The 70609-nt window shown below is 34.0% G+C and overlaps 3 protein-coding genes and 1 long non-coding RNA gene across 4 annotated transcripts; 3 read left to right on the top strand and 1 right to left on the bottom strand.

Annotated features, from left to right (window-relative positions):
- Window positions 1-24260: 24260 nt before the first annotated feature.
- Window positions 24261-31262, top strand: LOC128175451 (uncharacterized). The gene is made up of 4 exons (XR_008242685.1): window positions 24261-24303; window positions 25547-26009; window positions 26197-26284; window positions 26828-31262. It is a non-coding gene; the product is annotated as an uncharacterized LOC128175451 (long non-coding RNA).
- A 3996-nt stretch (window positions 31263-35258) lies between these two features.
- Window positions 35259-37476, top strand: LOC128175081 (uncharacterized). The gene is made up of 5 exons (XM_052840487.1): window positions 35259-35459; window positions 35565-35636; window positions 35830-36185; window positions 36272-36525; window positions 36681-37476. The coding sequence occupies exons 1-5, from the start codon at window positions 35441-35443 to the stop codon at window positions 37474-37476; spliced, it is 1497 nt and encodes a 498-aa protein (XP_052696447.1). The 5' UTR covers window positions 35259-35440.
- A 391-nt stretch (window positions 37477-37867) lies between these two features.
- On the bottom strand, window positions 37868-40051 carry LOC128178655 (uncharacterized). Its single transcript, XM_052845920.1, is given in 6 exon segments — window positions 37868-38589; window positions 38592-38722; window positions 38816-38986; window positions 39093-39234; window positions 39394-39525; window positions 39862-40051. Coding segments are annotated over 6 exon segments (1350 nt in total). The 3' UTR covers window positions 37868-38005.
- A 23547-nt stretch (window positions 40052-63598) lies between these two features.
- Window positions 63599-69975, top strand: LOC128178632 (DDB1- and CUL4-associated factor 12-like). The gene is made up of 9 exons (XM_052845878.1): window positions 63599-63713; window positions 65901-66199; window positions 66292-66498; window positions 66767-66827; window positions 67309-67499; window positions 68088-68150; window positions 68254-68413; window positions 69075-69220; window positions 69397-69975. Exons 1-9 carry the CDS (start codon window positions 63707-63709, stop codon window positions 69550-69552), a joined length of 1290 nt encoding a protein of 429 aa, XP_052701838.1. The 5' UTR covers window positions 63599-63706; the 3' UTR covers window positions 69553-69975.
- Window positions 69976-70609: the final 634 nt, after the last annotated feature.

Below are 70609 nucleotides of genomic sequence, written 5' to 3'. Positions count from 1 at the left end.
AAGAACTGTTTTAATTTTATGTTATAAAAGTTTGTCCATTTTGTATTTATTTAATTAAATTTGAGTGTAAATGAATATTAATGAACGATATTACTCCAAATCGGAAACATCGTCAGACATAAATTAATGGTTGGTTTGTTTATATAAAATATTTTATAAACTGTACAAATAATGTTTCAAATCAACACCCCCCCCCCTAAATATTAAACATTTAAATGATGATCATCCACCGCCCATGGCTGAGGAGATCCGGCACGATTGGACAAGTGATCCGCGGTTGGTTCGTGATCTTGTACCTTATCACGCGTTCATGTTTCATATTTTGGCATTTTGCACGGACACAACTATATTTCATTATGTTTTCAACTATTATTTTGGTTTAAGATGAAAAGATAAATTTATTTTACTTGTACAGTTGATTAAGCATTGGTGTATACGATAGCGTACAAGGTAGTTTAAAAATCAAATCAAATTATAATCAAAGTTCCATGTTACATGTTTGCGGTAGGTGCTAGCACGATAAAAGAATGTCCTGAGTTGAGGCATTCGATGATTATTTAAAAGAATATTCACAGGAGTTTTAAACAACTTTAGATTAGATTCTGTCGGTCACATATTAATCACTTCTGTAGTTTTTCTACATGTTCGTTTCATTATGGAAGCGAACTCATTGCTGCCCGGGACCCCCCCCCCCCGCCCCTCTCCTCCCGCCCCGCTGACAGGAGCTCGCGCTGTATTTTTTTTTTTTTGAGCGAAACGATATCAAGATCTGTCGAAAATCATTTTTGGTGGCTTCTTCTTATGTGTAACATTTTGTTTCACTTTCCCAACCGTTTGTTTATTCGGTCAGTCTGTGTTAATTCAATCGCCACGTGCGACCGAGAATCTTGTGTCGCTTCAGCGCACACAGCTCAGAACATATATAGCCCCGGGTCATCAATTGTTATGTAATTGAGTAACAGTTGGAATGGTGCTTTTACTACATAAAATATGAATAAAAAAATCATCCAGAAAAAAATGTTACCGTAACTCAATAGTCAATTCCAAAAATAAAAATCCGTATGATTACAAACTGAAATCAGTTTTTCAGTATTCGGCGGGATTTGATTTTTCTTCTAACATTAGTATTTTTATTGGTTTCAGAGAATACGATGTAAAAATACAAACAGGAAATAAATCTAATATTTTTTACATTGATAATGTTGAAAAATATTTAAAACTAAATTAGTCACATTCGTTAGAAAACAATGTTATACAAACATCCGATAATTTTTTTCCTATGTCGTATCATTCGCGTAAATAAATATGTTCTGTACATATCCATGTACCTCAAAAAAAAATTCAACTGATTAAACAAAAAAGAAAGTTATTTACTATTTCGGATTTTTTTCAAAGTAATTTAACATTGTATTGAAAAGAACAAGAAATAAAAATGATTTAAATTTTTGACTCAATCTTCGTATATATTACCGGCGCTCCTTACATGTATAACGGCGTACAGTGTATATAGATTATCATGATCTATTTGAATTAAGTTCCATTCGTAAAGATTCCCTTAATAATTAATTGCATGACTGTGTACATTGTAGGCAAATCCATGTGCGTTAATTACGTCTTGTTTTCCGTTAACAGTGGTTTAAGTAATTAAAATAATTACTTGTAAAAATATCTATAATCGGGATTCCAAAAAACTTACTTCCCGCAATTCATAGAAATGATCAGTATGTTTTCTTTCTATGTTTACATTTGATTTTGTTCAAATAATTAATAAATTTTCTATCATTTAAATTGTGTGCTTCATCAGATACTGATTCCAATTACCTTGAAGTCATTAATTTTTCCATTGGCTATTGACAAAAAAAGAGACGCTTGACCATCCAATGAAAACAAATACACAGAGTTTGATTGACAGGTTCAGCCAGGTGCAGGTCTCACCCGATGTCCGAGGTTATGTGTGCCGCAAGTGGTCTCAATAAGAGTTATCGATGTAAATAAATTAAAAAAGATACATGCTTACCAAAACATGCTCGTGTAAGTTAAAGTTGATTAAGGCTTGTTCCAACAGAAATCATGTTTTGCTAACTGTATTTAATATGTTTTATGTATAGCGAATTTTAATATTGTACAGTCATTTTACCGGTAACGAATCAGTATGCGGTTTCTCGTGCATGCAATTATTATTATCAAAATTCCAAATGTTTTTATTTTTTGTTTAAATCGCGTTTCTTTGTCCTTCTAAACTGTATCAAACTTCCGAAAATATAAAGGATGAATTACGGAGACAGTAATTTCAACACCCCCTCCAGTTTCCTAGTTTCGAATTCGTTACCCAGTATCGAATTAAGCGCCCTTTATCACTTCTGACCGAATATTTTGAGGCGAATTAATTTCAAAAATATACTAGAGGTACATACTTATAAATGAACAAGGAAAAACGATTGTGGGAATATGTCATTTAAACAAATTATATGATCGTTATTTTTATCATACCGTTTTCCGGTCAAATTGAAACTGGACTTGAACAGTTTTCATTTCCGTCACTTTATAATATTGAATTTTCATATAAAAACACTTTATAATAGTAATTGATGATAAGTAGCTGCCATTTTCCTTTGTTTTTCTCGTATATCTATCAATTTTTGCAGCCAAATAATACTTCTGTCGCAATGAACCGTAACTAGGAAAACTACACGTGGTTCTATTTGAAGACGTAATTTCATTCAAAGCTCCATTATTATTTGATATGATGTATTATCTTTTTAAATGAATTATATTTACTAATTATTCACTAAATAGGGATCAATAACAAACTTATTTTCATAGCTAGGCTTAATTGTTTTCACACTTTCGTTTTTTCTGCTTTGAACATCCTGCAGCTCATATCTGGGGCACATTTTTAAGTTGTAAACAATTCGGTAAATAATCGCGCAAATGGCAAACAACTTCACACACTGCTATAATATTTATTTCTGTGTTATAATCACCTAGCTAGAATTTTTTTAAACCGTCAACTTTGTCTTCCACCAATAATTTTTCTAAAAATTATTCGATACTGGCAAATATTCGTTACCGGTAAAACTGTACCAGTACTGAAACATCGTATAAAAACGTTATATATACATGTACTCTGTAACTAGTCGTCTTTTAATACATATACCTTTCTTTTGTTTGTTAAAAATAAATTCAATTTTGTTAAAAGATAAGTATATCATTTCTTCTAGATTTTTTTTTTCATGAAAATACCTACAAGAGAGTTTTGCCAATCACAAACAGTTTAAAGTACATGTAATGTAAAACACGGGCTCCATTTTGAAACAAATTGTCAGAGAGTTCCGAATGAAATCTGATAATGTTTCACATGGTTCTCGCACGCTTTGCTCGAAACGATTTAAACGCATTGTCCGAAATTCTGCACGCTTTGTCCGAAATGCTAAACGGTTTACACGAAACGCTTCACGATTCACACGAAACGCTAAACGGTTAGGCCTAATACAAAACGTTTTTCGCACGTAAGTCGCACGCTTTTTGTTGTTGTAGTAGTACGTTTCAGGGTCTGTAAAATTTGTCAGCACGCAACAATTCTAAATTGCACTATGTCTTCAAAAATTTACAAATATTTAAATAAAGAAGTTATCTTAGAGAAAAGGTTACGTGTTTTGTAAACGGGTTCGGTTTTAAAAAAAAACCCACAATTCCTGACATGACACATGAGTACATACTGTTTATTACAATGCTTGCTACCCTCTGAAAATTTAACTCGCCATTAAATATCTCATTTTTTAAATAATGTTTGTTACGATTACATAAACTGTGTGCGACAAATAGTTTCCCTAAAACATTTTCTTATTTTCTTTTTCAAAACACGTTTTATATGCAGGCTTTCAATCACAACACGTTTTTATAACAAAAGCAGAACTAAAAGTTTAGTAATTATGATCGTTTGACACCATATCACATATATTTTCAACTCGCAGCAACAACGGAAGACCTACTCGTGGCTTTGCCACGAGCTCTGCTCTAGTTCTTATTTTTCTTTTTTTTTTTGTTTCCTAGACGCGAACTTTGAGGCTTCATATCTTGCTCATTTCTAAACGGTTTTTGCTCAAATTTTCAGGGCTAATGTACTTTACAAAACACTATCTTAAGCAATTCATAAAATGTAGAATTCCCTTTCCGTTAAAGAGTTATTCCCCTTTTAAATTTTTTTAGGGCCTTTTGTTTCCAGACAAAGGCTCCGAGACTATGATAGCAGGGAATGGGAATCCAACGAATTTGAATAACAGAGACATTGTAGTTGTGCACATCTGTTTATGTTTTAGATTGCGTTTTTTATTTAGGAAAAGGTAGGGGGTCAAAAAACAGGATTCAAAAAAGTGCAAAAATTTAGACATGTTTTCCTTTATATCTTTTGAACGAAAAAAATTTTGTAAAGACATGTAGAATAAAAGTTGTGCAAAATAACAAGGGCTTTCATTTGACACCAATAAAAAGGGGCTGGCTTCTTAAATTAAGGGCCAATGGCCCCTAAAACATTTTGCTTAATAACTCAAAAACGGTTAGGATTTTGATATGGCTGTCGCTGGAAAAGTTGTTTGTTGGGATCTCATGAAGGTCGTTTCAATGTTATTTTGTAAGTGGTTTGTGTAGTATGAGTGTAAAAAGCTTTACATGTTAGCATGTACCTGTTTTTATTTGACAAGTTAACGAAAGACTTTGTGCGTACAACTGGCATGAAGTTACCGCAGAAAGTATGCTGGTTTATACAGGAGGCATTAATTCATAAGAATTTTTTTTTTTAGAATACATGCTTTTTTTTAGGAGTTTAAGTCGTTGTTAAGTTCTTATAGTGCACAATCCTTAAAAACGGGAATTGGAAAACAAAACATTCTTTTTCTTTTCTAGTAAAACACAAAATATGGAATGAAAAAATATATGCATTACCTTTTTAATATAAACATCATGCATTCAAAATCTACCTTGAATCAGAGCTGTGTGTGTACCATTACGTAAGCTCTCCCTCGCCCGCGGCCGAGAAAGTCCACCGTGGTCGCGGCTGGACTACCTAGCGGTCAGTGGTTATCTAATACACGAGAGTTGCGTCTCTCATATATGAATTTATTTAGCCGCGAACTCAAGAATTGTTTTAGTTTTGATTACACAAAATCTTTTGTGGATTAAACGATTGGATGTCAAGTAAGAAATACATGTAGTTCATTTAATTAATAAAAGCAATGTCATTCTCTAAAGCAATAATAGACATAGATCAATTGTGGGTTTTTAGTTTAAAATAAAGAACTTCTATTTGATAGAGTAAGGTCATTATACTGCAAACTTTTCAAATCTTCCTTGGTTCTGAGCTGTGCGTTTCTGTGCGTTGTACCTTTACGTAATCTATCCTTCGCCCACGGCCGAGGAGATCAGCCACGGCTGCATTACCTAGCGGTAAGCGGTTATTTAATACACAAGATTCGCCCACCGCGACTTACACTTGCATGCATATGAACGTGTTTGAGTTAATATAGCCGTATATACAAGAACTGTTTTAGTTTTATGTTATAAAGGTTTGTCCTACTTGTATATATTTAATTTAATATTTGAGTGTAAATGAATATTAATGAACGATATTACTCCATATCGGAAAAATCGTTAGACATAAACTAATGGTTGGTTGGTTTATGTAAACTACTTTAAAAACTGTACAATTAATGTTTTAAATCAACACCCCCACCCCACCCCCCTCAAATATTAAACCTTTAAATAATGATCATCCCTCGCACATGGCTGAGGAGATCCGGCGCGAGTGGTTAAGTGATCCGCGGTCGGTTCGTGTTCTTCTACATGTACCTTATGACGCGTTTATGTTTCATATTTTGCACGGACACAACTTTATTTTATTATGTTTTCAACTATTATATTGGTTTAAGATAAAGTTATTTTACTTTTACAGTTGATGAAGCATTGATTTATACGATAGCGTACAAGGTAGTTTAAAAATCAAATCAAATTATAATCAAAGTTCCATGTTACATGTTTGCGGTAGGTGCTAGCACGATAAAGGAATGCCCTGAATTGAGGCATTCGATGATTATTTTAGAAAATATTCACATGAGTTTAAACAACTTTAGATTAGATTCTATCGGTCACATATTAATCACTTCTGTAGTTTCATTGTGGAAGCGAACTCATTGCTGCCCCCCCCCCCCCCCCACTCCTCCCGCCCCGCTGACAGGTGCTCGCGCTGGATTTTTTTTTAATTGGAGAAAAGATATCAAGATCTGTCGAAAAACATTTTTGGTGGTTTCTTCTTATGTGTAACATTTTGTTTCACTTTCCCACCCCTTTGTTTATTCGGCCAGTCTGTGTTAATTCAATTGCCGCATGCGATCGAGAATCTTGTGCCGCTTCAGCGCACACAGCTTAGAACATTTATAGCCCCAGGTCATCAATTGTTATGTATTTGAGTAACAGTTGGAAGGGTGATTTTACTACATAAAATAATAAAATCATAATATAATCTATTTTAATTGAGTACCATGCGTATAGATTCCCATAATAATTAATTTTTTTATTTCCTTTCAATGTTTACATTTAATTTTGTTCAAATAATTAATAAATTTTCTATCATTTAAATTGTGTGCTTTATCAAATTCTGATTCCGATTACCTTGAATTCATTAATTTTCCATTGGCTTTTGACAAAAGAGAGACGCCTGACCATCCAATGAAAACAAATACACAGAGTTTGATTGACAGGTTCAGCCAGGTGCAGGTCTCGCCCGATGTCCGAGGTTATGTGTGCTGCTTGTACACAGCCGAATGGTCTCAGTAAGAGTTATCGATGTAAATAGATAATAAAAATACATGCTTAAGCTTATCAAAACATGATCGTGCAAGTTAAAACTAGTCGTCTTTTAATACATATACCTTTCTTTTGTTTGTTAAAAATTCGTTCAATTTTGTTAAAGTAATGTAAAACACGCGCGCCATTTTGAAACAATTAACTTGTCAGAGAGTTCCGAATGAAATCTGATGAACGTTTCAAACGGTTCTCGCACGCTTTGCTCGAAACGATTTACACGCTTTGCCCGAAACGCTAAACGGTTTACATGAAACTCTAAAAGGTTTACACGAAACGTTTCTCGCACGTTGGCCGCACGCTTTTTTGGTGTAGTAGTACGTTTTAGGGTCTGTAAATTTTGTCATACAGACTTTCAATTACAACACATTTTTATAACAAAAGCAGAACTGAAAGTATAGTCATTATAATCGTAACATATATTTTCAACTCGCAGCAACAACGGAAGACCTACTCGGGGCTTTGCCACGAGCTCTGCTCTAGTTTCATGATATTATAATGAAAAAGATTGTATATAAAGTATATATTTTAACATAATTATTTAAGATAATTATCTTGTCTAAGTTTGAATTGCAATTAGCTTTTGATACTTCATAACGACTCACATTTATAAACTCATTTCTATAAGTATATCCCAAAATGATGCTTATTTACCTGTTTTTTCCTGCTTTCAATGCATGCTAAAAGAAACTTTGATCCTGGATTTTGCATCCTAAACAAATTAGGCTGAGAAGACCTCAAACTCAGCTTCTCACTTTTCATGTAACTGGACAAAGGCTTCCCATATGTTTCCCTCATGCATGCTATCATCAAACCTGCAACATGCAAATCAAAATACTCATGAAACATAACTTTTCATGGCAATAGAAAAGAACTTATAAGTATTCTTCAATAATACTGGAATATATTGGTATACTATTCTTCTTATGCATTTTTATCTACCGAAGCAGAAATATTCGTTGAGGATTTAATTTCGTTATTTTTGTTGGTAGTATTAATAAACGAAATTCAATCCATGACTAATTTTTAATCCAATTATTAAAAATACAGAGTTGATACATTTTTGAGATAACGATATACCGAAATTTAATCTCAACGAATTTCATTTTATTGAGAAAAACAATGTAATTTTAAGCCAAAGTACATATACTTCTACAGTATTTTATCAAGTTACCATAGAAAAAAAAAACAGTACAACAAGAGATGATAAATTAAAATAATGTACAATGTACAACAATTATAACATGGAACCTAAATTATATAACTATGTAAGAGGATAGCCAAAATCAATCTTGCCTAGAATATACTTGTACTCTTTAGGACATTTCTTTTTACGCAACCGACTGTTTGGTACGTCTTGAGACCTCTGCTTAAGCATCTTCCATCTACCATCTTCTCTTACAAGCACTGTGTGGATTATATGAGTAAATATTGTGTTAGATATATGAATAAATATAAATGAACTTTTATACGGAGAGAGGACGAAATTTTTGTTTTAAGTGAAAACTGCTAGGACACAAAAAAGTTTAAAAAGTCAGCAGTTAGCTCGACCTAATTTTGTTACATTGTGATAAAAGCAGTATCAGATAGTATTTACAAAGATAATTTCGGGCAACACATTTGTTGGTTAACTTTTTTTCCTGCTGCACTGTTCTCTCCCTCTTGCACACGTGAGGCCACTATCTTGCCATCACATTGCTCACATGATCTCCTCTTCACAAGATCTCTGAATGGATCTCCCTCCAACTATAAACCTCCTCTCTTTGAGTAGATCCATCTCCTTATTGTTCACCATTGGAAGACAAATAGGTCTATAAGTACACATAACATTTATATAATGTTAATCGTTTAACTATACATCATTTGTCTTTTAATCCAACACAATTATTTTTTTCTGTATTTGGCTATATACTTAAAGTCCTGAAATTAAAAATTTTATTATATGATTAATGAATTCCTAGCTCTCTGATTGGCTTATATCCAACTATCTAGAAAAAACAGAACGTTATATTCACCTGTACGTGACCTTAGAGGTCAATATAACATTTGAATATCTTTACATTGGAAAAAGATCGTCCAATGAAATTTAGTGTGTTTCAGTTTTATGGCTATGTTTTTAAATAAAATCTTTGTTTGATAGAACTCAATGAGATATGTCTTTATAAATTCGTCAATGATCATATAATAAAATTATTATACTTTTAAAAATACTTTCACGAGACAATCCGCAGTTAATTATATATCAGCAAGTTGGTATATTTTGATCACATTTTAAGAATGTATTTTTAACCGGGTTTTCCAACGGAAAAATCCGGTTATTAAAATGGTGAAAATGGCGGGCGGGCGGCTGCCAAAAGGATACCCTCATTGTACGGATAACTTCTCCTACAGTTTTCAAGATAGGTAGTTGTTCTTTTGCAGATCAATTGTACATATATCAGAGGTGTGCATATTGCAAGGATTTTGATTTCTGATAATTTATCGAAAAAATACCAGGTTTGAACTTAGTCATTTTTTGGCAAAATTTTGCATATAGGGTACCCTCATTGTACGGATAACTCCTCCTACAGTTCTCAAGATAGGAAGTTGTTCTTTTGCAGATCAATTGTACATATATCAGAGGTGTGCATATTGCTAGGATTTTGATTTCTGATAATTTATGAAAAAAAAACAGGTTTTGAACTTAGTCATTTTTTGGGAAAATATTGCATAAAGGGGGCGCTCATTGTACGGATAACTTCTCCTACAGTTTTGAAGATAGGAAGTTGTTCTTGTGCAGATCAATTGTTCATATATCAGAGGTATGCATATTGATTTTGATTTCTGATAATTTATGAAAAAAATACCAGGTTTTGAACTTAGTCATTTTTTGGGAAAATATTGCATATAGGTTACCCTCATTGTACGGATAACTCCTCCTACAGTTTTGAAGATAGGAAGGTGTTCTTGTGCAGATCAATTGTACATATATCAGAGGTGTGCATATTGCTAGGATTTTGATTTCTGATAATTTATGAAAAAAATACCAGGTTTTGAACTTAGTAATTTTTTGGCAAAATTTTGCATATAGGGTACCCTCATTGTACGGATAACTCCTCATACAGTTCTCAAGATAGGAAGTTGTTCTTTTGCAGATCAACTGTACATATATCAGAGGTGTGCATATTGCTAGGATTTTGATTTCTGATAACTTATGAAAAAAAATACCAGGTTTTGAACTTAGTCATTTTTTGGCAAAATATTGCATATAGGGTACCCTCATTGTACGGATAACTCCTCCTACAGTTTTGAAGATATATAGGAAGTTGTTCTTGTGCAGATCAATTGTACGTATATCAGAGGTATGCATATTGCTAGGATTTTGATTTCTGATAATTTATGAAAAAAATACCAGGTTTTGAACTTAGTCATTTTTATATAAATATATGACAGTGAGCGTTAAGAGAGTGATAGTGGAGAAAATGAGTGATACTGGGAATAGTGGAAATGAAACATGTAAGTGAAAGAAAGGAGAATGAAGTGACCATGAAAGGTACAACTCATGATTTACATGTTACAAATTCAACGAGATCAATTAAGTTACCATCTTAGTTAAAAATTACTCTATTGCAAGCAACAGGCATTTCAAATTTTCAATATTTGACATTTTTAAAGAGCCTGTATCAGTTACTATTGAGCTTTACATGGAAAGTCAAAAATTGCGAATTAGGCAAAAACAACCCTAAAACATTTGAACAACAACAAAAAACACATTTTAGACAAATTAAACAAGTTTATTCATTACTATTGGTTTCCATGGCAGTAAATGTGATTTGCATAGTAAATTTTCAATGAAACATTGTAAAATAATACAAATTTAGACACATTCAAGTGCGGCGGGGGGATTGGAAGGTCTAAATTTGTTATTTGTTACTGAAAAAATGAAAGATGTATACGGAGAAAATATTACGTATTTTTAGAAATTTGATATGGTTGCTATGGTAACCGAAAAATGACAAGGTTTTCATGATGGGAATATCTGTGGAAAAATAAGTTTTCCAAAAGTTAAATACTTTAAAACGCAACTACCTGAGATAATGTATGTCATATCAAGTTAAAGATATATCTCAATACTGTGAAATAATAAAAGAAAAATTGTTAGTCGGATGTCCCAATTTTTTTTTCAGAATTTTTTTCAAAACACCTTCAATGGATTTTCGAAACGTTTTGGAATATTTTGTATATATTATGACAGATATTTGACAGATACCAAATTTACAGAAACATAGTACTTTACCATAATCTCCACAAAATGTATGACTTTTTTTAGGTCACCTGAGTCACTCAGGTGACCTATTGCAATTGGTCTTCGTCGGGATTAACATCACGTGCACCACATGGCTAGTGCTGGATTTTAAACTGATTTTGTAATATAACGTATAACTTCAGTAAAATTATAAATACTGCTTATTATATCTTATAACAGAAACATGTGCATGTTTCATAAACATGTATCAATATCTGTGTTTACAGTACAGAAAGTAAATACAAAGTATAGAAATGCACGAATCACATAGGCGTCGAACCGGGGGGGGGGGGGGGGGCTAAGGGGGGGGGGTGGCTTAGTGCAAAGTTAGACTTAACCAGTAGGCATATAGCCCCCCCCCCCCCACTTTTTCTCGCCGGAAATGTAATTGTTCCTAAATTTACCTTGAAAGATTGAGAAGTTGGAGCAATAGGCATACTAGCCCCCCCCCCCCCCCCCCCGACACGGATTAGGAATTTCATGATTTTGGGGAAAAAATTTGGGTATGGAAATTTATTTTCGGAAGTATATAGTATAGGTATACCCCCCCCCCCCCCCCCCGATTAAGATTTTCACGATTTTGGGAATTACGGTTTTTCCTCAATATTTCTGAGGATTAGTCTAGCCCCCCCCCCCCCCCACTTTCAATTTGCTTCCGACGCCAGTGAATCATGATAGTCATACATGTAGTAAAGTCTGAAATGCATGTAAATAATTAAACAATTATTATATTAGACTCAAACTCCAAATGGGTTTTACTTGTTATTATCAACTGTAGAATTTAAAAAAAAAAATACTGTGTACATGTGTTGGCGTGGTATTAAAAAAGAAATGAATTAGCTCTAAACTTCAGGTTGTACGAATATTTGGTACGATTTGTAAAAATTTACTACGACTTTACCTTAATTTGTTTGCTTAATTAGTTACTGAACCTCAAGGTTCATTCAAATGATAACTAAATGATTTAAGAAGGAGTCTTACAAAATAGGTATATTAATTTATTTTACTAAATAATTATAATTTACTTATCAGTTTTACTAACTCATGTACACACAAATTGAAAAAAAATTCCCGCCGGGCTCCAGTTATAAACTCACGCTTCGTACTGTGTATATGTTATGTAACAGTCTTTTGTTCACTCCTGACAGAAAAAACCCTGCAATCCACACAGAATATACAGGAATATCACAGAGGAGGTCACCTGGACAAAGAATGTTTACACATGTATACACGTGCCCGAGTACCTAAGATTAATGATTTCATCATATGCATTAAACAAGATCAGACATCAGTTTTTCTTTTCAAATTCAATTAATTACTTAGTAAGGTTCTTAATCGCCTTATTTGCCACATTTGAAGATAGTTACATGTATACATATAGTTTCAGTCACGCTGAAACCTTACTATACATTTTAGTATGTACGGATTCATTATCATTAGGCTAGAATTAAAATTAAACCTGTTGAAAATAAACGATATCACTATTAAACTCAAATCAATTTTAGTAATAGTTTCAGCAATGCGTAAACCATTTGGAATCTTAACTACTGAAACCTAGCGGAAATGTTCTGAAACTGATTGATATTTCCATAATAATTTACGCAACTTTTCACATGATTCAAATTTAGTTTCAGCATTGCGGAAACCATTTGGAATCTTAACTTAAAGTTTCAGCATACTGAAACCTAGCGGAAATGTTCTGAAACTGATTGATATTTCCATTATAATTTACACAACTATTCACACGATTCAAATTTAGTTTCTGCATTGCGGAAACCATCAGGAATCTTAGACTAAAGTTTTTGCTGACTGAAACCTAACGGATACTTGCTGAATCGATATAATGGTTTCCGCATTGCGGAAACTATACATGAAACTTCAACTTCAAGTTTCAGCAAGGTTTCCATATAGTTTCAGTTTTGCTGAAACTTCATTTTTCATCCAGTGATAGGAAGTTGTTCTTGTGCAGATCAATTGTACGTATATCAGAGGTATGCATATTGCTAGGATTTTGATTTCTGATAATTTATGAAAAAAATACCAGGTTTTGAACTTAGTCATTTTTTGGCAAAATATTGCATATAGGGTACCCTCATTGTACGGATAATTCCTCCTACAGTTCTCAAGATAGGAAGTTGTTCTTGTGCAGATCAATTGTACATATATCAGAGGTGTGCATATTGCTAGGATTTTGATTTCTGATAATTTATGAAAAAAATACTAGCTTTTGAACTTGGTCATTTTTTTTCAAAATGTTGCATATAGGGTACTCCATTTCACTGGATACGTGTTGACATGGATTATGGATACAGTTCACATAAAAGAAAACCCGGTTTGCTGTCACATTGACAGCTTTTCTCTTGTTTTTTTATTAGAATGTTTGAGACCAGGCAAAATTTATTACAACGATGGGACCGGTACATACAGGAATATTTTTTTTTCATTATAAAAGCATGGGACAAAATTTCTTCAGTATTAAGTACCCATGAGACGAGCAAGTTTTTAAAATATTTTAAATTTCTTGCTCATCATAACTCAGGAAGCTTCATTATAAATCAGAAAAGGTAAAAATGGTATAGACACATATTGCATCCTCATTGGATTTGCCCGAACATCGGATGATATAGTGATAGAAATATATGACAGTGAGCGTTAAGAGAGTGATAGTGGAGAAAATGAGTGATACTGGGAATAGTGGAAATGAAACATGTAAGTGAAAGAAATGAGAATGAAGTGACCATGAAAGGTACAACTCATGATTTACATGTTACAAATTCAACGAGATCAATTAAGTTACCATCTTAGTTAAAAATTACTCTATTGCAAGCAACAGGCATTTCAAATTTTCAATATTTGACATTTTTAAAGAGCCTGTATCAGTTACTATTGAGCTTTACATGGAAAGTCAAAAATTGCGAATTAGGCAAAAACAACCCTAAAACATTTGAACAACAACAAAAAACACATTTTAGACAAATTAAACAAGTTTATTCATTACTATTGGTTTCCATGGCAGTAAATGTGATTTGCATAGTAAATTTTCAATGAAACATTGTAAAATAATACAAATTTAGACACATTCAAGTGCGGCGGGGGGATTGGAAGGTCTAAATTTGTTATTTGTTACTGAAAAAATGAAAGATGTATACGGAGAAAATATTACGTATTTTTAGAAATTTGATATGGTTGCTATGGTAACCGAAAAATGACAAGGTTTTCATGATGGGAATATCTGTGGAAAAATAAGTTTTCCAAAAGTTAAATACTTTAAAACGCAACTACCTGAGATAATGTATGTCATATCAAGTTAAAGATATATCTCAATACTGTGAAATAATAAAAGAAAAATTGTTAGTCGGATGTCCCAATTTTTTTTTCAGAATTTTTTTCAAAACACCTTCAATGGATTTTCGAAACGTTTTGGAATATTTTGTATATATTATGACAGATATTTGACAGATACCAAATTTACAGAAACATAGTACTTTACCATAATCTCCACAAAATGTATGACTTTTTTTTTTTACAAAACAATAGGGAAAGAAATCTCCATAGCAACGAAATTACCCTAGCAACCGACTTGACTGGGATCAGCAAAACATGAAACATATACCCAGGAAAATAAAGCCTCTCAAGTGGGTCATGGTGCCCTAATTAATTGTCACTCCTGTTGTACTTACACTATCTTATAAGTAATAATACGTATCATTGCTGTACAATGTCTCATACAATATTGTCAAAATAAGGGCCAAATATGCGAAAACTTCCCCATATAAGGAAAGCCGAAATTATATATCAAAATAACGCAACAACCCATAGGGACTTCAACGCTCTATCTACTGGCTAATTTTCATTGCCATACTATGTTTGTTATTCAAATTATGAACCTAAAAACAAGGAGAAATAGTGTCGGTGAAACACAAGACGACCTTATACTTATTCACATAAACATAAACCTAAACATCAGCAAGGCTCCCTTGTGAAAATGTAGCTTAAAGCAACTTTCTATTAAAGTTTATCTTGTTTTATTATCAAAGATCAATCAACTGGTCAAATATCAATGCTCACTAAAGGTATCACAGATATGAACGTAAAACAAGAGTGTGTGTCTCCTGCGGATGACTTATTTCAAAGTGTGACAGACTGATGGACAGACAGACTGACGGACGATGAAGAAGTGATCCCTAAGTGTCTCAATGCTATGCAGGCGACACAACTAGGCACCACTATAGCATATCTGATTCTGAGACTAAATGTTTTCTGAAGTGTACAGTCAAATATTTTACAGAAATATTTTGCTAGAAATAATTATAAATTTTCTTCAATGTACATTTATGCACAAGTTTAAACAATTTTTTTCATGAGATTTTTTTTCCTTATCATGTTTATTCAACCTACTAGACCTAGAGCAGTACTAATAGGACCCCCCCCCCCCCATGGGGCAACATCACTGACTATAACAGTACTATATGATGAATTTTATCGGTTACTCAAGCATAAAATGAAGGTCACATGCAGCATCCGTCGCATTCATTTTACACAGCAGTCATAGACAAACCACGCAAGCAAGTTTGGTTTATAAACCACTTGTAATAAAGTGGGAACAGACATAAAAGCTGTACTTAATTGAGTACTATGTTTCTGTAAATTTGGTATCTAAAGTCACTGAAGCATAAAATGTAGGTCACGTGCAGCATCCAATGAACACACCATCCACAGACAAACCATCCATACAAGGTTGGTTTGTATACCACTTATCAAGAGCAGGAACGCTGATTCGCTGAACATATCCAAGTGCTGTCCACAGACAGATACACAGATGAACAAGCAAACATGGTGATTCCTATATTCCCCTTCCACATACTTTGATATTAAAATCTTTATTTTAGTTAGAAAATGTATTTTAGTTCACTGCTTTAAGAGCCACATCAGAAATCTGAATCAAATTGTTCATGTACCCTTCAGCTGTTAAGTCATTTTCTTCATAGTCAGTGTTAGAAATCTGCCTTTTCATTATCGAAAAAGTCTACTAAAAAACTTGCAATTTGAGATGCTGCGAGAAAATCTCCGTAGTACAAAAATTCGTTCACCATTTTCATTTTTTACACTTCTCTCGTGCCACTTCTTCAGGTTCACATTTGAATCCTGTTGATTCACCTTGGTTGATTTTCTTGGTCATGAAGGATTTTTGAGTTTCAGTAAATCTTGACTTCCCTCTTTTTTTTAATAGCCCATTCTCTCTCCAAAGTTCTCACACCTGAAGAAGTATCTTTTGATCCATTCACATTTGGACCAGTAAGTCTTTTTTCAATTAGGATAGTATACGAAAATCTTGAGCGATCCTTTTAGTCCATTCTCTCAACTGAAAAAGTGTGGTTTTCTGTATCTGTGTAAATAATTCAAATAAATAAATGAAAATATATAAAAACTCTTCCGAAAAAAAACTTAACAAATGTCAATTATTCACTAATTTTGATTGAATATTAAAAATAGCTTCTCTTCTGACGACATATACCAGTGAGTGCAAATAAATCAAATAAAGAAATGAACAAGTGAAAAGCTGTCAATGTGACAGCAAACCGGGTTTTCTTTTATGTGAACTGTATCCATAATCCATGTCAACCCGTATCCAGTGAAATGGAGTACCCTATATGCAATATTTTGCCAAAAAAATGACAAAGTTCAAAAGCAGGTATTTTTTTCATAAAAAATCATAAATCAAAATCCTAGCAATATGCTCACCTCTAATATATGTACAATAATCTGCAAAAGAACAACTTCCTATCTTGAGAACTGTAGGAGGAGTTATCCGTACAATGAGGGTATCCTATATGCAATATTTTGCCAATAAATGACTAAGTTCAAAAGCTGGTATTTTTTCATAAATTATCAGAATCAAAATCCTAGCAATATGCACACCTCTGATAAATGTACAATTAATCTGCAAAAGAACAACTTCCTATCTTGAAAACTGTAGGAGGAGTTATCCGTACAATGAGGGTACCCTTTTGGCAGCCGCCCGCCATTTTCACCATTTTATTAACCGGACTTTTCCGTTGGGAAACCCGGTTAAAAATATATAAAAACTCTTCCGGAAAAAAACTAAACAATTGTACCTGAAACACTTTCAAAAAATGTCGAATTATGGGGGCCAAATTTGACTCATATCGTATATAGTTCTTTGTGCAGGCAAAGGCATTAACAGACACAGAAGACATCACTCAAGTACCTTTTGAGAATGAAAAGTTCTAACTAGACAATGATTTGAGTGCTGTGGGACTTGAGACAAGAGACTACATCTCAAGAAATGATGATGAAATAGAACCTAGAACTATAGAAAAGTTCTACAGTTTTGAAGTTTTACTAGTCTACAGCTTAAACATTTTAATCTTATTAGTCACAACATTGTAAATATCTTATATTTTATGAGGCAGTGGTGCGGAAAAGTTGATGCAGTTTCAATTTAAAGATCCCACTCTATTGCACATGAAGTTTTTGAACCTTAACAACAGAGAAGCAGCATGACCAGTCAAAACATTGTTATTTAATGCAACTTTTTTCTTTAATATTAATTGTCTTGGTGAAGAATAATGTGGGACAGCTGTAGTTCTTAGAGCTTTGGAGGATTGGGCCACATATTACTTTTTGGTCCCTAAAGACAAGTTCATTGGAAACATTTTGGAAGGCTGTGTCCAAAACAAAAAGATATATATGGGATTGATGTGTACCATAACTTTTGCAAAGTTGCATTTGCTGCATTGACCATCGCCCACTCGAATGCAGAATCGGAGTGATGCTTCAGCATTATAAGAAACATTCGACTGGAGACAGAAACCTTCTCAATGACATTCTTAAATCTGCAAAAATTGCCTGTAACTTGTAATCATTACTGATGTAACTAAATATGGGTTTTATTGTTCAGTAAAACATACAGTATAAAAGTGAAATTTTGTCGATTTTAGTTACATTTTTTGTACAGTGTTCAAATGGGGAAGGTTAAGCTTTTTCTTTTTTTCTTTTTTTATCAAAATTCCAGTTTTTATCGGTATTATAAAGTTTTGCGGCTAGAAACTTATCACATGTATGGAAGCCTCTTGCTAAGGCATACCCAGAAAATATGTGGGTCCGTTCTTGTTCGCAAGCAGCACATTTCATGGAAGCCTCTTGCGAAGGCATACTTCTTCGCCAACAGCACATTTTAAAGAGTCGTATACTAATTATCAAGTAGCATAGATTGATCCATGTTATGATGTGGTTAATTTTTAGGGCAAATGTTAGTTGCAGATCTGTAGCTCCCGGTATGAAAAATGTCGGATGGGCGTACTTGGAGCTACAGTGCCATCCATTGAAAAAAATGTGTATTTATTGCGTACAAAAACGTACTATATACTTAGTGATTAAAATGGAAAATTGAGACTTAAATCCTATCTAATGTCCTGATTTCGGGGCCTTAAAATTTTGTTGAAGTTGGTTTTGATCTCAGTCTAACTTTACAAAAAGCATGTATAGTGGAGTAGTGAGACTGAGGCCAGAAGGGAATTTGTCTTGGGTTTATGGCTGGCTGTTACAATTATGAACTTTCAATAACGACATAAACAGACATAGAGGTCAATGATACAAACTATATCTCCCCAAATAATGTATATACGTACATTCCTATTCCAAAACTATTTTGATTCAAATAAATATGCATGCAAGTCTAGACTGCTGTTTGGGTGATTTAAAATTACACAACTTCTTTGAAATCTACAATAAACATTTTTAATTTAACTTTAATACTATCTTATTAATCTAATTAAGCTGATTGGCATTTTTAAAAAAAAATTGAAAAATCTTACATGATTTCTTCTCTTTTAAGTTCATATCATGTATGGATCATACTTAACTTTTCTAATTTGTTGTTGACATTATAAGGCTGAACAGAATTACAATGCATAAATACCACTTATTTTTCCTTTTACACCTATATCAATTTTAATTGACACAATAAGAACAATTATTTTCAAACTTTTTCCTTATGAACATATATTCTAACCCTTCAATTTTAACATGCAGGTTGCATATACACGACACTGAAGACAAAGATTCGTTTATACCATTAGAAGATATCGTAGAAATTTTCGCAAACATTTTGGCCAATAAAAAGATATTGCCACAATGACTAGGCGACTTATTTAAAGTACATTTAAGGGGTAAAAATGGAATACGTGAAAAGGGCAACTGATCAGAAAGACTGCAAGGGACTGGCCACCCTAGTGTTGTTTATCCCTGCAAACTTTCAGAACGTTTCAAAGTACATTCCAGACGATTTTTTCTAATATGAAGTTCATCAACCTCAGCTGTTTTTGAAAGAGACAACTTGCTGAATTGCAATGGATTTAAGTTTTGATAGAAGTATGATCCATGAGGATAAGTCTTTTCAGATATCTGTTGGAGATAAAATAAAATAAGACCTTGACAAGATTGTTATGAATTTCCTAAAAGTTAATTCATTTTTTGCTAACTTAAATCTGTTCGCTTCAAAAGTAAATAAAGAGAACATTATTCTACAAACAAATGCTCACCATAACAGTACTGCATACTCTCCACAGTGCATTTAAGTGTTGTCATTGAATCTGAAAGGGAAACCATCACATGCCATCCCTGAAAAGTATTCTACGCAAGGATTCTGATAAAGCAGAACTGCCCAGTGAATTTAGCCATTAACAGTATCCACCCCAACTGATGTAGTAAACTATCTTAAACATGCGGCACCATAATTTGGCGAAGGACAACTTGTACTTATAAAATTCCAACTGATGAATTCAAGTGTCAGCAATGTGAAAATAGGAAATGAGATTTTGACATGATGAGTTTGTGTTTTTCTTTGAACAAGAAGTTCAAGTTCTTATGAGCAACTATATGTCAGTAAAAGGTTGATTCTACCCTGAATAAAAACATAATATAAAGATAAAAACTCCATTTACCAATCTCCTGGAGTGAATGACAAGCAACTATGTTTCAGTAAAAAGTTATCTCTACCATGTAAAAACACAGTACATAAACATAAACAATCCATTTACCTAACTCCTGGAGTGAATGACGACATGCTTCAGCGGATGTTTAGGCAGGCAAGAAATGATAAAAAGAATGAACTATGGAGGCCTAATTCTAGATAAAATCCAAGAAAAATTCAGACAAAAAGTCATGGGAGATCCATCACATTTGTAAGAATGCCTGATTTGGGAGAAGAGATTCCCCCACATCCCATAAATAAAAGTCCTACCTATACAAATAATTAAAGTAGCTACTTGGACTTATTTAAAGCCGTACAAATATTCTCTCTCATTTCCTATAATTATATAATAATTCCAAATGGCACCTCCCACTTCACGTATGGACTTCAAATAAGGTATTGGGTATCCCACAGGGGTATCTCAGCTTTATAATATACGCGGGTATGATAAGGCAACTCTCAGCGATCAATTGAGTAAAAATTTCTCTGATCGATATAACGTCACAATAAGCAGTATGATGTTATTTTCATCAGATAACGTTATTTTGTTTTATCAGCAAGTGTTATAAGGTAAGCAAATAGATATTTACATGGTTTGACCGGCCTTTCCATTACCAGTGTGTTAAAAAAGACGAAAGTGTAACACTACCCCGAATATTATGAAAGTTGAATTTGGCAAATATCAGAAGCCCATGAACTCAAATACTTGAAAAGTGCTGCTAGAATCCTGTGTTTTGTTCTTGTAATTAAAAAATACGTAGTATGTTCAATGAAATTGAATTAGAAGTTAAGGGGGTTTCCGATAAATAATGACTATATGATGCGATTAACAATAGGATTCTAGCAGTAGTACTTATAAACATGAATTAAATGCCGATCAAATTATTACACTTCTTGATTTTTTGTTAAGGTAAAAATGTGATATATTTTAACTGTCACGTGATTCCATGGCACGGTAGTTTCAAAGATCGACTCGATTCCGAAGTATACAAATAATATCTTGTTGAACACATTCACTTGATTTTAATATTCACCAGTTTTTAAAAAAATAAACAATTTTTAAATTGATCATAATATCGACGGTAATTCTTTTCTTTTATAAACACTATGAAAATTGTACACGAGTTCTGTGATCACGCAGGATCAAAATAAATGTTGGTAAAACGGAATTTTTATTGCTTGGTAGACTAAATGACACATTTACAGAAATTAATGGAATTAAAGTAGCTGAAAATGCTGTAAAGTGTCTTGGTATATATATAGGGCATGGCAAAGAGGAATGTTACAACAAAAACTGGATGAAAATATATAATGATGTGGACAAACTTTTTGAACCATGGAAACGCAGAAAATTATCATTATTTGGAAAGGTTTGCATAATTAACACACTAGCTATATCAAAACTTATATACGAAGCGTCTATTTTATGCCTCCCAGGGAAGGAATTCAACGTCTCATATTTAATTTCATATGGAATAAATCAGAAAGAATAAAACGCAATACTCTTATCGGTAATGTAAGAAATGGTGGCCCGGGTATCATTGATGTAGAAAGTAAAGTCAAAGCTTTAAAAGCGGCCTGGTTACCAAGAATATTGAAATCAAAAGGAGTTCTATATAATATACTAAACGGTGTTTGTAACAAATATAATATAGATATGATGTATGTTTTGCAATTTTCGAGTAACGTCGATGATCTAAAATTTCCACTGTTTTTTAAAGAAATACTTTGTGCTCTAAATGAATGTAAAAATTTCCGGATTGGATGTAATGTCAAATGTCGATATACTACGACAGCCGATATGGAACAATTGTAATATGCGATACAAAGGAAGTGTATTATTTTTTGAAAATTTGGTTAAAAGTGGCATCCTATTTGTAAACGATGATAATGGAAATATTCGAACTTAAGAAAGTATTACTAATGTTTTGAAAGATAAATCTCATTTGTAATGTGAATATAAGACTATTATTTCTGTGTTAAAATCTGTAGTTAGAAAATATAATTTTGCAAATACAAAATTTTTGGATAAGAAAATTGGTTTAGATTTTTATTTTCAAACTGGCTATGATAACTTGTATGGAATAAAACGTATTTTTTTTTTTTACAAAAATTTTATAAAGATGAAGTTTACAAAACCTTGCTACCAGACAAGACTATCAAAGAAGTTTGTAATTCACGATACTCAGCATTAGGAAAATATATATATATATATGTCTGTAAATTTTTAGATGTTGAAGATAAACAATTATCTGACTTCAATTACCGACTGCTTATTAATATACTGTGCAATAATGCATATTTATGTAAATGGAAGGTAGATGTGAAACTAGAGTGCAGGATGTGTAACAATATGGAAACAAGAAACAAGGAAACATTTGATTTATGAATGTAAAAATGTGCTGCTGATATGGAGGTTATTAAGCGAATTTTTTTCTTTTGATGTTAAATGGAAACATGTTATTATAGGTTTTTACTTTGAAAACAATAGAAAAACTGCAACATTAAATTTTGTAATATCTTTAATAGCACTGAGAATATATAAGTATATAAGTATAAAATGTATTGTAGATTAGAAAAAAATAGATGAAAACGAAGATCTTAAAGCGCATATCAAATCATCTCTGTTAAATTACGCATCTGTTTTACGTTTGAAGTACAAATCTAGAGCAAGTTATATCACTGATTGTGCTCGTATGTTGTAAAAATATTACTATATGTTACTTATATAGTGGTATAAACATTTGGTATAAATAAATAAACTCCAACAAAAAGAATCAACCAATGCTGATTTTCGAACTTGACCAAGGTAATAGTGGTATAAACATTTTGTATAAATTTAATGAAAATCCGTCAAAATTTGTAGGCATGAGAGCGCTTACAAAAAAGTGTGACGGACGAACGGACACACGGACGGACGCCCGGCATTTCTATGTCCCCGCTCCGCGTTGCGGCGGGGGACAAAAATTATCGACGGTAATTGAACTTAGAGTTGCCTTAACGTACCCGTGTAATATCTTAAGTAACAATAATTACTCAACGGGACTGGGACACATCTGCCATCCCTGAAGTGGGTATATAGGCTTTCACGAAGAACGACAGATGTTACCCGGAGACTATTTGTTATGCGTCTACCAATTATCAGACGATGAGGGGGGGGGGGGTTATATATACCCTTACGTACCCCTAGGTAACCTTAATTAGCCAATAGCTTAACCGAAACGACCCTACGCCACCTCCGGAATAAACAGACATGGGAATGTGCATGCGGTGATCTTGAATAGTTCTAGAATAAAATATCAGTTATTTCTACTAGAATATGGGATCTAATCTACAAAATACGATAAGTACAAGTAGCTTTTATACTATACAATGATGCAAGCGAAGACATACGTATGTTCAATGATAAAACGTGATAAATGATTGTAAACATACAATGGATGATCGAGGCCATTCGGACCCAATGTTAAAACATGCTTTCAAATGACAATATCCTGAAAAAGATACAAAGTATGCATATAAACAATTGATAGAGGATGAAAGAATACAACACATTCAAGCATGATAATAAATAACAACGTACGATTGATGAATCATCATGGGAGCTGAAAGTGATACATATAAAACCGTTCGACCCGATTTCGTAACATAGCAGAAGAAAACATTCGTCCCGAATGTACAAAGACTAAAAGACAATGGGACTGTCACTAACAGCTATGCAAGGTAAGTTATAGAAAACAAATTCAAACAACATTTTCATACATCTAGAGGTGGCAATCGTGGAAATATGAAGAATGATGCTTATTATACATCTTTAAATCAATACATAATGTATATACCATTCCTACTATCGAATATTGTTTTCCCTTGGACTGAAATGTCACATTTTCATTGGTTAAAACATAGCACGTGATGGCCTCATATATCTCTATATTTGTTCTGTGAGAAATAATATTAGGCAATATGGCCGTCATTGGTCGACGCTTCGCTTATTCATTTAGACATTTCATATTATTTTATACATAAACTGCATGCCGTAAGTTCTTAAAGTATTTGGAGTAGTTTTTTTTAAAATTAGAGTAGTTGCCCTTATAATATTGACGTCACATTGTTTTGTCTGGAGCAGAACAAAATGGCAGCGTCGAAATTTGCTCAAATCTCTACAGAGGTAAGGGAGAAAACATTTAAAATTGAATAGCAACAAAACATTGTAAGTAAACATGGGTGAAGCAAAGATTTTGAAAGAGTATTTGAAAGGTGAAATTGAAAATTTTGAAGAGTTTAAATGATGATCGAGTTAAATTGGACGAGATGTTAGGCATCTTATACATGGCTTTGCTTAGATCATCGCTATTTGTGAATAAATATGTCGCTTGATAGTCCTCGAGAAAACAAAACACTTATTAGGTTAGTTACTGACTCACTACGGAAATATATTGGGTTGATCAATCTCATAGAAGGCTCGGCTTCGTCTCGCCATCTATGAGATTGATCAACCCAATATATTTCCGTAGTGAGTCTGTAACTAACCTAATAAGTAATAAAGTATCCGACTATGAAATGAGAGTCATAACAAAATATTATAATGTATATATTATAAATCAATATACATTCAATACACTCTTCACAGTTCCAGACAGTTACGTAATGTTACAATGTTCACTTACTGAAGTTACTTATCAAGGTTTTGTGTCCCATCAGCATTACACACATCTTGCTGCCAAAAAGAAGATCAAACGAATCTAGTTCATAAAAGACGGCTTCAATAAAGCTTACGGAGGGTGGTTGGATGGGTCGGCAAATGGCATACTACATTACGGACACCGTCTCTATAAAAATGTAGAATGATGTTGAAGAATTTGCTGTGTAAACTCCCGCATCTCAACTGCCACACCTCGGTGCATAGTCCGCACTTAAAACACTGGACCTATAAAACATATGTAGGGAAATTGAGTCCCGCAATAACAGTGATCCTAAGGTAATGTGAGGAAATAACTGTTAATATTAAAAGTACTGGTATACTAAAATTGATTAAGTCTACTATCTATATATTCCATTTATGAACTGGGCGTGTTTTATTCCCTTGTAAGGCTTCAGCAACTTAAAGTGACTCACTTTTGGTTTCCCGTTTGCCATCTTTATTTTATATATGACATCATTTATTCTCTTGATAACTGTACAAGGGCCTACCCAATGACATTGCAGTTTTCGCGATCCCAATTTACTAACATTGTGGGCCTAATACCAAACTGCATCTCCTTCTGTATAACCTTTGAAATTTATTTTAGAGCTGTACTCCCTTAACATTTTCGCTGATGCTATTTCTATTTTGCCCCTTGCAAAATTATGTATCTGTTCTATAGTTTGAGTCAACTTTTATGCATTTTCTGACATATATAATGAATTTTCAGGTTCTGCCTTTCCCAATATCAAATCAGCTGGGAGTAAAACATACCTACCGAGTATCATCTCGCATGGACTTACCCAAGTCGCTTCATGCTGTGCAGACCTATATGCTTACATAAGAAACGGTAAATATTCATCCCAATCTTTTTGGGATACAAAAGATGCTAACATGGTCTCAATTGTTCTATTTGCCCGTTCGACTAATCCATCTAATTGGGGTCTATATGGGTTGGTACGGGTTTTCTCGATCCCGAATATTTTACACATTTCTCGAAAAATATCAGATTTAAACGATCTCCAATGGTCACTATGTATTTGCATTGGGGCTCCGAAGATACTGATTATTCATTATCCTTTCAGTTAATTTCTGGGCCACTGTTGATGCTTTTTGATTACGAATTGGTACAGCATCTACCCACTTTGTGAAATAATCTCCCATAAGAAAAAGAGTTACAATCAGAAAAGGAGGTATGATAAACTGAGAAAACAAAAACCTGCAAGTAATTTTTTTTCTTGACAAGTTATATTAAATTAAACCTGCAGATTGTCACAGCTAATGCAGCATTTTTAGCAAGTCCTTGTCATAACTAGGCTATGCAATGATCAATGTTGCATAATAATCTAAGTATAATTTTACCGTATACTCCCACCTCAGCCAGATCTTCACATGGCACCACTCAGAGCACCACACAGAAAAAGGAAATAAAATGATTAAAAAAAACCAACAGGATGCACCTGAGCAGGTACATATCTAATATCTCCAATTTTAGATAAATAAGATACCAAAAGAGAATATTAATTTATATTGTAATGTTTAATACTTTTTGCTCAATCTGCCTGTCCCTCTGTCTGTTTGTCAATTCTTAATTTCATAGACTAGTTATGGCGATATTAAGTGACAAGTAATTTGAACTAAATATAAATCAGTTACCGATATTCAATAAAAATCCTGCAAATTGGCACATTCTTATATCTTTAAGTAACTTGTATGTACATATGTACTCAAAAAACTCTATAGCATTTGTTTTTAGGTTCATAACTGACCTACTACAGAATTATAAGGGGTCAGATTTGTTCATGAAGCAAAGCTGAACCCCACTATGATCATAATTGAACATTTAATTGTTTCATTAGTATGTCCGTTGTAAACTCTATAATAGATTTAATGCATCCAGGATCATTTCTTTACGACAAATTATACAAATTAAAAAGTCATTGTTAAGTTGTAAATAATCACTATTTTTGTGACAAAATGTCGATTTCATATAACTTTTGCTTTATTTCAGTCAAACAGAAATAGAGATGAACACGCCTATCTTTTTCATGGAATGGATCTTGAAGCTATCTCATCAGGATGTATTGAGATTCAAGTCCTTGATTACTACTCACAACTTTTTCATGCCCAGTTTGTAGTCATATATGGGCTTTTACCGCCTTCACTGTTATACCAACAACAAATGTCACAAATGGAACTACCTGCCAACTGCGTGCATGTACCAATGGATGCTGATGCTTTACAAATACAAATACCTACAGGGTCATTATGTAGTCAGTGCAAACAAGCATTCTGAGAGTATTGCATAAGCAATACACGTCCCCTACCGGTTTGTATTATTCTATGAAAGCTTCCAAGCACACAACTATTTCAGAGCTATTGTAAACGAGATGTCATGCTTTAATCAGAGATAAAAGAACAGAGGAAATTAAAACTATATAGTTGAACTAGAAATTAATTATGAAATAGGTAAAATAATACTCTTTATTTCATCTCCTGTAATTTCGCCAAGTCTATTCTGTATTTGCTGGTAAAAATTTGTGAAAAAAATGCACTGTTATGCACAATACCATTTCTTACCGTCTTCTGTACCCCGAATCAAACCAAACAGTTAAAGCAGTGCACAGTTAAACAGCCCAACCCGACAACGAACCCGATTGTAATAATAATACAAAAAACCCTGCCGATTAAATTTACAACACAATGCTTGACACTATTTTATAGAATTTATTTGTTTGTTAGAAATGATAAAAGAAATGGTACAGGAAAAGGAATGGTTCAAGTAACGCACGATATTATTACTGACTACATTCTGACCTCGTTTATTCAGTCACACACCGAACCCGATAACGAACCCGAACATTAAAAAATTGGAATATAAAAAATTAATTTTCTCGAAAATATGTCAATCAGACGCTACAAAAGTGTAAACTTGATCTGTAGTTCGACATTTTGAAGCTGTTCAGCAAGTTTCATATTATTCCTCAAATGCATAAAGAAAAAAAGTGTGGAAAACTGAAGTAAGACAGACAGACGGACTGACGGACGGACAGACGGACGCAGAGGAAAGCTATAGTCCCCTCCGGTGAAACCGGTAGGGGACTAAAAACAAAATCTCAATTACTGTGTATGATTCTCTGAGAAATTCTAGTCGAGTACAAGCGTTACAGCAACATCTAACTAATATGTATGGGAACATTTGTAGCATGCAAATAAAGTATGTTGTGGCTCAAACACAAGGCTCAACTCTAGATTGTGGTGCATTTGCTGTAGCATATGCTTATAGTCTTGTGAAAAAAATAACGCTTAGTACAATCAGATATCTTTAAAGTTCCATGAGAAAACATTTGAAAATGTGTTTGGAAAGCGCTATTATAAATGAATTTCCACTTCAAAAAGAATGTGATTTGAACTTCATTGACAATTATTTCCATGACCAAGCTGTAAGGAAAAATGAAAAAAACAAACTATTCAAAACAAAGAAAGTATGGTAAATAATGCTTCCATCGATTGCATACAAAAGAAAATTTCAAAAGTTAAGAACTGTAAACAAAAACAACTAGAAAATGTTAAAGACTTAACCAGACAAAAGTGGACACAACAAAAAAGGAATGCAAGGGAAAAGTACAGAAAATTTGCATAAATTTAAGAAAGCGTGCTTTTGAACAACAAAAGATCAGAGAAAAACATAAAGAAGATAATTCCGATGCGGCAAAATCAAAAAGTAGACACGAGCAACAAAAGATCAGAGAGAAACAAAGAAAATGATCCAGAGGCTGCGAAATCAAAACGTAGAAAACAAACACAAAAAATCAGAGAAAAAAATAAATAAAATGATCAAGATGCTGCGAAATCAAAACGTATACAAGAACAACAAAAATTCAGAAAAAGCCATAGCGAAAAGGACTTAGAAACAGCAAGAAAAAATCAAGCACAGGCAAAACGAAAATATAGAAAAGATGAATATGATATGAAAAGGGCCTATAAAAACGTTTGCAAAAATATTCAGCAATATCCAGAATACATTTGTACCTGTTGTAGCAGAATGCTCTATAAAAGATCAGAAGTAGCTTTCAATAAAGCTACATTTTAAAGAACAAGTGAAAACTTATTAAACCAGTGTAATTCCAATTCTAGAAGTGCTAAAAATAAGAAATGGCTTTGTAGAACTTGTTTTCACTATATAAAACACAATAAGTTACCACCACAGTCGGATGCAAACAATTTGGAATTTCCAATAATTCCAAAAGAGCTTCAGGGACTGACAACATTGGAGGAAAGGCTACTCTCACAACTTTACCCATTTATGAAACTTATCGCTTTGCCCAAGGGCAAGCAAAATGCTATAAAGGGAGCTGTAGTGAATATTCCTGTGGAAGTGCAGTCAGTTGCACAAACTTTGCCACGTACACCTTCAGACGCTGGATTTATTCCATTAAAGTTAAAGAGGAAAGTGGAATATAAGGGACATTATTCTTTCCAATATGTAAGACCACAAAGAATATTACAAGCACTGCAGTGGCTCAAAGCAAATAACAAACTTCACAGGACAGATAAGGCTACACATCATTTTGATATGCTAATGAAGGGATGAGATATGACGTCATAATATAAGCCCCGCCTCTGTATTTCCATATAAAGAATATATACCGAAAACAGCAGTTTATGCCAAAAAACGACCGATTTAATACTTCATGAGAAAAATATAACTACGAATCACTCATGTGTGTTTTTATAAGTTTACAACAATCAGAATATACGAAGAATTTCCATAACGCATCTGTCGTATGGGTGTGAATCTGCGTCCTAAAAGCGCTCGTCAGACGATGTAAACACGTGTAGCTAGTATTTCCGATGATGGCGACCTTTTGATGATTTATCAGGTAGTAGAATAGATATATAGTGTATTTGTAATGTACCAGATAGCTTAATAATATTTTATTGTGATTTTATACAGTTGATGAATTTCTGATCGACCTAATGTGTTGTTTTGTTCAAAATATGAGGAGAGAGTGCGTTGATTACATTTAAGCCTATACAATGTATACATGTAGCTTAATTGCCAGTCCGTTAAATTGTTGATCATTTTCATCCGAACCCGTTCATAGTACTTGTACTGCCAATACTTAGCTTTACACAACTTTTGTTTGTTTTTTTCCAATTTGTAAGTAAACAATACAAAGACTGTGTGAACAGGTGAAAACAGCTGATTTGATTTTTTGAAAATCAGAACAGTACAGGCTTAAAGGTTATTATAAACAACTGATTTCATTTTCTGGAAATGAAAGAACAGCTGATTAATAACACCTTTCCACTGTGTTCAAAATTCTTCCATGACAGTTCATATATAAATATTTTATTACACATTCATCTAATTGATATAAGATGTTCATGCAACAATTGCTAGCTCAATATGACTATGTAAAATATGCGAAGCTTATCTTTTCTGGAACTAAACACAAGGTATAATGACTTCTCCCATGCTATTCACACATATTCATGTTTCAGCTTCGATTTATTTACTTTGAGCATGCGCTCTTATTACTTTAATATTAACTGAAATTAGTTTTTTGCATACTAATATAATGATACGCTAGTCTTGCACCTTTTCAGTATCATGGATTAACGGTTTTCATAAAATTATAGATTTCATAGTCCTTGTTGTAAGATTTCTGAAAGGGTATGTGTATGGTCTTTGGTCTTACGTGACTGTTATTGCCAGGGGTACTCAGTGGTGGCCAAAACCACTGCTATTGCGGTAATCACGCATGTAACTTTACCCTTTGTGATAACTAACATTGAGATGAAAAAAAAAATTGTTGATATAAAGACATCTTTGATAAGGAGTTTATGTATATGGCACCACAATTCTTGTGCAGGACGACAGTCAATCTTGTGCAGGACTACAGTCAATCAGGACTTTCAAAAAGCTTCCGTCACAATAACATTGGTCATTTAGAAGTGAATTACAATTTTTAAATATAACTTTCGACATTAATAGTACAGCTCATATCTATAAGGCAACCTAATCGGGATATCGAGGGTAAAAATGATAAGAGTCGGTTTATGTTTATGTTTGTCTTTTTTCTTGTATGTTTTCTTCTTTATCTGATTTGCTTTTAGTGCATTTATTCATAAAGTGACATTGATGGACATTTGGTTTTGTCTTTGCCTTCATGGTTTTAATGGACTCTTGAAAGATTTAGATATGGCTCGTGTTTGACGCTTTTTGTCCCTTCTATGGCCTCTTGCACAACTTCTGATGTAAGTTGTCCACACTCAGCAAAGTCGAAGAGCCTGGGAAAAAAATGCTGCGGACGATCGTAGTCTTTTCCTCAAAGGTGAACACTGCTCGTAGATGGGCACTGGCCGCCGTATCTCTATTTCAACACCTCGCCGTGTTTTTCGGTTGCAATGAAATTTTCATCTTTTGTCGTCAAAACAGCATAATTTTTTCAATGGGATAATTTTTTATCAATTATTAAATATAATGCTATGCTAAACTACAGTGCAAAAAAATTTATACAATATTTGAAATTGAATGAAAAAGCAAGCTCACATACCCCCCGCCCCCCCCCCCCCCCCTTACTTGACAATGATACACCATGAGTACCAAGGTATGCATTTACGGGACTTGGACATGAATTGATCAAAAGTTTCCTTTTGTTTATTTATTTATAAAATGGTTTACTTGCTCATTTTGAATGATTGTCCAAACTTTGAATGTTAGAAATCGAGTTATAAGAGAGATACAGATGTAAGAAATCATTGTTATGTAAACAACGCTCGAGTGTTATATTTGTTTAAAAATAATGTAAAGTATTGAATTACCTTTTTTTGACCAAATGACTCGTGGCAAACATGGTAAACTGATTTAATGTGTTCATAAATAATTGATAAACAGAAAAAAGCAACATTTGATTGAGACTCATACCAATAAAACACATATGTAATCCATAACAAAGCTCGACTTTTGTTTACAAACTGTGTATCTTGCATATAACTCAATATTTGACTTTCAGATTTTGACACAGCATTAAAAGTACTCATATTAACCATTCTAAACATTAAAGGGTACCTGCAGTGCCGGTTAATTGTTTGATATAATGGAGATCGTTAAAACATCATCCTGATAATTTTACGGCGATCGCATTAGCTTTCGAGATATTTGGGGAAAAACCCGATTTCACACCTGAACGAGTTTTGAATCAAGCCGATTTGGCGCGAGATGAACTGTTACGTCACGGGGTCAACGCCGCTGTATGAGAAACAGGAATATCATATGAAAACTGTTCGTTTTCTTGCATTGGTTTATCGCTATATGAACATTTTTTTCTGTTGTTTTATTTCTTTAACAACCCTGGATGACTAAATATACTATTGTTTGAGATTAAACCAGTATTTTATCGAACAAAAATGCCGAATTCGGAAAAATGTTTGCTTCGTGAATTTAGTCAAATGTGTAACACATTTTACATATAAATGCACACCTAGCTGCAATAATGTAGCCCTCTCCGATTTTTTATATCTGATGTTTACTGGAGAGGGCTACAATTCCATAGGATCTCCGTAATGGTGCAAAATAAATATCGAAAATCCAATATTTATCTTATTACAAAAGTTACGAATGCTATATAGATTACTTAGAGTACAAACTTTTTATAAGGGTACGTCTAATAAAGTGGTTTTGAAAAAACAAATCCGTGTAGAACTACATAAACTGTTCGTCTAGACCGCCATACTTGTTATCGCGAGATCTCGTAGGCGGAAGAGGCGGAGCTTGTCTATATTTGGAAGCGCACACCACAGAACCAAAACTAGAGGTACTGTGAGCAAGCTCACAATTGATACCCCCCCCCCCCCCCCACTAAGAAAAATCATAACTCATGTATTTTTTCTATTATAGAAAATATTGGATGAATCTATTTCATCGTCCATTTTCTATAAATAACAACTGCTCTATTTTGAAAACTGTTAATGTCTTTAAATTCCATTTTAGTTCAAGTTAACTGTTAATGCAAGTATGTTAACAAACATGACTCGAATCAAACAAAATTCCACATGTCAAGCAGCCACTTAATATAAACATTTTGAATTATTGATATACTGAGCCCGATTTTTTTTTAACAATGACCTTGAACTTCCTCAATTGACCTTTGGTCAAGGTCATGACATACTCTCAGGTTATAAGCATTCAAGATGTGAATTAAGAACTTCCAATATTTGTCCATTAGAAAGATATGGACTGGACACAAGTTTTATACTTTTCTGCAAGTGACCTTGACCTTGCCCGAATGACCTTGGGTCAAGGTCATGACAAACCATTAGCTTATAAGAAATTTTTGTGTGAACTGAGAACTTCCAATGTTTCTCCATAAGAAAGATATGGACCGGACAAGAATTTTGCTTTTTTTTCTGCCATTGACCTTGACCTTGTCCAAATGACCTTGGGTCAAGGTCATGACACACCCTAAGGTCATTAGCAATCGTTGTGTGAAGTTAAAACTTCCAATGTTTCTCCATAAAAAAGGTATGGACCGGACACGAATTTTGCACTTTTTCTGTTGGTGACCTTGACCGAATGACCTTGGTTCAAGGTCATGACACACCCTTAGGTCATAAGCAATCTTTGTGTGAAGTAAGAATTTCTAATGTTTCTCCATAAGAAAGATATGGACCGGACACGAATCGAACAGACAGACGGACGGACAAGGTGATTCCTATATACCCCCCAAACTTCGTTTGCGGGGGGTATAACAATGTTGAAAAACGGCGAGAAAATGAGTTAAAAAGATGGATACAAGTAATTATCAGTGCTGTAACTGCGGTAAAACCTTTCCGACAAAGAAAGGAAAGTCTATTGGCGGCAGAAAAAGTTTAAAATCAACTGCCGTCATTAATAAGGTCAATAAAACTCTACAGGATTTGATTGAAAAGGAATTCGACATCGTTTTAAGTCCCGAACAAAAACGCCAGCGTTTTCTCTGCTCAGCATGTTCATGGGCAGTAGTGTCAATGGCAAAATCATCCGCAGCAAAGAGGGAGGCTATGGTCAGAATCAAGGAACACGGAGAGCTTACTTACCTAGCTAAGAAAATAAGAAGCCCGGTGCCTACTCCCCGAAAAATTAAGAGGATGAGGGTCACTTCGCCTAGAAAAGTATTTTTTTTCTCAACTTTCCATTTTGTCAGAAAAAATTATTCATGTTTATTAAACAGATAATTTCATACATAATTAAATTATAGGAGCAAGATATGGTTACTTCCCAGGCATTGCCAAAGAAAAGGAAACAGGTAAATTTATTACAAATTGATTTTAAAAATTAAAAAAATCTTTTAATGATTCACAGGTTCTTATTTTCTTTTAGAGACTATTAGATATAATTAAGCTATATATATTTTACAAACTAACTAGTATTCAATGATATCTAACTATGATAAACAAGTTAAACAGATGTTATACAGATTTTGCAATACATCATTGTTTTTTTCTCTCTCTTTTTTCCCCCAAATAATTCATGCAAATTAATGTTACAAAATGAAAATGTTGTGTTAAAATATTAATGACTTAAGGCTTGTTAATCAGGGATGCAAAATATCTATTTTATACCAGATATATACAATCAATATCTTTACACATTTTAGTTATCTATGCCTGAAAGGGAAGTCCATAAAGCACTGAATTGCATTAGACAGAGAAAGTACACCAGGGGGTTATCACTGCTCATTAAGGCCAGAACAGGGTTCAAGAAATCTGTCATTGCCTTTGCCCAACGTGCAGTTCGGATGGAAATGATCTGCTTATGCAGAAACCAGACATCACCATTCAAGGGTGGAAAAACTGTGGAAGAAATTGGTGAATTCGACTGGGAGAAGCAGTTTACTGAACTAAGCGAACAATGTCCGATACTGTCGAGTGTCCTAATTGGAGCCCTAACAACAGAAAAGCTGTCATTGGCACACTTGTTTCAATCCTGGCATTTCAGAGAAAGCCGAAATCTATGAACTACTTTCAGGAGTTGAATTCTGTTCAAATGTGGCTTGCTGGCTGTCAACGAGAGTTAGGAAAAATTTCTACCAAAATGTTTAAACTACTTTATGTAAACACTATTTAAGGTAAAAACCTTGCAAATTGCCCGAACTAATGTTCATACACATTGTATATCATATATACAACATGTTCAAACCACTATTTTGCAAAATTGGGGTTTCATTTTCATTTATTTGTGTATAAGTCCTGGATAGCATTTCTCCATTTTAGGTAGCATTTTCTGTTGTATATAATTTTATTTGTTTTGTTTCTTGATTTTACCAGCTATATCATATTTTTACTTATGCTTTTTCAGATGTTTAACAGATTAAATCATCTGGGGCTGTGCGTTGGAATAAAGGGAACCAGAAGCTACCTAGACCGAATCAGATCTAGCTAAGACACTGAAGTTTTCAAGTGGAAAACTGAAATTTGTGACTATTTGCTTGGACTTAGATCAGACAGCTCAGTCTCGGGTGCTTATACCATTCCATATGCTGAGAGTGAAGCAACCCTATCTGTTGATTCTTTCCCTTCATCAGCAGCTTCATCCCCTCAAAGACCACCCGCAAGGAGAGAATATTTTCAGCCATAAATGCAGCAACCAAATGAAGGTTAATATTGTTATGTTTAGAATAAGACAATCCATTGAATTAGATTTGAATATTGGTGAAGTACATGTTGGTTCATATGTATACCTGCATCATTTTTTATTTCAGACTTGGATGTAAATTCAACAAAAAGTACTTCAGAGGAAAGCATGTCCTTAAGTGACAGGTCTTTGCCAAAAGGTTGGAATTTCATGATTGAATGAGAAAAATCCTAGTTTTTAACCAATGCATGATGAGTAACAACAGTACTTAACCTACTATTATGCAATTAAAATTTCTTTACATTTATGCGACATCTAATTGTTCTGAATATTTTGATATCTGTGAAAACTGAATAAATAGAGGGTGAAAATTTCTATCACTCTAATATCAGGTCGGTGTGGATTTTTCCTATGTTTTGATAATGTAAACCAAAGAACCACTGTCAGACATCAAACAAGGGATGCCAAAAATAAAATGTTTAATATGGTTCAAGGGTATGCAACACGGGATAGAGTACCAACTCCTCATCTAAGTGATGACGTACCATTACCAGAAAGAATAAAGGCCATTCCTTTAGAAAACTACCTCCCATCTGAGATGGATGAAGTTGATCTTCGGTTTGAATTAACCACAATTGTCCACAGGATTCTGTGTGAATACATTCCCATCTTAAAACCTTTGGCAAATGCTATTAACTGGCACATCCAACATAGATACTCAGATGTGTCTGCAGCAAAAAGACAACTGGTCAGTTTATATTTTACTTTTTAATTTATAAACATATGTAAACACTTTTTACAAATTGCAACTTCACAATATTAATTCAATTGCAGGTCCCAATTGGTGTTCTGGATAAGGATGAAAGCAGAGTTTCAGATACCATAGACATCCTTGAGGATAATCACAAATATGTTCCACTGAAGCCAAATGGACAACCTTTCAAACTTCTCTTACATGCAGATGGCCCAAGTGTTGAAAGGGGTAACAATGCTCAGAATGCCAGAATAAACGGGAATACTGCATGGAAACAGCTTCAAGGCTTGCAAATGAACATACAAGAATGGCATAAGAGATGTCTTTTGTTACAGGTAATAAAAAAACAGCATTTGTCTCAGCTATTAATTACTGTGAAGTGACCATTAATTTTGATGCTTAAAATATGCGTTCAGTTTAAATAATTACTTTTGAAGAAGTAAAATCTTTATGTTTAATCACCAAATAATTTGATGCATTATTCTTTTGGGACATTTTTGATGAGATGTACAAAGGTTCCAGTGGAAGAGAAATAGGCACCCTCTTTCAGCTGAAGAACTACTTCAACCATCGTAATGTGACAAGCAATGTCAAGCAATCGTTTAATCACGATGAAGAGTTTTTAGAATTTGCAACAAATGGATATGTTGTATTGGCTGCTATGCATGTTCTGAACATGCAGAGTTTGAATGATATTCCAAATTCTTTCCCAAATACTGAAGACAAACAAGTGCATTTCCTTCATGATGTGTCAGGAAAAATTGTAGATATGGTGTTTCTGTCAACTCAGCCATACGTAAAACACATTCTACAAGACCAAATCAATGACCCGGAAGCAGAAAATGAAATTTGTGTATGCAGGTCAACCCATCAAGATCCAGGAATGGTATACTGTGCAAACAAGGACTGCATGTTTGGGGGATGGTTCCACTTAGACTGTTTAGGTCTTGAAGAAGATGATGTGCCTGATGGAAACTGGTGGTGTTCATTGGAATGCAAGAATTACCAACATGGAAAGAAGAAGAGAGCAACAGTTGCTGACAACCTGACAGACCATAAAAAATGTTATGCTTTGAGAGTTATGTGGCATGGTTTGAACCAGAAAGTACGCCGTGATGCCTTGCGGGAAAATGATGGGAAACGCATCATTATGCATTGGAGATTTGACTTGTTGAATTTCTACGAGCACAATCATCCTAAGTATTTCCATGTTTGTCATCAACTATTGTCAGCAATTAGTGGAGCTGTTCATCTAAAATTGCATTTTATTCCCTCCTACATTTAAATAGTATGCTATCTTTCAGAATCAAGTAATTTCCTGCTGATTAAATACTCTATTCCAATGTGTCAATTGCTTTAATATTAAGTGACAAATTAAGACAGACATAATGTGGAATCATTAGATTTCGTGGTGGCTCAATTTTCGTGGAATTCATGGGTACCTCTCATCCTTGAATTAACATCCCCCACGAATTAACAAATTAGAGCTATATAGTCATATTCCTATTGCATGTATACAGAAATACACGAAATTACGTCCCCATGAACCTGTAAAATTTAAGCAATCCACGAAAATTGGCCCCCCGAATTTTAATGATTCCACAGTATATCAAATTAAATAAAGGGACACATTGAGCCTTGTTCAAGTTTATAATATGTAATACATGCACCACCAAGCCAGTTAAAGTTAGAACAAATGATAATGTTACAAAGATACAATGCTAAAAATAAAGAGGAAATCTAATGCAATCATTTAATGTCATACAAAAGTAAGGTACATGCAGTCACAAATTTTATCATGTACAACCAAAGAATTAAGTCAAGAATGATAGCAGGTGGTCTTTTGAGCGGCGGGGGCAGTTGCAAAGGTTGCTGCACACACTGCAACATTTGCATTTCTTGCAATTGCAAACTTCCTCACAATCACCATTGCAAATGATGTTCTCCTTCATGGTATCAAAATCACTGGTACTCATTCCACGCAGATGGAAATTCTTCAGTACTGATAAACGGACACATGAGTTGAGTTTTATAATGTCTTTCATTTCGTCCTCACATTTGGATACACTTCTTTTGAACCCATAACATACTGCATGTCCAACTCTGCTGTCCCTTGCACATCGTCCAACTTCTTGCCAGTAGCTTAAACATGAAGTGGGCAGCCCCCAGTGAACTACAATATCAACATCAGGGATATTAATCCCCATTCCAAAAGCAACTGTAGAAATGACAACTTGCACATTTCCTGAAGGCTTCAAAAATTCAGTCAATATTCTGCTTTTGCTCTCTTCATCAGTATTCGCATGATACATTTCTATTCTTCTGTTCTCCAGGGATGGCATTCCATGCACAAAGAATCTGTCCTTAATTGATGATATTAACCACAAATAGATGTTATACATGTGTTAATTGATCTGACATAAACCAAAATTTTTCTTTGACTCTGATTTCCCTTTATGTGTTCTACCATCCAATCCAACTCTTCTTCAAATTTTTCTGTTGAATTCTTCATGTTCAAGAAAATATTTGGCCTGTAAAGGAAGAGAAATTTTAAGCTTTGAATTATTATAACAATTGTGGTCAAATAAAAGAGAAAAAAGGAATTAGGCAATAAACCTGCATACCTATCCGGCAAGACTGCAACAACTTTCGTGGTGTCCGATTCAAAGCCAAGGGTCATGTAAATATCCTCTTGGATCTTTCTTGTTGCTGTTGCTGTAAGTACCAATGTACAGGTATTGATAACACTCTGTAATCCTGCTACCTTCCGATAAGCTGGTCTAAAGTCCAGTCCCCTAAAATCATAATATGTACAACAGATTCATCATTTTAGATCTAATGCACATTGCATGTTTTCAGATCCAGTTGCCAAAATTTTACATTAAGTGTATGTGTCATTACCATGATGAAATACAGTGAGCTTCATCAAACACTAGAACACACACTCTTGGTTTCAGCCAATCCCTTAGTACTTTTCGCCATCTTTGGTGTATAGCTGCTTCTGGTGATGCAAAAATCATACTGTAATGCTTGTCAGCAACATCTGTAAAAGTTTAATATCTTATGCTATATATATGGACTTACTATTTGGAAACAGTACTATTAGATTTTATATGATCATGCAGAATAATTTATATTTCCATATTAAAATCAAACTTTACCATTCCTATGTATAGATATAGTTGTATACATATAAAATCACCTTTGACTTGAGTGGTGTCCATAAGAGCAATGGAACCGACATCATGCTGTTCTAAAAAATCAACCTGGTCTCTCATTAAGGCTCTTAATGGTGAAATAACTAGCGCTGTGTGGCTTGGTGCTCCCCCTTCAACTAAAACAAATGACCTATTTATTAAATTGTAATCTAAGAAATCTAAATACATTTATTTATTCTTTAAATATAACAAGGCACATAGTATCAAATTATTCTTGAAAGGCAAAAAAGGGAAGGAGGTCATGAAAATCTTAATCCTTTAACAGCTGTTTAAGGGTGGGTGCGTTTTTCTATTACAAATTAAATTATCTGTATGTAAATTTGAAAGAAAAAGTAGAGGAAGGGGGCATCATCCCTGATGCTACGTGCCTGTATATATTCCGATTCACGTATTTGTGATTCTATATAAAAGTAATGAATTAAATAAACGAGCTGCACAAAACGAGCACACACTTACCTCGTCTGCAAGCAATGGCATCAAAATGTATGTCATCGACTTGCCAAAGCCAGTTGGTAGCAATGCAAAGACATCCTTCTTCTCTAAAATACTAAATAAAACACTCTGTTGTTCCTCCTTTAACTTAATTTCGAACTTAAACTTCGTTAAAACCTTCGCCAATGTCCTCGTGTATATTTCCTCCATTGTAGAAGAGCGATGTAAACACGACCTTATATGGGCATATGCAAATAAGCACTTAAATTGACAACCGGAAATTCGGCTTCAATACAGCAACGATGGCGCCCGATATGAATCGAGAAATCGGACTGGAGAAAAATTGTGTATTTCCGTGGGATATAGCCAATTAAATTGTGAGTTGCGGCTAGTAAATAAATATACACAGTCAATTATATCCATAATAATATTTTATTTTTCATAAACAAATGCCTTTAAAGACCAAAAATGTTGCGGGAGTGAATCACTCCCGCACTTGCACCATTACGGAGATCCTATGGAGTTGTAGCCCTCTCCCAAAAAAAAAAAAAAAAAAATCGGGAGAGGGCTACATTATTGCAGCTAATGCACACCATATGTAGCAAAATGACACTTTATCAAAACACTATAGTTATAAAAAACATATTTTGTTAATATTCTTATTCTTTTGAGTGTTTTTTTCCATGACATTAATAACTGATTAATAATATTGATAATACATACTTCGTAAAAGGTAACACGGGGTCTATTCCTCGTGTAAGGCATAAAATTACTTAATGATGTCGCCCGATTATTCAATAATATTGATATCAGACCAATAACAATCAAAATAGTATGCAAACACGGGATTATAAACGGATAAAGGCGAAAGTCCAAGATGGCTGCATAATTAAGTATGTCTCGTATTCTTTTTAAAAAATATACGATAATGGTATTTCATTTTACATTTCTTTACATCCTTTGTCAAAATGTTCAAGTTTATTTCATAATGATTCGTTGTCAGTAGAACAATTTAAGCTATTAAGAAATTATAAAGACCAACGTAATTACTTCCGAAATAATTACTTGATCACATAAAAAAAGGTTTAAATTGCTGAATTGTAAATTTGGTCATTGTTTAAGGATGTTGTTTAAGGGTTTGAGTTCTCAAATCCGGATTGATAAAAAGTTCAATTTCATGAGTAAATTTTGTTTTAAATACAAAAAGTATTTATGAAATGAATTATTATTGACATAACAATCGATATTTTTACTAAATTATGGAATTAAGCTCTGACAAAGTTTGACTTTTAGCGAAACAGATGAAATTCGGACTTAATTTTTCAGATTTTGTTTTCCACTGAAATATTTTTGGCAGTACTATAATATTTAAAGTTAAGATTTTATTTGTTATTCAACATAATTTTGCCTATTTTTTGTTGGTTTTATCTTGCTTTTTCGTTTAGATAATCGCATCATCATGGCACACACTACAAAAATATTGAAAAATGCTTAAAAATGATAAAAGACACCATGTCTCAAAATTTTGATCATTTACCTCATATAAACTTTATGCCAGCAGAGAAAAGTCAATATACTTAGTTTAATACTAATAATGTTTTAGCATTATCATCATTCAGTTTTTTGTAATATTGAATCAAAAATGGATAGTAATTTGAAAACTAATAGAGGAAATTCGGACTAGAATATCTATAAAAATTGTGAAGGAAAACTTACTGCTTTGTATCTGTTTAATGTCACTACCATTCATAAACTGTATTTTATTTGTTAAAGAGTTAAGCAATTTGAATTTTTTTCACAATTAAGAAAATCTCAATTATAGTCTAAAATTTTTAAGGATTTTTCTCTTATTTTCAAAAAATATTCAATGGCCATTAACTCAAAAAGTAGGTCATTGACCTACTTTTTTGAAAGTGAAGAATAACACTACCATGTAAGGTCTATAACACATTATAGTTGGTTTTTCATTATCATCAGTGGATTTTTTTTCATTCTGAGTAAACGTCATCCTTAAGTGATTAGATAAGCATTTACTTCGAACATTAGTTTTACTATTTGATAGTCTCGTGCACGATTCTTAAATCACTGATTGACGGACTATTCACATGTATTAGCTTACCAGCTGCTTACGAATGCTTGATTTTACACAGTCTTATTTATTTTTCTGTTTTACTTTTTAACAATTGAGTAGCTAATTATACACAAATCAATTTACCAGTCTAGAGGTGTGAAACCCTTTCTTTGTTCACCAGACTCGTGTACCATGTGTATACATACCCCAGATTCACATGTGTCTTGAGCAGTGGCTTCGTTGATTTACCTGTGTCATTGTCTCAGATCACTCGTGTGTGAAAGGATATTATGTAATCAAAAAATGAATAATGAACATAAATCTGCCCATGCAAGCGTTTTAAGATACCGTACTCATCGGTAAAAAGGCGACGATAATAGCAAATTTTAAAATCCTTTAAAAAGAAATCTGACTGTAATAAAATAATAACGGATACAAATTACTAAATCTACAATACTTTTAATAACCAAGTACGTCAAAACATCAGACCTAAATCAATCGTTTTGGCTGAAAAATCGAATTTAATTTATATAGCTTTGTAAAGAAATTTCCCTCCTGTTGGTCTCGTGACGTCACTTCCGCTGAAGCCTCGTTATCGCCTGATTCTGTTTTCTCTTGATTTCCCAAAGCAGGTAAACATTGCCACTTTGAAGCGGCGTAACTCCGTTATTTTTTCATCGATTTTGATGCGGTTTTTTGCATATGTTTCACATCGGCTGGACTGCAGGTACCCTTTAAAATTGGAAAAATATAACTTAATTTTGAGCTCATGTTGTGAAGTGATGTTAGTAATTGGATTTATTTATTCGTTAGTATTAAACGTGACAAGTGGTGAGGGGTAACTTAAAGTTACTACCCACCTGAGTTGTGTCTTGAATAGCCTAGCCGACCGGGGGACGTCTTTACTATTCCAGGTTCTGTTCACAATTGAGGAATGATCGATCAGCTGATCGGAATGCCGAACCCGATCTTAATTACATACACTACATTCCTCCCCATTTTAATAAAATCACACCGTATGGCACAAATCAGAATTTCCGACTTAATGCCAAAATCTTAAAAATCAAATGTTGTATATTACACATTCATTTACAACTAAAAATCACTATACACAATTATAAAATCAACACAATCTTCCTAGACATTCCTTAAAGCCCTCTAATAAAATGTCATTTCTTGCTTTGTTCTGTCTGCAGAATTAGAGTCTGAACAAGCACTCTGATGATGCATCAGAATATCCAACGCATCATCCCTAGCATTGAAAAGGTTAATAATATCAGAAACTTTATCCTCAGACTCCAAAGCCGCAGTTAGAGATCCCTCATTAGTCTTTGATACTTTGTCATTCTCATCAATAATTATTCATTTCTTATTCTTTTAACCCTTTTTTAATGTTATGAATCTATCTGTAGGGTTTCGAAAAGAAATTTTTGTTTGTCACGCACTTATTACAGAATTTGGTGGTAATAACCCATCTGAAATATTTTTGTCTGTCTCAACACAATGCAAATCTTTGAAGAGTTTGTCAATCTGAACGGGTATAAATTTAACTGGTTGTGGTGGTATAACAGTTCTTTTCTGCAATGAATCTCTATATATCTCAACACCATTCTGTGAACCCTCTGTTTTGATTTTGGTAATAGGAATTAATGCTAATGTCAGAGTAAAGTTTTCCAAATTGATGATGCAATTGTGAGCTATCAAAAAATCTAAACCAAGTAATAAAGAATCTGCTATTTCTCCCACTACAACATCCCATCTTTGTTCTGTAGGCCCTATTCTTAACTTGACCTGCTCTGCTATTTTGCCATTAATGATGTTATTTTTACCTGCTCCTTTTAGTATGATATCTTTCTGAAGTAGGTGCTTTGGTTTTAAACTATCAAAAAGTTCATAATTCATGACAGTTACTTGGGCAGCAGTATCTATAACAGCATTGATTGTTTTGTTGTTTACGGTACAGGGAACATAGAGAGTGGTTTTTAATTTGTTTTTGTTCCTGTAAAGTTCTTTTTCTATGGTTTTAAATTTTACTTTAGGAGGAGGCCTATCTGATGTATCTGAGTAGGTTGAAGAATGGCCTACATCTCCAACCGGTTGAGGTTTAAAGGATTTGTCTGAGGTGACGGGGACCTATTCTTAGACTGAAATGGTAAACTACTATTTTTACTGATAGGGCATTCTCTCGCAAAGTGCCCCTCTCGGTCACACTTAAAACAAGCTTGTTTTCTAGGACTGCTAGAAGGAGATCTAAACATTCTTGTATTTTCTCTACTGTTTGATCTAGACCTGTTTGTTCTAAGATTTTGAAGAATATCATGAATATTGTTTTTCATTTCCCTATTATCTTCTTCAATTCTTTTGACCCTTGATTCTAATTTGGAGAGTCTTGTCTGATCTGTGAATTGATTTGATGCTTGTTTTGTATTGTAAACAGCCCTAACTTTGCTTATGTTTTCATCATCATCCTCACTCTCACTTTCAGAACTCTCAAACTTCACCCTTCTTGTCTCAGACTTTCTCACACCTAGTATTAGTTTTTGGTTTGTGACTGCAGTTTTCATGTATTGTGTTGCCATATCTAGTGTAAGTGGGTTCTTGTCGTGGCAATGAGGGCAGCTTGTTTGTTGTAGCAACCTCTCAAGAACGCATCTATGGCAACGGTTTGGCGGCAGTCATCTGGTGTGTCTGGGTATTCATCAGTGGTCATCTCCAGAACTTTGTCTGCAAACTCTTCAACTGTCTCTTCACAACCTTGTTTGACATCTTGCAGTTGCCGTCTGATAATGTGGGGAAGGTCTTTTTTCCCAAACCGTTCATCAAGCTTTGCACTCAGCTTTTTGAAACTTTTCTGGTCTGAAATTGGTCTAGAGCTGAAATATTTCAAAGCTTTGTCTCTGAGGCATTCAATCAATTTGTCCAGCTTTTGTTCTTCGGACCATTTATACCGGGATGAAATGTGGTTGAACTGTGTGAAGAAAGGTTTCCAGTCATTTTTTCCGTCAAATGTTGACATCTTTGGTGGACTAGGACCCTTTGACTGAAGCGTATCTGCACATTCAGTTGGGTTTGTTGATGATTTCCAATACACCCCATGTGGTGCCAGCTTGTCGACTTCCCTGTTGATCTTTTCATCTTCGAGTTGTTTTAGCTTATTTTCTAACTGTTGCATTTTATTTATCCACTTACTGTCTTGGTCAACTAGTCTTTGCTTCATGAGTGCAAGTTCATCGTCCTTAACAGTCATTGTTTTACTAATTGTCTTTTCATAATGAGATTTTGTGTTTTCTAATTCTGTTTGAAATTTTTGTTGTAGTTTATTCAGTCGTTCTTCATGTTCTAATGTCAAAGTCTTTTCTAAAGAATCTAATTGTTTTTGTCTAGCAGTAATGTCTTTTTCAGATTGTGCAATTTGAATGTCCCTTCTTTCAATGTCTTTTGCTTGTCTGAGAATTTCTGCTTGTAACTTAGATACCTGACTTGACAGATCTTCAACATTCAAGTTTGTTTTTTCTTGTTGTTTCACTCTCTCTCTGAAAACTATCAAACCCTCACTCACAAGGGGATCCCAGATTGTGCTTGGAACTGTTGACATTGTTTTTAGGTCGTCTAATGACAAAGAGCCCCTCTCATATCTCGACTTAGCAATAGCCCCAGCCCTTTTCTCTCCAATGTTTGGAATTGATTTTAATTCTGCCAAATTGGCATTGTTTATGTTTACAGGGTTTGAACTACTCGCCATCTTAATTGATTAATGAACATCAATAAAGACAGAAAAATAGACGTGTTGTTGACTTCTCTATCAGAAAATCCGACAGAAAAATCTCGAGTGAATTTTGTTTTTAAATTTGTTATCAGAAAATCCGACAACAAAATATGTAATTTGTAAGAAAAAGATACGAAATGAAAGAAAACCCCAAATGACATAAATCAAAACAAATATTTTAATTGATAACACCTTACGAATTCACAAAGAAAAAAATATTTGGCGCGAAATCCAAAAACACAAATTACACTTCACCGATCGAATAATCCTGCCGACAACGCCAATGTTGTGAAGTGATGTTAGTAATTGGATTTATTTATTCGTTAGTATTAAACGTGACAAGTGGTGAGGGGTAACTTAAAGTTACTACCCACCTGAGTTGTGTCTTGAATAGCCTAGCCGACCGGGGGACGTCTTTACTATTCCAGGTTCTGTTCACAACTGAGGAATGATCGATCAGCTGATCGGAATGCCGAACCCGATCTTAATTACATACACTACACTCAAACCGTGTCCAAGTCCCTTAAAGTTCACAAAATTATTTGATAAAGGGCATAACTCGCAAAAAAATTTGCTGGAAATAGGCACATCTGTTCCTTCGTCTTTACCAACAAAAACATATGTTAAAAAGGGCCAAAATTCCAAATGAATAATGGAATCGAATTTTTCGAGAAATATGCACATCTGTATATTGTGTCCTAAATTCCATGCAGCGTTTAATGAGGAGTTGCGCTTACAAACTTTTCATTACTATATTCAATAAAGGGTCAAATATTTAAGCTCAAAAGGGCAAAAAAAATCCCATATAAAAATATATTCAACATTTTCTGGTAAAATGCATATTTTTACATTGTGTCGTAAATGCCTACAGAGTCTTATTAAATTCCATGCAGCGGATTAAGAGTTGCGCTTACAATCTGCTCATTACTATATGCAATATATGACAATTTTTAAATTCAAAAGGACAGAAAATCCCCAAAAAATAATGGAATCGGAATTTTCTTGAAAATTTCCACATCTGCCAATTTGAACTTAAATACCTATAAAGTTCTACGGAACTCCCTGCAGCGCTTTAAGAGACGTGCTTACAAAAAAAAAGGACTGACGGACCAGTCAAAAACATAATGCATTAAAATTCGTTGTGTTGGGTATTTGACAAAGTCAGTGTACCTGAAAGAAACTATGACTATTTCCAATAATATGAATTGTACGAACATGTATAATACATTGATATCATTTAGAACATCATAAACCAAATCAAATGTATGTAAAGTGAATTTACATCAAGATCAGATATATCGTGTCACAAAAACAATAAAATAAATGTTTTACAAGCTGCAGCATAATAATTTATGTTTTACAAATAGTAATAATCACAGAGTGTTATGTAATTTTGGCCAGAGAAGAATGTTAATGGCATGAAAACAAATGAATTACTTACAAATTTAATAAATTCCCAAAATGAAAATGAAAGTACATTAGTGCAATTATTTCCATTTGTAAATTCAAGATCAATTTGTGTATATCGGTGCTTCGGCTTAATATAAAAATAATAAAATGTCGACACCAAAAGAATGAAAATTGCAAACGAACTAAAAAGCACGGATGCATGATTCCATAAAAAATTGGATAATAACTGTTACAATAAATCAAAATCAGATGGTTCTTGATTGGTGAATTCATTTGATCTTTAAATAAAAGATGAAGATTGAATTCACCGATAACTTTACATTTACAGCGCCTTTGAACTTATGTGTGCATATGGCATGGAATCCCGATTCAGATAAACCAGATAGCCTGGCTCCCTGAGCTACCCTTACGTACAGGAACCAGGCTAGCTCATGCGCAGGCTGAATTTTTCCCATAGCATCCGGTTTTCTGCGTGGACCTCAGGGTCCACGCAACGAGATCACAGCCCCTGACCGGAGTCAAGCAAGCCTGCTGCATGTCAGGTTTCTTGTTCCTCCTCATCATAGACTGGGTAATGCAACAGACAGGCAAAAAAGAGAAAAGAAACGTTGTCACTATGCTTGAAGACCTTTACTTTGCGGACGACAATACCCTACTGTCATCAAAAATGAACAATCTCCAAGACAACTATGCAAAAGGGGAGTTATAACTGAATACCAAAAAATGCGAAGTGTTGACTGAATGCCAAGAAATGCGAAGTGTAGAAGGTAAATGGCAATAGTGAAGCCAGCCTGACGAGGTAAATAGTTAAGCAGAAAAAAAGATGACAGCTTCATATAACATGGCGCTAATGTCACAAATGACGGCGAGAGCACGACTGACATCAGGAAGAGAATAGCAACGACCGGCTTATCCTTTAGAGACTAGACAACACCAGGAAGACCACGGATAAAGGTAGATAGACCAAAGTCTCCCTCTTGAAAAAGTTAGTCCTGTCCAGATTGCGGTATGGATGTGAGAGTTGATGCGTTCGTCATCCAGAACTCTTTTGTAAAACTATATACATACTAAGTTATGGGTATACTACTCATCTATCAGAAGAGAGTGAACTTGGCTCTGCAATTTGCTATATAAGATCATTACCAGGACAACTGTCTTTAGATGCAGAAGACAGAGGTAAGGTACCTTAATTAGTAATCTTAATTCTAATATTTCAACTGGTTTTTTTTTCTTTTACAAGTTTGATATAGGTATACGTTTTACTTTCAGAATTTCAATTCTGTCCGACAAATACTCGAAGACTCCTTGAGCTTTTTGTCATTAAAAAGGAAATCTAGAGGTATTCAAGGAGTGTTCTTAAGAAGTACATGGCGAAACGTAGAAATCACAGAGGCTGTATGTAGTGTCATAGACTACACCGACTGGGGAATCGGCATTGCCCTAGAAATGTTCCATAAAAGTCTCGATCATCTTCTGCAGGACAAGTATGCATCGGATGTAAGATCTGGATAGATGATTATATCTTCCACAAAGCCATCTATGTGATGAGCTTACTTTGCCATGTTATACATGTCACCTTTGTTGAGTATCGCCTTATTTCTAGTTAGAAACTTGTTGTAGAGTCCCATGATGTTCGCCCCTGAAGTTAGGATTTAATGATAGTTTGATGTACACTGTAATTGGAATTATTAAAAAAAACTACAAAGAAGTAAATGCTTACTCAGTCCGTAATATTTTAGGTCACCCGAGTCACTCCATCGTGCCTTGACAGTTTTAACCGGATTTTCCCAAAAAAAATGCGGTTATTGATATGGTGAAAATGAAAATGTTAGAAACTTGTTGTAGAGTCCGACGGTCAAGATACCCATGATGTTTGCCACTGAATTTAGGATTTATTGATAGTTTGGTGTACACTGTAATAGGAATAATTAAAAAAAAACTACAAAGAAGTAAATGTTTAGTAAACTCAGTCCTTCATATTTCAGGTCACCCGAGTCACTCCATCGTGCCTTGTCCGTTAAAAGTTTTAACAGGGTTTTCCGAAGGAAAAATCCGGTTATTGATATGGTGAAAATGGCGGGCCAAAAGGAACCACTATGTATCACTTTGGATAACTTCTACAGTTTTCAAGATGAGAAGTTAACGTTGTTCTTTAGCAGATCAATTGGACACATATCAGAGGAGCACATATTTATGGAACGCCAAATTAACATATATTCAAATATTTGTACCTATCTTCAAATAATTGTACCTATCTTCAATTAAGTGTACCTATCTTCAAATCATTTGAAGATATGTACAATTGAATTAAAGATAGGTACAATTGAATTGAAGATAGGTGTAAATAATTATACCTATCTCTAAATAATTATACCTAGGTACAAATGAATTATACCTAGGTACAAATGAATTATACCTAGGTACAAATGAATTATACCTATCTTCAATTCAATTAAAGATAGGTTCAATTGAATTATACCTATCTCTAATTCTTTTGAAGATAGGTAAAATTCTTTTAAAGATAGGTACAATTGATTTGAAGATAGGTTCAATTCAGACATATCTACAAAGGATTTGAAGATAGGTACAATTCAATTATACCTAGGTTCAATTCGTTTTGTGTATTGTTGAAAATAATGAAAGCTCCCTTGAAGACATTTCAACATGGAGGGAAAAGAGTGTGTGTGTATGTGTGTGTGTGCAATATATTTGCAAAAGGCATCATTTACTTATTAAAATATACATGTATATCAATAAGTAAGCCAAAAACGTATACCCGAATACCCCAAAAGTCACGGAGTTAGGGTAGTGACGTAGTTAGGGTGACTAACGTTATATACCTAAATAAAAAAACTGGCTTTATTTTTTTCTATAATTTTATCAAAGAATGTATAATTCAGTTGATAATCACTCTATTTATTAAAGCGGTAACAATTATTGTGAGTTTTTGTTTGTTTATCGGCTCAATCTTTCGAAAAGTTGACAAAATCATATTTGTGACGTAACGGAAATGACGTACTATACAGGGAGTATTCATTATTGCCAATATTTTAGTAATTGAAGATAGGTTCAATTCAATTGTACCTATCTTTAATTCAATTGTACCTATCTTCAATTCATTGCATTTGTACCTATCTTCAAATGAATTAGAGATAGGTATAATTGAATTGTACCTATCTCTAATTCAATTTGAAGATAGGTACAATTGAATTGTACCTATCTCTAATTCAATTTGAAGATAGGTACAATTGAATTGAAGATATGTACAATTGAATTGAAGATAGGTACAATTGAATTAAAGATAGGTACAATTATTTGAAGATAGGTACAAATATTTGAATATATGTTAATTTGGCGTTCCATACATATTGCTATGGATTGATTTCTGATAATTTATGAAAAAAAATACCAGCTGCTGAACTTGGTCATTTTTAGCAAAATATTGCATATAGGATACCCATATTGTACGGATAACTCCTCCTACAGTTTTTAAGATAGTAAGTTCTTTAGCAGATCAATTGGACATATATATCAGTGGTGTGCATATTGCTAGAATTTTGATTATTTATTTAAAAAAAAAACCAGCTGTTGAAATTGGTCATTTTCTGGCAAAATATTGCATATAGGGTTCCCCTATAATACGGATAGTAACTCCTACAAGTTTTCAATATAAAGAATTGTTCTTCAGCAGATCGAGTGGAAAAATATCGGAGATATGCATAGTGCTAGGATTTTGATTTCTGATGATTTATTTTTATCCCATTTCTCTGGATAGGTAGTGTTCATGAATTAAGGGGTTGATAAAGGGATTATAGATACTGTTTACACGAAAGAAAACCCGACAGCTTTTCTCGTGTGATTTTGGAATTCATTGTTATTTGTATGCGATGAAGTGTTTTGTTGAACGTTCGAATAATTGTGCTCACATAAAATGTCAGGGCTTTGTGCACTTGTTCACTTCTTAATTCTGAAAAAGTTATCAATTGTTACAATTTTTGATTGAAGCATTTCAATTGTAGGAAGAACAAAAATTATGAGAAATTCATGGCTTTATCACCCCGGGACGCCATAGGAGGGGCCAAATATGCAAAAAAAAAAAGCCCAATTTTCAAAAACATCCTTCTCTCTTCCAACACATGTGGAGAAATGTGATATCCATGAATCCCTCTACCGAAATTCATAGCCTCAGGATAAGAGGTTCAGGCAATTGATAGGGGGTCAATATGGCTATATAATCTTAAAATGAATTAAATCTTTGAAACTTCTTCTCTACTTCCACATATATATATGAGAGAAACTAAATGCATGGTTGTAATATCCATGAGGCCCTTTATATAAATTGTGAAATTTATGGCCCTCTGGGACAGAAGTTCGAGCCTTAGGGTGGGGGCCACTATAGCCATATAGTAAAAATATATTAGATATAAGAAATCTTCTTTACCCCACATATATGTTTGTGAAAAACTTCATGCATGGTTATGATGCCCACGGAGTTCACTCCTGGGATAGGGGGTCAGCTTCTATGGCGGGGTCTATATGGCCATACAGTATAAATGTGTTTTATATTTGAAAAGTTTCTCTACTCCAATACTTATTTGCTAAAAACTAAATGCATGATTCTGATGTACGAAGTTTTCCACCTAATTTGTGAAATCCATGGTTCTTGAGATAGGTGTTCAAGCCCTTAAGCGAGGACAATATGGCCATTTAGTAAAAAAAGATCTTTCTCTCTACTCTCATTTATACATTCGTATTTGAGAAAAATTAACTTCATAGTTATAATGTCCGCCAAGCCTTCTATCTATCTAAATTGTGAAATTCATAGTCCCTGTGTCAGGGATTCAGACCCTAGGGCGGGGTCAGTATGGCCTTAGAGTGAAAATATTTTGATTAAATATTTTTTTCTGAACTATCTCACAGTCGTAGGAGATTAAGTCATGCATTGTTATTATATTCATAATGTCCTGACGTTAAGGGGGTTGGTGGTGATAAAAATGACCGTTGTTTGATCATGTATTTTTTACTTAGGGTAATTGCTGTTTGTCATCCGTAACAATTAAACTTCATCTTAAAAACAACATGTCATTCGGCAATATTGAATTTTTATTAAATAATAATTTATTTAATAATATTTTTGGAAGTGTTCTAAATTAGGAAATCTACTTTAATTCCCTGTGCATTGTATACTTGTAGAAAAAAATGTGTGCATTTTTGTGCATTATAAATAAAATTGTGAATTGTATTAGAGATTGACTGTTATAGATGTTTTTATTACCAAAAGTTTATAATTTTTGGCCCCTGGAACTATAGAATAGATAATCCAAGATTTCTACGACTCTTGCAATCCCCCCCCCCCTCCGAGCTATTTTCAAACATCAAATTACAAAAAAGTGGGACAACAGTCAGAGGATTCGCATATTAGTGTTTAGACTTCAATATGAGGCTTAAAATGCTGACATGAGACTGACGTGTCAAACTAAGGGCTATGGTACTCAAGTGACCGTCAAATCATGTGGGCCTCTTGTATATTAACATAATAAAAACATACTTATACAATCAATTTTACATGAAATATTTGTTGATACAAAATAAAAATTATTTGTTCATCAGGTTATTAAACAAAATCCAGATCATTACACACCGTAGGATCGTCAAACGTCTCATATAAAGCAATATTTTCTATTGTTGCATGTTTTGCAGTGTATACCTTTCGACAAGTTGTATATAAACATGCATTTACATATACAGGTACTTTTTAATTTGAAAAACATAAAGAATTCAAAGTAAATTTCAACCTTATTGCTAGAAGGAGATTGTGGAGTTGGAAATAATTTCTAGTTGACTAAGTTTTCAACTTTGTTGAAATCTTCAATTTGCAAACTCTTCCATTTACTTCCAGTATGTTCTTTATTTCGATGTGTTTTTTTTCCAAAGTGAAGTTCTTTCCTAAGGTTTACGGTTCTTTGTTGATGATAAATGATAAGGGAAATAATTTCATCATAATCTAAATGCCATGTAGTTACACAGTGACTACAGAAATGCAGCGGGGTTTTTCAAAGATGTGATTATGGTCGTCAACGTATATGTAAGGTTTACCATTTGCTCATTTCCTTTGTTTAATCAATAACTTGCTTGTTTTCTTTTTAATTAATAAAATGACTGTATTTGATAAAAAGAACGCACTCTTGGATATACGATATTATGATTTTAATTATCGGATATATCTTTGTATGATATGTCAAATATTAAATGATATTTTATATTGTAAAATGGTAGAAATCAACTTTGTTCACCGTCTTAAACTAGAATGTCAATGCCCGGCCGACGATACCATTTCTCCAAGAATTGGCTGTATTTTAACCCCTAAAGGTTCACTGAACAGTCATTAGGCAATATGACAGTAATGCACTAGGTTTTGTTTTTTTTTTTTTTGCTTTATTCAATGATATGTCTTCTTGGTGTCGCTACAAAGGACACTCAATTTCTTCTTAAGGTTACTATTAAACATTAAATAATTAAGATGGTTTTTTTATTGTCTGAGTCCTTTCTTTGATCTAAATTTTTCCACAACGACTGTGGCTTGACAATAGTCGTTTGTCCGTTTGTTGATGTCACATTTTTAGTCTTTAGGTCTGAAACTACGAAAACGTTTGTAATGTCGGTCCCGTTCGTCGGTAGATATTGATGTCCATACTGTTTTTGACATTTGGAATTGCTGGTGAGATTCGGCCAGCCGAAACTGCCCGGTTGGCACCAGCGCCCGCGTCGCATACCTTTGTACTGAGCCTCAATTAATGGGGTCAGTATGTCAACCAAGTAAAGCAAAGATTTTGACTTCCAGTCAATGGCCCGTTTGAAAACCTGGTTTACTAGGGATTCCAAATTATTATTTTTCCAAATATTTTCAAATAATCCTGTAGTTAATGGTTTTTTTACTTTATTTGTTAGATTTGGTTTTAGTTTATTTTCAACGTAATTTGAAAATGTTGTTGAATCCCTCAACATAGTCTCAATCTTCTCTGACTTGACTATAAAACAGATGGAATCGTCAGCTGTCACGAGGCCTTCGTCACCGAAAATCATGTCTAAGATTGTCTGCCTGGACTCCTTGTCAATGCAATCCTCTACAAATTTTTGTTTGGTATTTTAATACAAATGCTGTTTACAAATGATGTGGTTCGATTCTTTAAAATCTTTTACAATTGCATTGACAAGGGTTAGTTCTTCGTCCGACCCGATGACAAGGTTGGTAGTGTCGGTGTCCATAAGTTTTGTACGCATGTGGTTAAAAAGGGTTGAATACGTTTCAAAATCGCTGTTATCATGTACGTAGAGGGGCATTGAAGTTTGGCGATTCCCCTGTAACATCTCTGACAAACCCGTTTTGTTTGAAGCATGTTGCGGTTACATGCATGTCGCACAAGTTGAACGTCTTGTCTTAACCTAGAGAGGATTGACCATTACAGCAACAGCAAATATTTTTAAGGTCTGTAATCTGTTCATTAGTATTAAAATTAAACAAGGGGCTTTGCATTGGTCCCTAATAATAGAACTGCCATAGGTCACTATAGTTTGTCAATTTTAGCAATATGAACACCTATGGTTTTTTTCTGCGGATTGTCTGTCCAGAGTCATTGCGTTTGTCTCGTTTCTTGTCATTTTGCTTTTTGTCATAAACCTACTGCATGTAGATTTATCCACACAGTTCGTCATGCTTTGTTTATTACATACGTCTTGTGGCTTGTGCTTTTGCAAGAGATTGGACGCCTTCTGCATAACAGTCGACCAGGTACGCATGTAGTCCCTTTTGCGTTTGGAATTGTCATGTAGACCCAAACCCGGAAGTACTCCCAAATACTCGACAATTGCAATGTTAGAACCCCCTCGTTTAACCATATATCCTCATATTCTTCAATTACAATAAAACTTTTATTTGATGTGCATGTAAATACATTCATAAGAGGAACAAAATGATTTGGGGGTAAATTGTCTACTGGAGAACTGCATCTGTGTCCACATTACGGTGGCTATGTGTGGTTCAGATGCCTACTTCCTAGTGTATGGCTCGGACACGAGGAGAGACATCAGGTAAAGGAGTTGTGAAGGATGAGTAGATGTGCTTGTAACGCTCGGAACGCTTGCCTTGTGTTGAGAACAAAACGATGTAAAGTTCATGATTTATTCAACCATAAATAATATGACACAAATTACATCGCCGTTCAAAAAGAAAATCAGACAAGTTTCAACCCTTGGGACGATAGCAAAATCGGTACAATTACCGACACAAAATTAACTGGTACTTATATCCAGTATATATATATCCTATACGTAAAATCCCTTGACTAAAATAAAACTTAGACTCTCGATAAAATAATAATATCGAATAAATATGTCCGCTACTAGTTACAGCTACTAGTATACAGCGAACATATTCCCTAACTCTCTATAAATCGAAATAACTAGTGCCGAACTATTAAATATGAATTAAACTAGCACTACAACTAGTAATAATAATTAATTAAACTCTATTACTATAAATGTACATCAGTCACTTTGATACTAAAACAGTACACACCTTAAAATTTGCTGCAAAATCTTCGTGTGCTTCCTTAGCACACAACGAAAAGGAGAGAGCACCCGTTTCTCAGTGTCCGGGTATTTATAGAGTGCCAAAAGCAGACAATAAATTTTAACCAATAAGATACGTTAGTCTCATCCCGTTAAAAAAATTATCTAATCATAGTTAATCCCCATCCCGTAAAGAATCTCGGTCTCGTATGAATTGACGTGAAAATATTGCAGTACAGTAAATAAGTAAAACAATTTAAGGTTAAATATTAAACACAAAAATAATAACTTACAAGTATTTTATAATCGATATAAACAAGTGAATTTTAAAATCTATCCGCCAAAAGGTACTTCGTTATAAAAAAAAAAAGAATATGGAACTATGGGTAATTCCAAGAAAGAAATTGCCGCAACGTAAACAACCAAGGCATGTGTGGGGAAAATAAAGAAGAACTACAGGAAGATCACTGCCTGTCGTTACAAACTATTTTAAACTAAAATGACTCCCGACGGCTAAGGGTACCAAAACTTAAGATTAATTATTTTTATGACAATATTTAAATAACAAATGCATAAAACACAGGTCAAATGTTACGTCATACTTGTCACCGGAATCATACTACTACACAGGCAAACCACTAAGAAGAGAAAACATTCAAGAAAACAGACCCAAGAAAATGTTGGATGATTTGTCATACATGGTACCATGGTTGATTCGCTGGGTGGTGGTTTCAGGGTTTGTGGTCAAACCAGGGACACTGAGACACAAGAGAACAGCTAGAAAAAGTAGGTGTTTCGTTCCGCTTTCACCTAAGAGAGGAGAGAAAAGGGTATAAGAGGATTGTGCATTGTAGTAAGATTGAATGTCAATATCAGTTTGATCAGAACTGAGAAGCACTAAGTTAACTGTTTCAAATATTGTCCAATTTCTGGAAAAAAATAACACAAAAATGAAAAGTTCAATTTTTAACATATAATCTTACACAAGCATAAGAGTAATGTTAGTCAAAGAGATAGTACAGTGGCTAGGGTGAAAGGGTAGAACTAAACAATGCGAACTAGTTAAAGCAGGTGCATTGCTTGCGTTTCTTTTTGCGTCCTGTTTATGTCCTGTCAATGTGATACTTTTGCACAAGAGCCGTGTTGAGATTTTCGGGTTCCCAGGTATTATCAGGGCATCCCATCCATTTTACTAGGAAGTGATTTTTACCTCGTATGTATTTGTACTTGACAAGTTTTTCCATATATCCAAAAAGGGCATCAGATGAAGCATTGTCATCAGGGGGATGTGGATTTGGATTTTTTATACCGTCTCCTTTGTGTGGTAGGAGAAAGAGCATATGGTTGTAGATTAATTAAATGTGCATCGTCTTCTGGTAGAACGTCAGAAGGAATTTGATCGGGTGTACCATTTGGATACTGGGTGATGGGTGTTTAAGGTTGATTAACCAAAGTATTTGGAGGTGGTATAGCATCATTGAGTCTGATTGGGTCGTTTGGTTGATTTGTGTGGTCAGTATCTTCAGTTCCAGGCTTATGTGAGTCATCTATAGGTTCTGTAGCTTGTGGGGGTCTAGGTGTTTGCGATGAGCAGGATTAGTGTATGGTTTGAGTCTGTTTGCATGGATAAATGATCGAATGGCCTTGTTGTTAGAGCAGTGATTTTATATGTGTGGTTTAGTCCTTGGCTGCTTACATAAAGTGTTCCATCCCAAGGTTTGGTGAATTTTGGAGAAAGATCCTTTTTTACTTTGGTGTTGTGAAATTGTATTCCTCAGTTTCGGATCTGTTGGTCATTGAAAGTTGTTGTGATGTAACAGGATGAGGTTGGTCTGATTGCAGTGTAGTGCCTCAAGATTGTTCAGTGTCATGCACTTGTTGTAGATAGGTTTGTTTTTCTAAGCTGTCGTTGTTCTGGTTTTGATGGTGTAGTTCAGTGGTCTATTCTTTTTCTTTGAGTTGTTTTTCATTGGAAATCGTTGGATTAATTCCACCATTTTCACCGATTTTCGGATATTTTAAACTTTGTAATATGACGTAATGTGTTGAAACTGAAATAGGACAGGAGACGATGAATATAAGTTATAAATTTCTGTTTACTTCTTGCCAGATCACCATTAAGACAATTCTTAAACATTTGATTAAGGTTCGACGACACGTTCCTCAATTTTAGATAACTTTTTCCAGGAATTTGTTAATGGTTTACTACTACTTTGACAAGCTTTCTTGCAAAAAATTAGGGTACCTTACCTGGCATTTCTGAAAAATACTAGAGTATGCAATTTCCTATATAATCTTCTTGAAAATACACTTGAATTGCTGATATAAAAATAAATTCATCTACAGCACAGCAAAATTCACTTTATTATAACTATATCTCCGCCGGGGCGGGGTTTTGAACTCACGACTATACGCTTCTGACAGTGAGCGGCCAGGGTTCTAACCACTCGACCATCTAGACATATAACCAAATCCAAGTAAATTTTGATCATTTTTTAAGTAATTATAAAATTAAGATTTTTTATTGGAACTCTTTATTACGAGGAGATACAAAAAAGATTCTCGAGGAACGTGTCGTCTGACCTTAAATAAAAAGAACACTGCCTAAGACGCAGTATAAAGTCACTGTAATAGAAGAATATGAGGTGACATTAATTTCTTTTCACAAGTGTTCAAAGAAAAGGTTATTTAATTAGTAAAAGAATGTGTACTATTCAGAGTAAGTAAGCACATATTTCTGACAATAGGTAAAGAAAAATACATGTAATGGAATGCAGTCGACATTTTTAAGTGCTGTTGAAAACTTAAAATGTTGGTAAATGTTTTAGAGAAGTTAATTTTAAAAAGTGAGGAAATTCCGGATCCGGTTCTGTAGCTACATGTTTGTTAAAACAATAAGATCTCATATTTTTATTTAATATTTGTACAGACTACTTTCAAATACTAGTAATACTTAAAATCAATTCAAGTTGATGTATTTTTTTAGATTTATTACTAAGTATGTAATAAATATAATAAAAGATACCCTTTTTCCATATCACAGTCTGTATCAGCCCTCAACCAATATCATCCCTTGGGCCTTCGGCCCTCGGGCTGATATTGGAGTCTCGGGCTGATACTGGCTGTGATATGGAAAAGGGTATGTATTATTCTCTATGTAAATACCCTGGGTTTTCAAAAGAAGTGATACACGTACATTACGTATCATCTATACCACCATACATCTACTTAAAAAATGAAACAGCTTCATTCAAAGGCCAAAGTTTATTATTACTATCTTATATAAACTTTATATCTAAACTATGAGTACTTTTTCTGTTAAATTCGTTTCTATGGCGAGGTCATTAATATAGCGTAAATAAAAGTGAGAATGGTTTTCCCCTTGTCTAACCACAGCATTTCAATTAAAATTTTAGACGACGCGTCGTTTATCTCCGGGTCCTTTTTTTGTCCTACGACATTTGTCCTACGACATTTATTTATTTTGATCTCAACACCAGTACTTTCTAATTAACATCGCTTTCATTCATTTGCTCTTTGTATCCCTCGTAAGAGGATCATGAAGTAATATAATGGTCAAAAGTTCACAGAAATGGCACAATATACAAGTCAATGTTAACAATGAAGAGGATACAGGTAGATGTGTACATAAAAGGATGTGATGAAGGAAACAAAAAAATGAATAAATAAATAAATATTAAATTTAAAAATACAAATTGTTATTTAACAGTCAAAATGCTTTATATTTATAAATAAGAAATGCCGCTCTGTTGTATTGTTGACTAGTCTGAAGTTGAGCATAGGAAAGGCGACATTTTCGGAGAGACAAAGTTGGGTGAGTGTTTGTTGACCGAGAAAAATTAAGAACAGGTCGTCGTCGGTAAGAGCGTATTATTCTACTGACAAACAAATGTCGAAGAGATTTACAATCTCGTTCCACCATAGATATCGTATGCTAGCCGTCGCCAGGCAAACACAAGATGTATTAGCAAATACATTAGCAAAGAGTCTTTGGCACAATTAGCAAACTTGGTTTTCGTTGAATTTTCGGATGTTTCAGTTAAGTCTGCAGATGAATTTATACATATTGATTTCATCAAAATTTCTGGGTTATTTCCAAATTGACGATGGTTTTGTATTGCCGAAGATGGTACGAAAAAAAGAGAAGTCAGGGTCGTAAGATAAACGGTCCTGGCGCTGTTATTCATGATGTGATGATACAGAGGTTCTGGCGATTTTCTTCAAGCCAGTTTTGCCATTTTCTACAATACGTATGAAAACAATCATACTGTCTTTGCAATTCTTTAGGAGATTCTGCTAACAGTGCAGTGTCTTCTGCACTTTAAATAGCAAACAATATGAAACAAATATTCAGACATGTTCAAAACAGTTGGTAAACCCTGACAATTAGATGCGATTAAAAAATTAAGCAAACCATTAAGGTACAATTTAAGGAGAATAAGAGAGCTAACATACTTTCGCCTTGTCTTACTCCTCTTTCAGAATTGAAAAAAAAATAGAATTATTTACAATTCTTGATGTGATATTACCGTACATAAAAAAAAATCGGATCTACATTTTGCCACAAATATTATGAGATAATGAGCAAATACAAAAGCAAAAAGTCTTTGACACAATAAGCAAACTTTATATTCGTTGAAATCTCGGATATTTGAGGTACATGTAAGTTTGCAGATGAATATACACAAACTGATTTGATAACAATTTCTGGGTAATTTTCAAATTGACGATGATTATGTTTTGCCAAAGATAGTACGAAAACGGAGAAGTCAGATAAAGATAAACGGTCCAGTCGCTGTAATTTACATGTGGTGATACAGAGGTTCTGGCGATTTTCCGGTAGTACGAAAACGGAGAAGTCAGATAAAGATAAACGGTTCAGTCGCTGTAATTTATACTGTGGTGATACAGAGGTTCTGGCGATTTTCCTGCAGGCCGGTTTTGCCATTTTCTATAGTAGGTATGAAAACAATTTGTCTTTGCAATACTTTCTGCTAACCGTGCAGTGTATTCTGCAGATAAATAGCAAACAATTTGAAAAAAAAAATCAACTTGATTTCAATCATGTTCGAAACAGTTGGTAAACCCTGACAATCAGATGCAATTAAAAAATTAAGCAAATCATTAAGGTACAATTTAAGGAGAATAAGAATGCTGACATACTTTCGCCTTGTCTTATTCCGTTCTCAGATCTAGAATAGAAAAACATAGAAGTTTTATATATTATTATTTACAATTTTTTATTTGATATGACTGTACATATCTGAAATAATCGGATGTACATTTTGCCAAAAATATTATAAGATAATAGTTTTTTGGCAAGTGTTTTGTCAGTAATCTTGTATAGTTAGTGCATGGACAGTTTTCGAAATATTTTCAATGTTAATAGGGTGTTTATGATATGGGTTACATAATGTTATAATGGTACATGTACATGCATATAAAGTTAATAGCTAAACATTCTTGATATTTAAAAGCTTATAACATATTCTAAGGACTTTGTTACTTCTTTAAAACAATCTCATATTAATATAAATTCATGGATTGGTAGTACTCAAATGACTGAAACACTTAAAGATGGCAAACTTGCTACTTATTTATTTTAGAAAAACATTTTCTGGAAGAGTATATTTATTTTTATTAAATCTTGAGTACAGAAACCAATTTGTAGACTGCGTATTTCATCACCCATACTTCTCATAGTTCTTAGTGGGCAGATATAATAATTAACATACATAGAACAAAAAGAATATGTAAAAATTGTATAGTTGATCAAATTGAAGATCATGCCTGTACGAAATGTTCCGCCTAAAATGTAGAAGGGAATGGAGGCGTACTGTCACAATCTGACTTAAGCGTAATTAATTTTAAAAGGAACACAAAGATATAGTTGAAGTGCTGTATTTCTTACAGGCTTAATTAGGAACAGAAGTAATGGACATATCCTCGCTTTCTCGCAATATGCACTCGTACTATACACAATAGTTTTGTTACTACTCGGAACTGTCCAGAGTTAAAAGACTGAGATATTTCTTTGATGACGGAAAGTTCAGTTCATCTAAATCACGTCCGGGAATCTCCACGGCGGAACTCGAACTCACTCTTTCACACAACGCGCATCTTTCACTCAAACATTCAATTCACACAATTACGGAATTATAACACTCTCACGCCAGTGACTCTTTGATGGAAGGAATGGCACTAATCTTGGGCAAAGCATACAACACCTATACTCTTAAGCTTTGTCCCGGGTCCTTGAGGGATTTGAAATAAATGTTTTCAATAAACAAAGAATGAGAATCAGAGAAAGAAAATGTCATGTTGGAAATTGAGTTTTTCATTAAATTTAAAATGTGACAGTACTATAAAGGAATAGGATGCGAAACATAGGTTTACGCCTGGAAATTCCAAAACTTATATATAGCCATTTCTTTTTCATCTATGACTTTCAAACACTGTCATGAGTGTAAAGCAAACAAGAATATGAATAAAAGTTGTAAGGAGCATGGTCACGATTTTGGTGAATAATAATTTTTTCCCGCTTTTAATGTCTACAATTCTTCGGTAAGGCATTTCTAATAGTCAACAAAAAGTTGAGTGTCAGTCATCGTACGTGTTATAAACAAGATACGTATAGAGCTCACAGTTTTCGACCTAAAATGAATGTGATAAACACTAGTCTGTCCCAAGATATTTTTCCCGCATATTTTCTTAAAGTATTCCATATTTATAAATACCTCTTGATTCAGACAATGTTCATTCAATAGTATGAAAAAATCCCAAGATTTCCCTTTTGAAACGCCCCCTCTAGCTTGGCAGGTTTCAATACACGGCTAAAAATAGAAAGTCTACGGGGATTTTGCATTGCATCAGCCATAAGTAAGCCCGAATGAAAAGTTGAGAAATTGTGCGAGGTATTCCGAGTGACTTCCGAATGGAGAAATTAGATGTCATTATGAATCTCTGTAGGAAATCTGTTTTCGTTCCTGTGATATTTACGAGGGAAAAATGATAAATTAATGTGTGAATGAAGTTATCTTGGAAATTTTCCCTTTCATCGAATTCAATTGCACTTCTTTCACATGTATGTGTAGTTTTGTTAAAAATTGTCCAAATGTGCAGCATAAATATCTTGGGACAGACTATAAAAACTATTTATTAATGCTCAAGACGAATATGAAGTGAGAGAAACCAGCTTTCAAAACTGAAAAAACTTTCACCGGTATATTGAACCTAAGTGAACAAAAACAGGGCACGAGCCTTGTTTACGTGACAACTGAAAGATTTGTGTAGCATGTTTATAACTCAACTGTAAGACTGATGCTCAAAATTTGGTTGATGGTTAGAAATGCATTTCTAAAGCAATTGTAAACGATAAAAATATAAAATGGAATTGACCAAAATCGTTACCATGTCCACATGTTTAAATGCTTTAAAGGACCCATTACTACAAAGACCAATATTTCACATGCTGAATGATATACAACTTAAATCACGGTCCTACTAAACAGAGAACTCTAGAGAACTTGGGCTAATAAATGCTTTAATTATTATGTACTATGTATATGTTCAGTTAATTTATAATCATGTTAATACCATATGGTGTACTCTATATCAAGTCTCATACAATTATTATTATTATCAACAACAAAACTATTTTAACGAGTCTATAATATTGCAAATGCCAATTATTTCGGGTCGGAACTGTGCAGGTCAAAACATCTATCGGGCCGAAACATCGCAGGTCGAAACAATGTCCTACATTATATCAATAGTTTCGTATCTTCAATAAACACTAAAATCTTATTCTTTATATTTTCTGAGTATGTGTGAAATATTCTCAATTTAGTCAAAATTAAAAAAAAAACGTTATGTGATTTATTTTGAAAAATACGACGAAGCCTGTTTTAGATACGAAACCTACGCCCAAATATTTTGACTAGCAAATCCAACGGCTGATGTTTATTTTTTTTTCCAGATCGAGAATACTCCATGTACTTGACAAAGCAAGAACTAACGAGTTCTAAATATGAATAGTAAGATCATATATATGTTAAATTATATTGATACATTGTTCTTTAAGATAGTTCTGCTTCATAATTCAGCGATTTATATTCTCGCACTGCTACGTCGTGATCCAGGTTTCAATTTTTGGGACTTAAAGGCATTTTTTTTCCCATTAATTTAACTTAATTTTTTTCTTCTTTCTTGTAAAATGTAGACTTTTATCCAATTTAACTTTATAATATAAATTCGTTATGGGTGATATATGTTGACTAAATGTGCATTTCTTTTGCAAATTAAAGTATGCATATGACCAAACAGCAGTCAGCATTTTTTTTTTTAAATCTTAGTGTGAATACTTCACTATTTGAAATTATAAAATAGCTTAATTAAGCTATAATATCTTGTTTAAGGTATATTTGTCCACAACCTTATATTTTCTGTGTTTAAGAGGTAGTTATGATAGCCCGTTTGGGATGTAATATTGAGACGGTCAAACTGGTTCAAATTCCAGCACCAGATAGCAGTTTGTAGAATACCTGAATTGAGATTCAGGGGGCCTGGGTTCAAATCCCAGTTGGTTTGTCATTATTTCTCCCACATCCCATCACATTTGGTTTCATGCCAACCCCTGGAACTTACAGATTAACTCCTGCAGAGGGAAAGAGCCTGGGGTTGATCTTCAAGAGTGAAGATCATTTATGGGGAGATATGTGACAGACCGGTTCAAATGCCAGCGACAGATAGCCCAGTTTGCCATCACCAACTTTCTTCAAATCAATACTCAGCCTCAAGCCTGAGTTTTTACCCCAAATATATGCACTTTTATTTAAAGAATTTGAATTGAGGACTGAATTGAGTGATTTGAAAATTTTGTTGTTGTTGGGGTCTGACTAGATATGTACAATTTACTACAAAGAAGAATCAGTATGCAAATTCTTAAAAAAAAACTTTGATTTATCAAATTATGTAAGTGTATCACATTACATCTTGGTACCCTGTTATGAGATATCTTCTGAACCAAAACTATCTTGGTTGGTGTTTACTATGTATATATCATTATAAAGCCAGAGATGTAAGATAAGAATGAATTCATTAGCTACCCAATTAATGCTATTTTAGATAACTTTAATTGTATGTGACTTAGTGCTAATTAGATGATTTCTTATCAAAGGACTAAGTGCGGTTTTATGCAATTTTTGCCCCCCAAAATCAAAGTTTTAGAAAGAGCTTTAAAATGAGGTGAAAGAAAGTTAAAATCATATTGGAAATAAAGGTGTAAAAGGTTATCACCACTGTGACGTCATAATGTAGAAATGACGTCATGAATATTGCATTATTTTGATAAATTGATGTTTTGTAGCAAAATATGGGTGTTTTCCGATGGTTTTTCGACAGGGAAACATCGAGCGCAGGCTTGCTCAAGTACCATATTTTAGTATAATGTGTATAACTATCTGAAGAAAAACATATGTTAAAATCGCACTTGAGCAGACCTGCGCTCTATACTTCCGAATGCAGAATATAGAGCAAAAATGAGAATATTTTCATTTGTTTGCAAATTTGCGGGAATTGGGCCATTTAGGTGACGTCATAGATACACAGCGAAAGAGCAATGATGACTAAAATCATGATTATAGTTATAGGCATCCTCTATACAATAATTTGTGAAGATTTTATTTTTATACGATACTATTTAAAAATTGGTTGAAATCGGGGGCAGATATTTGACCATACCGCACATAGTCCTTTCACATTGCCAAATTAATTAAATTGAGTACTGGGTAAGGTCTCACAGATTGATTTGGCTTTGATGCGGGTCATTTTGTGACGTGAGCAAAAATTTATGTACCTTTACAACACATACAAGAAAAAGTTAAATGATCACATTACAAAAAGATAGAGTGATTTACTTTTATTATCTCACTACACATGTAGAATAGCAGTGACTATCTTATCTAGTCACATTATTGTGATTACTACTATTTCCTTTTCTTGATTGTCAGTATGTATCCATTTCAAATATTTTGACATTCAGTCTTTATCTTTTTAATTGCGCAACACAGACTTATTTCTAATTTTAATAATTAAATATTTATTTGATGTATTCTATTAAATTTTTATTTAATATTAGCTTTGGTGAGGATTGTATCAGACATGTTATTTTGGACTAAACAAAAAGCACTTGAGGCATTCTAAATTCTTCTTTTTCATTGTAGGTAAACCTATAAACTGCACTTTTAGATCTCCCTGCAGTGCATCAAGAAGAGAATCACGGAGTCGAGATTTGAATAACCAAGATTATGGTTACCTAGATGTGTTTCGTCACATACAAAATCGACAGTATGGTGGAAAGCAGCTTAATGTTAACCAAGAAAAATTGCTGTCCCCATATGTTTCAAAGCACATACCACCCCTACTGGCTGAAAAAGAATTTGAATTGGGGAAGATAAATAAAATCTTCTCATCTCACTGGCTGGATGATAGACAGGTTGCCATGGGAACTAAATGTAACAAGGTATGATGAATGATATGTGAATTGTGTGAAGAAACTTGTTTTGTTGATAAAAGATTTGTCCTAATTCCATTTAATTTCCTACTCAATTTCAGCTGATTGTCCTGGACACTAAGACAGGAAAACAGTTTCACATACCTTCTCTAAAGAGCAGTAAAAACAGTATTCCTGCAGAATGCCCCTGTGGGATTCACAGTATTGCCTTAAACCCCTCCCAGACCCTGTTTGCTACAGGGGCAGAGAACACCAATGACCTGGCTGTGTACCAGCTGCCAACCTTTGACCCTGCCATGGTGGGGGAGGTTAGTGATGAATCTCAAAGGCAACGTACATGTCACAAATGCAAATAATTTACTGATGATGTCTATTTATTTTGCACTTTTGTAGAGATAATGTTATTTTTTGCATGAGATGCAACAAGATGTGTTTTTGCATTAGATAAAAATAAAGATAAAAGGATAATATATGGTCGAACTTAGACCTTGTTGCTCAGGTGTCACACATTGATGTGGCCCATTGGTATCTTGTAGTCATTTAATGAGAACATGTGTAAACTTTTTGTTTTATTAGAATGGTCACAATGATTGGATATTTGACATCACTTGGATAGATGACGAATACTTAGTCACAGGTATGTAACAGTCTACTTAAAAAGGTTACCTACATGTTTATGTGTAGCTGTAGAACTGTAGCTGAGTGGGAAAATCCAGGTTGACAGGCCTGCAATTTTTCACAATGAAAAAAACCGTGCAATTTTAGATGAAAAATAGCGATCTTTGGTTACAAAGTGAAATGTCTAAAGTATCTTTAGCATCAAATATTTCCTTAAAATGAATTAGGAAATCATACAGACCTTTATAAAAAAAAATATATGTTGGCTCATTAATACTGTACCAACATTTCATTTATAGGAAGTAAACTATGTTGTTTCATCTTATTAACATTTTGTGGTATGGATACAGAATATTTTCAATTGCTGACATGAGGGTGTTTGTAATTTTATAAGTATTCTAATTTCATTTGCTTGTTAGAAATGTAAAATCCCTTAACCTCCTTCTCTTGTGTACACTGTTTTCTCCACGTAGTTAATTGTCTAACTTAATTGCCAACAGGGTCCAGGGACAGCAAGCTGGCGTTGTGGAGGGTGGAGATGGCAGAGAGTGACCCCGCAGAGATTTCCACCCTTCCATCCAGCAGCACTGGGATCCCAGTGCCAGACTATGCCATCACCACCCCTGTTGTGTCCAGGTTCTGTGAGAAGGCTCAGAAAGTCAGAGCCTTGGCCTATAACGATGACAGAAAGGTAAGGCTCTATGATTCATGGATGTTACAGGAGAGCTTACTTATAAGGAAGTGCAGGGGAGGGGAATGTATATATAGTGGCAGAGGTTGAAATTGCTTATCAGGAAGTGTTAGGGAGGGGAATTTATATATAGAAACAGAGGTTGAAATTGCTTTTTAGGAAGTGCTAGGGAGGGGAATTGATATCTATATACATGTACATGTAAGAAAGTGTAAAGATAGGGCAAGGGGAATATATCTTAATATTCCTTATAGCCAAATTTCCTTAAATCTGGGTCCAGTGAGTTTTACTGTATATGTTGTGTGATTTTAATGAGAATGTATCTCAATGTAAAGACTTCATCTCAATGTAAAGACTTCATCTCATTGTAAAGACTTCATCTCAATGTAAAGACTTCATCTCATTGTAAACACTTCATCTCAATCGACAATTTTAATACTTCATCTCAATGTAAAGACTTCATCTCATTGTAAAGCCTTCATCTCATTGTAAAGACTTCATCTCAATGTAAAGACTTCATCTCAGTGTAAAGACTTCATCTCATTACTTCATCTCAATGTAAAGACTTCTATGATTTTTCTTTTATAGGAGCTTGCTGTTTTGTCATTAAACGCTTACTTTCATTTGTGGGATGTTGAAACATTTAATGCTGTAAGTACAAAGTTTTAAAACTATGAAAATATTTTGTTGGTTCAGCTATTGATTATTGCATACAATAGAAACATTAATGATTCATTTTTCTGTTTTTTAACAGAGAAGTCATCGAGGTCTTATTCACTCACGTGAGAATGTTTGTATGACAGTGTCTAAGAGGTACTGCAGTTATGCTGTGGGGTCACAGTCCCATATAGATCTACTCGATCCTCGCTGCCCAAACACACAAACATCAATAGTATCTAAGCACAGAGGCAGTGGTAAGTGCTTGAACCACTCTCCTATTTCTGTCATTCTATTCCATTGGGCTACCTACATGCAAATATTGAACTGGACTGTACTATGATGAAAACAATGAAAAATTCAACAAGTTAGATCAATACATATATGGTACAAATTTGTAATGTACATACAACATTAGAGTGTTTGAATAAAAATATTCTATCTTATTTGCTGATATTAAAGTAATAATTGTGTACAAGAATATACCAAGCATCAAACATTGTTTGATTTACATGTACAGTATTAGCCTGCCATACACACATGTATACTGTTTTTGGTAGCCAAATGTAATGATTTGCTGGAGGCCGTTTGTCACTGTCTTGTCTTGTGGTTTGCAAGGATTTTAATGTACATATTTATATATACATGTGTAATAAGCATTATGGTGTAATGATTATGTATATTAATTGATACCTATACATCTATGAACATGGAAATTAACATTGAAACTTCACACTGCATTTCAATGTGTTTTTGATATCGAAGATTAAGTGCCATTTTAATTTTAGTACAAATTCAAATTCAAATATTCCTTGTCTTAGCAGAGAGTGTAAGCCATAAAAACAAGTGCAATGTACATTTACTTCATACATGTATATACATGTACCAGTAGGTAATTGTTGTCTGTTTCATTTACAGGTGTGAGGTCTCTGACCTTCACTGATGACATTCTGACCATAGGGACAGGTGTGGGGGTGATTCTGTTCTTCGACATCAGGGCAGGGCGCTACCTAGAGAGTGAATGTGGTCATGCATGTTCCCTCAACGTAGGAAGCGGTTGGCTGGTAAGAAATGTCCACTTTGTTGCTTTCAGTTTGCATTCTTTGTTGCAAAGAAAATACTGATCCCAATGGGGATGGCAGTATTGTATGAATTAAAACCCTTCTTGTGTAAGAGGAAGATAAATTTATATATGTACAAGTTATCAACAATCAGTTTATGCTTGTTCTCTTTCTTTCAGCGACATGATGAGACATACAGGGACTTTTTCTGGGAGTCAGATTACCCCAGTGCTATTTATACCCATCGTTACGACAGTACGGGGACTCGTTTGTTTGCAGCAGGAGGTCCCCTACCCGCAGGATTGTGGGGAAATTACGCTGGTCTCTGGAGATAGAACAGTAACCACAATCCAGGAATCAGCAATTTATTTATTTGATTAGAATATAATTTACCTTGTTGGGTAGTTTTACTGATACATGTAGATTGAATGTCCCCTTAGATAACAATCACATTTTATATCATTTAAAGGTTGAAAGAGACTGTAAACTGAAATTATTTCTACCCTTAGTTAAATATTGTTGATCTCGCAGAGTCCCCAATTGTTTAATTGTCGTAATGAGAAGGCTTTGTGTGTGTGCCTGTTTGTGTATGTGCTTGAGTGATAGATTTATGCTGCCAATGCTAGGGTCAGGTGACTTCTGTTTCAGAAAGATATTTTCATCAGTTAAATGATGAATTATTTTGTTACTCATACTACCATGTTATGGTGTTAATGACATTTTATGCATATGTAATAAAATTATTATTTATCGTTTTATTTGGTGTTTTAAGATTCCTTTCAGTTTTAAGAAAAAACATTTTCCTAGATCATGTAGTTTTATAGGGGCAAAAAACAGTCATGTAATTTATAGCTGTTACAATATCATACAATTATTGCTATTTTTGAGGTCAATACAAATATTTAGCTTCCCCAAAAATACACAGAGCCCAGCTTTTAAAAAAGTTTACTGCTAAAGGACACTCGGATATAAAAGTACACTGCTAAAGGACACTCGGATAAAAAATTAAAGAGAAACAACATGATAGGTTTATTTAAATCTGTTGCAAGACTAAAATCAATAATTTTTAACATAAACCTTGTTTGGGTGCACACAAACTGACCATAAACAAAATCTTTTTTAATTTCCTCAGATTCAGGATGAATACCCTACTGCAATTTGATCTTTCTTTTGTGTTATGGAAATCTCTAGCTTCAGGCAGGGACGTATATACTAACGGGATTGGCAACTGTATGCTTTTCTATAGGATTCTGGGCGAAGTCTCGCACCTCACGAGATGTTACGAGACTTTTCCATTTTAATCGGCGCCATTTTGAATTTAAATCGAGAGTGTGAATCTGACTGATATTTTCAGCAAATAAAGCCGTTAATTGATGGTATTGAAGACCGAGA

Source organism: Crassostrea angulata, chromosome 3 (assembly GCF_025612915.1).
Source record: "Crassostrea angulata isolate pt1a10 chromosome 3, ASM2561291v2, whole genome shotgun sequence".
Classification (NCBI taxonomy): Eukaryota; Metazoa; Mollusca; class Bivalvia; order Ostreida; family Ostreidae; genus Magallana; species Magallana angulata.
This window is presented reverse-complemented; position numbering and strand designations above follow the sequence as displayed.

Coding starts and splice junctions, on each gene's coding strand:
- LOC128178632 (XM_052845878.1), top strand. Junction 66,499..66,766: donor ACCCTGCCATGGTGGGGGAG/GTTAGTGATGAA, acceptor TTGTTTTATTAG/AATGGTCACAATGATTGGAT. Junction 69,221..69,396: donor ACGTAGGAAGCGGTTGGCTG/GTAAGAAATGTC, acceptor TCTTTCTTTCAG/CGACATGATGAGACATACAG.
- LOC128175081 (XM_052840487.1), top strand. Junction 35,637..35,829: donor TGACAGGTCTTTGCCAAAAG/GTTGGAATTTCA, acceptor CTCTAATATCAG/GTCGGTGTGGATTTTTCCTA. Junction 36,186..36,271: donor CTGCAGCAAAAAGACAACTG/GTCAGTTTATAT, acceptor ATTCAATTGCAG/GTCCCAATTGGTGTTCTGGA.